The 55,643-nt window shown below is 41.7% G+C and overlaps 2 protein-coding genes across 5 annotated transcripts; one reads left to right on the top strand and one right to left on the bottom strand.

Moving 5' to 3' along the window:
* Positions 1-387: 387 nt before the first annotated feature.
* On the top strand, positions 388-14,197 carry LOC110534388 (T-cell ecto-ADP-ribosyltransferase 2). 3 transcript variants are annotated; one of them, XM_021619237.2, is made up of 5 exons: positions 388-567; positions 3,149-3,181; positions 3,629-3,716; positions 11,824-12,530; positions 12,667-14,197. In XM_021619237.2, the coding sequence occupies exons 3-5, from the start codon at positions 3,657-3,659 to the stop codon at positions 12,797-12,799; spliced, it is 900 nt and encodes a 299-aa protein (XP_021474912.2). In that variant the 5' UTR covers positions 388-567; positions 3,149-3,181; positions 3,629-3,656; the 3' UTR covers positions 12,800-14,197. The 3 variants fall into 3 exon arrangements, with proteins under 3 accessions (XP_021474912.2, XP_021474913.2, XP_021474914.2); XM_021619238.2 differs by having other exon boundaries at positions 407-507; XM_021619239.2 differs by having other exon boundaries at positions 454-472.
* Positions 14,198-25,621: 11,424 nt separating this feature from the next.
* LOC110534383 (neuromedin-K receptor-like) lies at positions 25,622-50,697 on the bottom strand. Of its 2 annotated transcripts, XM_021619228.2 has the most exons (5): positions 49,895-50,695; positions 34,234-34,422; positions 31,589-31,739; positions 27,345-27,541; positions 25,622-27,079 (listed from the first exon to the last, which is right to left on the bottom strand). In XM_021619228.2, exons 1-5 carry the CDS (start codon positions 50,260-50,262, stop codon positions 26,791-26,793), a joined length of 1,194 nt encoding a protein of 397 aa, XP_021474903.2. In that variant the 5' UTR covers positions 50,263-50,695; the 3' UTR covers positions 25,622-26,790. The 2 variants fall into 2 exon arrangements, with proteins under 2 accessions (XP_021474903.2, XP_021474904.1); XM_021619229.2 differs by lacking the exon at positions 25,622-27,079 and having other exon boundaries at positions 27,341-27,541; positions 49,895-50,697.
* Positions 50,698-55,643: the final 4,946 nt, after the last annotated feature.

Here is a 55,643-nt window from a genome sequence, read left to right as displayed (position 1 = left end):
TCAGGAATATTCACAGCCTTCTTGGTAAGCATCTCAAGTGGGGATTTGGCCTTGTGTTTTAGGTTATTGTCCTGCTGAAAGGTGAATTCATCTCCCAGTGTCTGGTGGAAAGCAGACTGAACCGTGTTTTCCTCTAGGATTTTGCCTTTGCTTAGCTCCATTCCGTTTCTTTTTTATCCTGAAAAACTCCCCAGTCCTTAATGATTACAATCATACCCATAACATTAAAATATGGAGAGTGGTACTTAGTAATGTGTTGTATTGGATGATCCCCAAACCCAAACATAACACTTTGTGTTCACTACTGTCAAAGGCTCAGCCAATCGTTACATAACAGCAGAATGCAGCGCAGCGCTGCTGAAGAAAGAGGAGACAACCAATTTACTAGTTACAGCATCAGCGCGCCTCTGGAAAGTCAGCTTGTCAGTTACAGCAGCGCGTCCCCTGAACGATAACGAAGAGGTGACTTTAGGTGAAAAGCCTGACCACGGAGACCGGGGTGAGAAGGTGATGAAGCGTACTTCATGAGCTGTAACCGAATAACTACTGTCTTTTGGAAAGTTTGAGGTGAGGGAGAAAGTGTGGTGAACAAGTATTAGCACTGTTAAGTATCTTGCTAGCTGGATCGAAATCTCCGTTACCTAGCCAGAGAAATGTTGTGCAACATTAGCCAACTTATCTGATAAATAATTGAGTTTATGGTGTGAAAATTAGCTTGCTAATAAAGTCAGACAGCTAACATCAGATGAGCTAACATTAGTAACCTAACCAATTCGCTATAGTATTAACTTGCATACGACTCCTTGCCGTTATGCCGAAAATTCTCCCCACCCTTCTAATTTCCTTAATTTTGTGGCTAGAGTCAAATACTTTCTGTGTCACATATCAGAGTCAAACACTTTCATTAGAACAAACTTCAAATCAGGATAGGCAACCGAAATGAATAATTAATGTATGTGTTATATTAAACATGGAGGTACGGGCGACATGGGCAGCCACCCAGGGCGACATCAAGGGGGCGCCCCCGATTCGGGCGCTGAAGGGGGGGTTCGCCCAGGGTGCCAAACAAGCCAGACATAAACACTTGAAACAAATTGTCAAACAGAAAACTGCCACTAAGATCAGTGAAATGTAGGCTAAATTGACAACGGAGTGAAGAGCAGAAATCTCAACCCGCAAGCAAGTTGCAGCAAGCATGTTGCAGCAATGAAAAATTCTTCCCCCTTCGCCTTCTTCATTGCAGCGATTTGCTTGCTGCGACTTGCTTGCTAGTTGAGCTTTCTGCTCTTCACTCGATTTACGACACAACACCGTTCCTCAAGTTATAACGCGTTAGTTGCTTACTGGACCCTGGCAATCTGTGTGAAATGTTAACTAGTTAACTAACAAACGAACTAACCACTATCTGTTAACTAATGTTTTCCCTCTACATTATGTGGTTAATTTTCAGAATGAGAGAATTAGATGAAAATGGGGGCGTTGCTTGTAAAACAAGTGGATTCAGGGATCAAGTGTAGCTGGAGATGGACCTGGCTTAAACTGGATGCCACTATAGATGTGGAAGGAACACCACACCCTTTCGCTCTTTCTCACTTTTGCGGGCACATTGTAGAACAGATGTCCACAGGCAGAAAGTGTACAATGTAATAGTGTGCATTGTAGCTCAAATATATTGTTTTTGTTGTGTTGAATTTGACAGTAACGTGTGAGTAAGGGGGGATTATACTTTGTTTTACTCAGTGAACTTTATTTTTGTAGCTTTGTAGCCTTTATTTTTGTAGCCTTATTTTTGTAGCCTACACATGTAGCCTTGTGCACTTGATCGATGTCCATAGTAGCCACTATAATATAGCAAAAAGAGAATGCTTGCTTGTTTCATTCTATTTCTACTTTAAGATGTATTTTCCCAAGTGGAATATATATGCGTGGTCACAAACATTCTATTATAATGGCTAACTGCAATATTAATGTGTTGTTTTTTTTTATCAAGACTTGAGTGTCATTTGCAGGAAAGTCTAGGCAACAAATTACATTGGATTGCGTTCTTTACATTTTGTAGCTGTGAGTTAGGTTCACATTAACCACTTTTTTTTTGCACACAGAGACTGATCATGTAGATTATATTCTTTGTTGTTTAATTAGTTAAAAACTACATTTCCCCCTAGCAGGGATTTTTTTGTTGCATGTTTCAATGCAACAAAAAAAAGGTGTCACTTTTTTGGGACCTCACCAGTTTGCATCCCTGCTTTGTGGTTGAATCTGTGTTTGAAATGTTCTGCTCGACTGAGGGATAATTGTATGTGTGGGATACAGAGATGAGGTACTCATTACAAAATCATGTTAAACACTATTATTGCACACAACGAAAGTCCATGCAACTTATTTTATAACTTGTTACGGACATTATTACCTCTGAACTTATTTAGGCATGCCATAACAAAAGGGTTGAATATTTATTTAGATTTTATATTAATTTATAATTCAAAAACACAAAAAACACACAATTCCACTTTGCCATTAATGGTTATTGTGTGTAGTCCCTGGACCAAGAAACCCAGGAGTATAAAAGGGCTACATACCGGGCCACGATCAGTATGCAAATCTGGAACGTTGCAGACAGAAATGCCATAGCATCACAGGAAGCTGCTGAGGGGAGGACAGCTCATAATAATGGCTGGAATGCAGTGAATGGAATGGTATCAAACGCATTAAAACCATGTATTTGATGTGTTCGATAGCATTCCATTAATTCCGTTCCAGCCATTACTATGAGCCTGTCCTCCCCAGTTAAGGTATTACTGGCCGACTGTGTCATAGATAGTCTGACTCTGTATGTTTGTTCATTTAATTTAGATTTTTTTTGTATCAGGCAAAACCCCAAATCACTACTGACAACCATTGCACGGCTTGGTAAAACTGCACTAGGCCCATTGCCAACCCAAACTATGGTATAAGGGGGTGGGGGGGGGAATTATACTTTTTTTTGTTTGTTATTTCCTCCTCCAGTCAGGAGGAAGGAAAAGGAGTTGCTCTGTAAAGATAAGGACCTCGGTTTCCTTCCATTTTTGGTCATCAGGGAGTGAGTGGAAAATATGTGCAAACGCCCCCGAAGAGAGGCACACTGATATTCTCTCATTCTGTTATTTAGTCTACCCAAGGAGAGCACCACACGACTCTGAAGGTATGTGTCCAAATCGTATCTTTCATGTATTATTTTGATTGTCCCATGTTATGCTTGTTAGGTTTTAGGGCCTTTTATAACAGTGAATTGTAGGCCTATAGTTTGAGTCATTAATAGTAGAACTTACTCAATTAAAACAGCTGTAGGCTACTTACACTTGAGTCTAGGAACAGACCACACTGAAAATATCTATGTAGTAGATGCGTCAACTTTCAGAATAATACCTGTGAGAAGGGGCAGTAGTTGTGTAGTTAAACATTGCCTGGACATTTTGTGATGAAAGACCCCTAAATGTTGTAAAACATACAGTAAAATTGTGTCTGTGTAAGTTTAAGATTCTTGTTTGCTATTTATAACCTCACAATGTAATTTACTCTCAATTGCATTTTTGTTTCTTATCTCTGATCTGTCCCATCTCCTCTCAATCCCTCATTCATTGGTCACCAGAACACACAAGGCAGCCATTGCTGGGAAAATGCAGGGCCAGAGAGAGAAGACATTCATATTGATCCTCGTTGCTGCGCTCTCTCACAGGGTAAGAGTTTTGACCAAACACATTTTTTGGGGGTCATAAGATTGAAATGATTGAACCCAGATGTGGAAAAAGTACCCAATTGTCAAACTTGAGTAAAAGTATAGATACCCTACCGTTCAAAAGTTTGGGGTCACTTAGAAATGTCCTTGTTTTCCATGAAAACATGCATGAAGTTAGTTGCAAAATGAATAGGAAATATAGTCAAGACGTTGACAAGGTTATAAATAATTATTTTTAATTGAAATAATAATTGTGTCCTTCAAACTTTGCTTTCGTCAAAGAATCCTCCATTTGCAGCAATTCTAGCCTTGCAGACCTTCAGCATTCTACTTGTCAATTTGTTGAGATCATCTGAAGAGATTTCACCTCATGCTTCCTGAAGCACCTCCCACAAGTTGGATTGGCTTGATGGGAACTTCTTACCATACGGTTAAGCTGCTCCCACAACAGCTCCATAGGGTTGAGATCCAGTGACTGTGCTGGCCACTTCATTATAGACAGAATACCAGCTGACTGCTTCTTCCCTAAATAGGTATTGCATAGTTTGGAGCTGTGCTTTGGGTCATTGTCCTGTTGTAGGAGGAAATTGGCTCCAATGAAGTGCCGTCCACAGGGTATGGCATGGTGTTGCAAAATGGAGTGGTAGCCTTCCTTCTTCAAAATCCCTTTTACCCTGTACAAATCTCCCACTTTACCACCACCAAAGAACCCCCAGACCATCACATTGCCTCCACCATGCTTGACAGATGGCGTCTTTTAATAATCTTTTCGCATCTTTTCATTTTTTTCTCCATCTCACGAATGTTCTTCTTTGTGATCCGAACACCTCAAACTTAGATTCTGTCCATAACACTTTTTTTCCAAATCTTCCTCTGTCCAGTGTCTGTGTTCTTTTGCCCATCTTTTCTTTTTATTGGCCAGTCTGAGATATGGCTTTTTCTTTGCAACTCTGCCTAGAAGGCCAGCATCCCAGTGTCGCCTGTCACGATCGTCGTAAGAGGCGGACCAAAGATGCATCATTTTAATAGATGATGAAAAACACGAAGTAAACTGTACAAAACATTAAACGAATAACGACCGTGAAGCTATAATAAGCACTGTGCTGACACAAGCAACTAACATAGACAATCACCCACAACCCACAATGACAAAACAGGCTACCTAAATATGGTTCCCAATCAGAGACAACGACTAACACCTGCCTCTGATTGAGAACCATATCAGGCCAAACACAGAAACACAGAACTAGACATCCAACATAGAATGCCCACTCAGATCACACCCTGACCAAACAAAACATAGAAACATACAGAGCAAACTATGGTCAGGGTGTGACATCGCCTCTTCACTGTTGACGTTGAGACTGGTGTTTTGCGGGTACTATTTAATGAAGCTGCCAGTTTAGGACTTGTGATGCGTCTGTTTTTCAAACTAGACACTAATGTACTTGTCCTCTTGCTCAGTTGTGCACCAGGGTCTCCCGCTCCTCTTTCTATTCTGGTTAGGGCCAGTTTGCACTGTTCTGTGAAGGGAGTAGTACACAGCGTTGTACGAGATCTTCAGTTTCTTGGCAATTTCTCACATGGAATAGCCTTCATTTCTCAGAACAAGAATAGACTGACGAGTTTCAGAAGAAAGTTATTTGTTTCTGGCCATTTTGAGCCTGTAATCAAACCACAAATGCTGATGCTCCAGATGCTCAACTAGTCTAAATAAGGCCAGTATTATTGCTTCTTTAATCAGCATACACCAGTTTCCAGCTGTGCTAACATAATTGCAAAATGGTTTTCTTAAGATCAATTAGCCTTTTAAAATGATAAACTTGGATTAGCTAACACAATACTTACTTTTTTTTGTACTTCCGGCGCCGACAGAGATGGCCACCTCGCTTCGCGTTCCTAGGAAACTATGCAGTTTTTTGTTTTTTTACGTGTTATTTCTTACATTAGTACCCCAGGTCATCTTAGGTTTCATTACATACAGTCGAGAAGAACTACTGAACATAAGAGCAGCGTCAACTCACCATCAGTACGACCAAGAATATGACTTTCGCGAAGCGGATCCTGTGTTCTGCCTTTCACCCAGGACAACGGAATGGATCCCAGCCGGCGACCCAAAAAAACTACTTCGTAAAAGGGGGAAACGGAGCAGTCTACTGGTCAGACTCCGGAGACGGGCACATCGTGCACCACTCCCTAGCATTCTTCTCGCCAATGTCCAGTCTCTTGACAACAAGGTTGATGAAATCTGAGCAAGTGTAGCATTCCAGAGGGACATCAGAGACTGTAACGTTCTTTGCTTCACGGAAACATGGCTCACTGGAGTGACGCTATCGGAGTCGGTGCAGCCAACTGGTTTCTCTACGCATCGCGCAGACAGAAACAAACATCTTTCTGGTAAGAAGAGGGGCGGGGGCGTATGCTTCATGGTTAACGTGACGTGGTGTGATCATAACAACATACAGGTACTCAAGTCCTTCTGTTCACCTGATTTAGAATTCCTCACAATCAAATGTCGACCGCATTATCTACCAAGGGAATTCTCTTCGATTATAATCACAGCCGTATATATTCCCCCCCAAGCAGACACATCGATGGCTCTGAACAAACTTTATTTAACTCTTTGCAAACTGGAATCCATTTATCCGGAGGCTGCATTCATTGTGGCTGGGGATTTTAACAAGGCTAATCTGAAAACAAGACTCCCTAAATTTTATCAGCATATCGATTGCGCAACCAGGGCTGGAAAAACCTTGGATCACTGCTATTCTAACTTCCGCGACGCATATAAGGCCCTGCCCCGCCCTCCTTTCGGGAAAGCTGACCACAACTCCATTTTGTTGATCCCTGCCTACAGACAGAAACTAAAACAAGAAGCTCCCGCGCTGAGGTCTGTTCAACGCTGGTCCGACCAATCTGATTCCACACCCCAAGACTGCTTCCATCACGTGGACTGGGATATGTTTCGTATTGTGTCAGACAACAACATTGACGAATACGCAGATTCGGTGAGCGAGTTCATTAGAACGTGCGTTGAAGATGTCGTTCCCATAGCAACGATTAAAACATTCCCAAACCAGAAACCGTGGATTGATGGCAGCATTCGCGTGAAACTGAAAGCCCGAACCACTGCTTTTAATCAGGGCAAGGTCACCGGAAACATGACCGAATACAAACAGTGTAACTATTCCCTCCGCAAGGCAATCAAACAAGCTAAGCGTCAATATATAGACAAAGTAGAATCTCAATTCAACGGCTCAGACACAAGAGGTATGTGGCAGGGTCCACAGTCAATCACGGATTACAAAATGAAAACCAGCCCAGTCACGGACCAGGATGTCTTGCTCCCAGGCAGACTAAATAACTTTTTTGCCCGCTTTGAGGACAATACAGTGCCACTGACACGGCCCGCAACTAAAACATGCGGACTCTCCTTCACTGCAGCCGACGTGAGGAAAACATTTAAACGTGTCAACCCTCGCAAGGCTGCAGGCCCAGACGGCATCCCCAGCCGCGCCCTCAGAGCATGCTCAGACCAGCTGGCTGGTGTGTTTACGGACATATTCAATCAATCCCTATCCCAGTCTGTTGTTCCCACATGCTTCAAGAGGGCCACCATTGTTCCTGTTCCCAAGAAAGCTAAGGTAACTGAGCGAAACGACTACCGCCCCGTAGCACTCACTTCCGTCATCATGAAGTGCTTTGAGAGACTAGTCAAGGACCATATCACCTCCACCCTACCTGACATCCTAGACCCACTCCAATTTGCTTACCGCCCAAATAGGTGCACAGACGATGCAATCTCAGCCACACTGCACACTGCCCTAACCCATCTGGACAAGAGGAATACCTATGTGAGAATGCTGTTCATCGACTACAGCTCGGCATTTAACACCATAGTACCCTCCAAGCTCGTCATCAAGCTCGAGACCCTGGGTCTCGACCCCGCCCTGTGCAACTGGGTACTGGACTTCCTGACGGGCCGCCTCCAGGTGGTGAGGGTAGGCAACAACATTTCCACCCCGCTGATCCTCAACACTGGGGCCCCACAAGGGTGCATTCTGAGCCCTCTCCTGTACTCCCTGTCCACCCATGACTGCGTGGCCATGCACGCCTCCAACTCAATCATCAAGTTTGCGGACGACACAACAGTGGTAGGCTTGATTACCAACAACGACGAGACGGCCTACAGGGAGGAGGTGAGGGCCCTCGGAGTGTGGTGTCAGGAAAATAACCTCACACTCAACGTCAACAAAACTAAGGAGATGATTGTGGACTTCAGGAAACAGCAGAGGGAACACCCCCCTATCCACATCGATGGAACAGTAGTGGAGAGGGTAGTAAGTTTTAAGTTCCTCGGCGTACACATCACAGACAAACTGAATTGGTCCACCCACACAGACAGCATCGTGAAGAAGGCGCAGCAGCGCCTCTTCAATCTCAGGAGGCTGAAGAAATTTGGCTTGTCACCAAAAGCACTCAAAAACTTCTACAGATGCACAATCGAGAGCATCCTGTCGGGCTGTATCACCGCCTGGTACGTCAACTGCTCCGCCCACAACCGTAAGGCTCTCCAGAGGGTAGTGAAGTCTGCACAACGCATCACCGGGGGCAAACTACCTGCCCTCCAGGACACCTACACCACCCGATGTCACAGGAAGGCCATAAAGATCATCAAGGACAACAACCACCCGAGGCACTGCCTGTTCACCCCGCTATCATCCAGAAGGCGAGGTCAGTACAGGTGCATCAAAGCTGGGACCGAGAGACTGAAAAACAGCTTCTATCTCAAGGCCATCAGACTGTTAAACAGCCACCACTAACATTGAGTGGCTGCTGCCAACACACTGACTCAACTCCAGCCACTTTAATAATGGGAATTGATGGGAAATGATGTAAAATATATCACTAGCCACTTTAAACAATGCTACCTAATATGTTTACATACCCTACATTATTCATCTCATTTGTATATGTATATACTGTACTCTATATCATCTACTGCATCTTTATGTAATACCTGTATCGCTAGCCACTTTAACTATGCCACTTTGTTTACATACTCATCTCATATGTATATACTGCACTCAATACCATCTACTGTATCTTGCCTATGCCGCTCTGTACCATCACTCACTCATATATCTTTATGTACATATTCTTTATCCCCTTACACTTGTAAGGTAGTAGTTTTGGAATTGTTAGCTAGATTACTTGTTAGGTATTACTGCATTGTCGGAACTAGAAGCACAAGCATTTCGCTGCACTCGCATTAACATCTGCTAACCATGTGTATGTGACAAATAACATTTGATTTGATTTGATTTGACAACATGCCATTGGAACACAAGAATGATGGTTGCTGATAACGGGCCTCTGTACCCTATGTAGATATTAGAGGTCGACCGATTATGATTTTTCAACGCCGATACCGATTATTGGAGGACCAAAAAGGCCAATACTGATTAATCGGCTGATTTTTAAAATGTATTTGTAATAATGACAATTACAACAATACTGAATGAACACTAATTTTAACTTAATATAATACATAAATAAAATCAATTTAGCCTCAAATAAATAATGAAACATGTTCAATTTGGTTTAAGTAATGCAAAAACAAAGTGTCGGAGAAGAAAGTAAAAGTGCAATATGTGCCATGTAAAAAAGCTAACGTTTAAGTTCCTTGCTCAGAACACGAGAACATATGAAAGTTGGTGCTTCCTTTTGACATGACACTTCAATATTCCAAGGTAAGAGGTTTTAGGTTGTAGTTAATATAGTATTTATAGGACTATTTCTCTCTATACCATTTGAATTTCATATACCTTTGACTATTGGATGTTCTTATAGGCACTATAGTATTGCCAGTGTAACAGTATAGCTTCCGTCCCTCTCCTCGCCTCTACCTGGGCTCGAACCAGGAACACATCGACAACAGCCACACTCGAAGCAGCGTTACCTATCTCTCCACAAAAGCCGCGGCCCTTGCAGAGCAAGGGGAATAACTACTCCAAATCTCAGAGCGAATGACGTTTGAAACGCTATTAGCGCACACCCAGCTAACTAGCTAGACATTTCACATCGGTTACACCGGCCATTAGGCTGATAGGCTTGAAGTCATAAACAGCGCTGTGCTTGCGAAGAGCTGCTGGCGAAAGTGCTGTTTGAATGAATGCTTACGAGCCTGCTTCTGTTTACCATCGCCCAGTCAGACTGCTCTATCAAATCAGACTTAATTATAACATAATAACACACAGGAATACGAGCCTTTGGTCATTAATATGGTCAAATCTGGAAACTACCATTTCGAAAACAAAACGTTTATTATTTCAGTGAAATACGGAACCGTTCGGTATTTTATCTAACGGGTGGCATCCCTAAATCTAAATATTATTTTTACATTGCACAACCTTCAATGTTATGTCATAATTATGTAAAATTCTGGCAAATTAGTTCTCAATGAGCCAGGCTGCCCAAACTGTTGCATATACCCTGACTCTGCGTGCAATGAACACAAGAGAAAGAGAAATTTCACCTGGTTAACATTGCCTGCTAACCTGGAATTCTTTTAGCTAAATATGCAGGTTTAAAAATATATACTTCTGTGTATTGATTTTAAGAAAGGCATTGGTGTTTATGGTTAGGTACAGTCGTCCAAAGATTGTGCTTTTTTCACAAATGCACTTTTGTTAAATCATCCCATGTGTAGTTATAACTAGTGATTATAATTGATTGATTGTTTTTTATGAGATACGTTTAATGGTAGCTAGCAACTTACCTTGGCTTCTACTGCATTCGCATAACAGGCAGGCTCCTCGTGGAGTGCAATGTAATCAGGTGGTTATGAGCGAGCGTTGGACTAGTTAACTGTACGGTTGCAAGATTGGATCCCCCGAGCTGACAAGGTGAAACTCTGTCATTCTGCCCCTGAACAAGGCAGTTAACCCACCGTTCCTAGGCCGTCATTGAAAATAAGAATGTGTTATTAACTGACTTGCCTAGTTAAATAAAGGTATTTTTTTTAAATAAAAAAATCGGCAAAAATCGGCGCCCAAAAATACCGATTTCCGATTGTTATGAAAACTTGAAAACGGCCCTAATTAATCAGCCATTCCGATTAATCGGTCGACCTCTAGTAGATATTCCATTTTTAAAAATCAGCTGTTTCCATCTACAATAGTCATTTACAACATTAACAATGTCTACACTGTATTTCTGATACATTTTATGTTATTTTAATGGACAAAAATGAAGCTTTTCTTTAAAAAACAAGGACATTTCTAAGTGACCCCAAACTTTTGAACGGTAGTGTAGCTTAATAGAAAGTTACTCAAGTAAAAGTGAAAGTCACCCAGTAAAATACTAGAGTAAAAGTCTGAAAGTATTTGGTTTTAAATATACTTAAGTATCTAAAGTAGAAGTAAAAGTATAAATAATTTTAAAAAAATCCTTATATTAAGCAAAATACAATTGTCTTGTTTTTAAAATGTATGTATAGCCAGGCGCACACTCCAACACTCGGACACTATTTGCAAAAGATGCATTTGTGTTTAGTGAGTCCGCCTGACCATAGGCAGTAGGGATGACCACGAGTTCTCTTGATAAGTGTGGGAATTTCACAATTTTCCTGTTCTGCTAAGCATTCAAAATGTACTTTTGGTTGTCAGGGAAAATGTATGGAGTTAAAAGTACAATATTTTCTATAGGAATGTAGTGAAGTAGAAGTAAAAGTTGTAAAACATTTAAATTGTAAAGTAAAGTACAGATACCCCAAAAAACGACTTAAATAAAAATACTTTAAAGTACTACTTAAGTACTTTACACCACTGATTGAACCAGCCATACTGTAAGGACAGACTTCTGGGCCTGTTTCCCACATCCAGAGTGAGCCTATTCCTGGACTCTCCATTGAGCATGATTTTTAGTCAAGAACTAGGCTCACTCTGGGTCTGGGAAACTGGCCTTGATGTACTTAATTTGGCAAATGCTTGAATTTGAACTTGGAAAATTAGAATTGTATTGTCATAAAATGTTGAGTGCTATACATTGTTACACTGTGTTACTACCTGTATTAAAAAAGGTAACAATTCTCTTTACTATTACAGGTGACTCAGGCAAAGGTAATGGACATGGTTCCTAATGCCGTGGATGACCAGTACACTCACTGTCGGGAGCAGATGTTGAAGAAGGTTGTGGAAGGGGGTCTGCTGGAAGAAGAACTGAAAAACAGTCAAAAGTATAGTGAAGCCTGGGGGAAAAAGCAGTGTACAAAGTTAATCCCGGGAGGCGTCAAGCAACACACGGATGCATTGGTGGCTTATGGACATGGGGGAAATGTGTTCAGAAATATGTTCAACCAAGCAGTGGAGACTCAGGGTGGGAATGTCACTGTCTATAACGGCAACTTCCAGTTCAAATCCCTCCACTTCCTTCTAATGGATGCCATGAGGCTTTTGAAGACTGAGAACTGCCAAACTGTGTTTCGTGGCTCAAGCAAAGATTATGAGGCACAAGTAGGGTCAGAAGTGCGATTTGGGAGGTTTACCTCAACCAAGGCCAAGCGTTCCGATGCGGAGGAATCTGCTTCAGACAATGGGATCCTTTTCAACATCACTTCCTGCACTGTAGTCAACGTGGATGATTACACTTGCTTCTCAGACAGCATTGATCAGCTAATATCCCCAGCAGAGGTGTTTAGGGTGGCTGAGGTAAAGAATGTAAGAAATGAAGATGACGAGTACAGAGAGATCGTTTTGACAAGTTCAAGGACTCACAGCATTGACAGCATCCGCGACTGTTACCTCTTCCCCAGGTGAGGCCAGGTTATGTAAGCGAAAAGACATGACAACATTGGACTACCAAACAGGTGTAGATGACACAAGAGTTGAGTGTTTTTAAAATGTCTACCTTATTCTTTGGAGAATGAAAGTCTGTCTTTGTCTCACCAGATCTCCTACAAGTACGAGTCCTCCATCAATCACCCCCAAAGGCTCCTCTACTCAATGGCTTGGCAGTAGCCTGTCTGTTCTTGTGGTTGTATCTCTCTCTATCTCCCTGATCACCAGGACTGATGATCTCTGATAAACTAAAGTGTTGAGTGCTAATAGATGCGGTAAAGAAGTCAATGGAGTGCAGACCGTGGGGGATAGAAGGACGCACATTCAACCAATCTGTTCTAACAAAATAGATATTTGTCAAATTGTAATTTTTGATGTATTGTAACATGCCCATAATGTGCTTATTAAAGTTTGATTTGGTGGATATATCTGTCTGTTTTCACGGCATAACATTTAGAAGTAGTCCCTTTTCATGTTTAGTAGAAGTGACTGCTAAAGGCTAACTCCCATTTGTATTGACTGGTAGCATAGTTAGCATTGACTGTAATGCAGTTTAACTGTAATGCAGTTTCCTGGTGATGATGACATCAACATGTATTCAGGTTGACATCAATACCAACATTATACTCTGATTTTTACCTCAAAATAGTGTGAAACACACATAAACAATAGCCTAAATGTAGGCTAATTTTGCTGGTGGCCATTGAGGAGATTCTGGATCTTTCCCCCACGACATCTTTCTCCCATGCGATGCGTTTCCATGGCATTTCCATTGTTTTGGTTGAGATCCAATGACCTCTTGACTGCATCTATTGAAAAGGACAAATAGACACACACAATTGCATGTATGTAATATCAGTTTACACAGACACATAGATAGTCATCAAATGTGACAAAGCGCCAACCTTTCAAACCCCTCTTAGCATAATGATATTCTCTTGAAAAATGTATTTCTTTGCATTTGATTGTTTTTGTGAGAAAAAAATATATCATGGTGAATAGACAATATTAGATAAGATGTTTTAAACAAATGTTATGCATTTAGCAAATATTTTGGTATCACAACAATTGACTGTGGGTGGTGTCCAGTTTTCATAGATGTAATTTAATTTTCCTCTTGTTTTGTTATCGAATAAAAAACAAGTTGAGCATTTTTGAGTGTTGGATAGGACACCTTTTGCATCTACGCATTGAGATGGGGTGGGAAGGAGTGATAGATTTAGTAAATGTATTAGATAATTAAAAGTAGTAAGCTTCTCCAGCTGGAAATGACTTTACATACATTGGGGTGATAAGCATGTACATTGAATTAATTGATGTAAGGCTCATAACCTGACAGTCCAGACAAACAGTATGTAAGACCTCGTAATATTTAGGTTGTGTAATATGTGTGAGGGGAAATGACTGTCATACCTATGAGGGATGTGGACAGAGAGCCCTTTCTCCAAGCTCAAGCCATGCTCAAAATCACAGTAGCACTAGCCTTTAGGTCTTAGTTACAAGGTGTTTGCACTGACTCAATCACAGCTGGAGCCACACATGTTTTGGCTAATATTTCATCCTTATCCTGGAACCTGCATGTTGCGCAGGCTTTTGTTCCAGCCCAGCACCAGCTCACTGGATACAACTAATCAACCGACCATAAAGCCCTTGATTAGTTGAATCAGATGTTTTAGTACTGGACTGGAACTAAAACCTGCACACACTGTGTGACCTGGACCAGAATTGAAGAACAATTCATTTGAGTGTTGCCTCATTGAAGCACATGGGGGTTTTTGCAAAGAAGAGTTGAGGTCAAGCCTGCCTTACAACTGTGGTGCAAATATCAATACACACAGGTCCTGGTATAACTGAGATAACTTACACTGTTCTAAGAAGTTTCTTTAGTTGTTACCTTATTTCTTATTCTTACTCGTATATATAAATATATATATATATATATATATATATATATATTTTTTAAATGCATTGTTGGTTAGGGGCTACAACCTGTTGTATTTGGCGTATGTGACTAATAAAATTAGATGTGATTTGAATTATGGTTTCAACTTTTCACCCCTTTTTTTCTAATTATAGCAGTCATCCTCATAAATCAAGTCGACAATCTATCGGCAAATCCTTTTTAAATCATTGTCATATGACGAGAAATAATGAAATGATAGACATAACATATCGGTGCTCATCGGCCATTGGACACAAACATTTCACAACAAGTTGGAAATCGCAAATTCAACACTGTGGTTTGGAAGGAATCAGTGGCTAACTGCAAGCATTGCAAAGAAATTGTTAGCCTCCTATTCAGTGTAGGTGCTGTGTTGTACCAAGTCTAAGATAAGGGTCTCTTTTCCAATATTAAAATTATAAACAGTCAATGAAGCATAATTTGTCCCGCTCTCAAAACAACTGTTAACTCGGAACTACAAAATCTGACTTTAGGTAATTCAAGACAACTGGGAACTCGGGAAAAACGAGCTACGACTGGGAAAATACGTTTTGAACTTTCAACCAATTTGGAATTGTAAATCTGGAACTTGGGCCTCTTTCTAGAGCTACAACCTGAAGATCACTGACGTCATCATGATTCAACCTTTTTTTTCTTCTAGTTCCCAGTTGTCTTGAAAGCACCTTAAATCCAGAGAATGCCAGACTTTGATGACAAAGTTTGATGACAAAATTTGCCCATTAAGGACCGCCGCGGCACCTTCCTGTTCAAGTGAGCACAGCACAACAAGGTGAGTCCAAAAATGTCTTGTATGCTGCTGCATAAATGATGCAATATGCCAGGGAGATATGTATACTGTAGCCAAGAAAGTAATATTAATTGTATGTTGTCTAGTAAGCTGTTAGTAGCTCATGTGCCTCACCCTAATAATTAGTTATATTTTCACCTCTTAATGTCGCCGACTGTTCTGACTTGGTGGTGCACATGTAGCCTATAACCTGTTTTTGAGAAATATAATAATTGGATATTGTAAGAACTTTGTCTGCTTATATGCCTCCTTATTTATCCTACGGTTCTGACTTGGTGCACAGGGAGAATACTGTAAGAACGGCCCATGTTCTGAATTCTGTTGCTGTACATTTCAAAAGTGCTGAACAAATAGTTATTTTGACTACGTCAATCCTAGCTCACTCATTAATGTCTTCATCGAAATCACGGATTGCCTCTTATCCGCTTATGCCATACTTTGTACATCTCAATTGTTCATAGAAACCACATTTGTTTAAGCAAGTCAGCCATATCAGCTATGTTTTTTTAAAGGGAGTAAATGAGGCTGAATGAACTGTTTCGCTGCCAGACAAGGCTCCGCTGATAGCCAGGTGTAGCAGTGGTAAGATGTGGGGACTCTGCTGTTGGGACAGCTTTATGTAGGCCCTAACAGTTTGTGGGCACCGTGTGTCACCGTTATAGTGCAATTCATGTATTGTTTAGTGTTGTGTAGTGGCTTCGCTGGCACGCATCCCACTTTTTGTTTTGTTTGCCCCACTTAAGATTTACATTCTAACATCGCCACTGCCCTACAATGGAAACAAGAAAATGTGAGTTCAGAAATTGATGGTGTTAACAGTGGTCCTCCTTGCTGCGGGGTAAGTTTTAGTTGTCACTTCATCACGAGTGGGACAAGCTATGTGCAGAGTTTGGATTGAATTGGGTAATTCTTATCGGTGATATGTACCACTGAAAGTCCCAAAATATTCTCTCAGTAAAATGTTGTATTCTGTATTGTGTCAGGTTGACTGTTGTGTCCTCACCTTTGTTCTGATCATTTCCTCATAATCTCTAAAGTGTTCCCTTTCAGTTTTTACCATGGTTACGCATAGGCGTCTCATATTTCTTCAGTGAGAAACATTTCAATTTGGCCCTCTCCATATAGGCCAATTCCCCTGATTGGAAAGTTATAATTATTAAGACAAAACAATTGATAGAAGGCTAAGAAGGGATATTTTCCCAAAATCAACCGGTCACGGAAAATATTGATATAAGGTCAGATGGCACAAAATTGCTAAATTAGATTGCTGTATTGAAAAGTTGGGTCCCACATGGGTAGTTTGCCAGTTTCTCTGGGTTGAAATAATGTTTAACTACTCTCCATTCTTTAAGTTACTACTGTGGTAAAGAAAATGGACATGGCTTTTAATGCAGTGGATGACCATTCAATGTCTAGAACAGATGCTAAAGAAGGGGGTCTATTGAAAGCAGAGCTAAATGTCAGTATGGCATATCATGCTACATGGGAGGCAAAGCAGTGTGCAAAGTTAATCCCAGGAAGTGTCAAGGAACACACGGCTGCATTTGTGGCTTATGGACATGGGGGAGAGGATTTCCGAAAGACTTTCAACGATTGAGTGGAAACTCAGGGTGGGAATGTCAATGTCTACAACGGTGACTTCCGGTTAAAATCCCTCCACTTCCTGATGATGGATGCCATGAGGCTTTTCAAAACTGAGAACTGACAAACTGTGTTTCGTGGCTCAAGCAAAGAGTATGAGGCACAAGTAGTTTCAGAAGTGCCATTTGGGAGATTTACCACAACCAAGGCCAAACGTTCCGATTTGGAGGAAGCTGCTACAAAAAAATGGGACCATTTTCAGCATCACTTCCGGCACTGTAGTCAATGTGGATGCCCACACTTGTAACTCAGAAAGCATTGAGCAGCTGTTTTCTCCAGCAGGGGTCTTTAGTATGCCTGAAGTAGTAAACAATTATGATGAGGAATACAGCGAGATCGTTTTGACAAATTCAAGGATTCACGGCAATCACGACTGTTACCTCCTTTCCAGGTTAGGCCCGGCCTAGATTCTAGTGTGTGAAATGTTCAGACTCAACTCTGTTCAGCATGTACAGCGATCTTGCTGATTGGAAATGAACCCCCCTTCCACAACCCCTGGCTCTCTCTCTCTCCCCCCCCTCTCGTTCTCTCTTTTTATCTCTTACTTTAACCTCTGAAGGCTCCTCTAGTAGGTTGCTGAGCAATGGCTGCATTTCTCGGTTTTCCTGACCATCGGGACTGACCTCCAACAAACTGAAGGTTTGCAAGACATGCATGCATGCACACACACACAAACAAACAAACAAACAATTCCTTGTATGTACAGTAGCTTAGGTACTAATTCACCTTTTTGCATTTGTATTTATTCCGGATCCTCATTAGCGGTTGCCAAGGCAGCAGCTTCTCTTCCTGGGGTCCAATCACAATTACATACAATAAAACGATTCATAACACAACACATTACTACACGAAACTACCCATAACATATCGACACTACAAAATCAATAAAAAAAACTTACAGCAAAATAACAATATTAAAATGTATGTGTGCACAGTGTTCAGTCATCAGCATACATAGACAGACAGGCTTTACTCAGTGCCAGTGGCTGATGTGTTAGCATGTGTTTGAGTATGCTGTGTGTGCCGTTGAGTGTCTTGTCATAGTCCGCACTGTTCCATGAGTTGTCGTTTTATCCGTTTTTTTAATCTGATTTTACTGCTTGACTGAGTTTCATGATGTAGTCATGGCTCTACTATGTAGTACTGTGCATTTCCCGTAGTCTGTTCTGGTGGCATGTCTTGGGCATGAAGGGTTGTCTGAGCCGTGCGTTAGTCGCTTAAACAAACGGCTCGGTGGTTTCAACATGTCTATCTATACCTCTCACAAAGACAAGCAGTGACGCAGTCAATCTTTCTTCCACCCTGAGCCAGGAGAGGTTGACATGCTACAAAAATCTCTGAAACTGGAAACACTTATCTCCCTCACTAGCTTTAAGCACCAACTGTCAGAGCAGCTCACAGATTACTGCACCTGTACATAGCCCACATATAATTTAGCCCTATCAACTACCTCTTTCCCAACTGTATTTAATTTATTTATTTATTTTGCTCCTTTGCACCCCATTATTTTTATTTCTACTTTGCACATTCTTCCATTGCAAAACTACCATTCCAGTGTTTTACTTGCTATATTGTATTTACCTTGCCACCAAGGCCTTTTTTTGCCTTTACCTCCCTTCTCACCTCATTTGCTCACATTGTATATAGACTTGTTTATACTTTATTATTGACTGTATGTTTGTTTTACTCCATGTGTAACTCTGTGTTGTTGTATCTGTCGAACTTCTTTGCTTTATCTTGGCCAGGTCGCAATTGTAAATGAGAACTTGTTCTCAACTTGCCTACCTGGTTAAATAAAGGTAAAATAAATAAATAAATAAATATTATCAATGTAGGCTCGCCATGTACTGCTCTCTTCTGGGCCAATTGTAATTTGCATATGTCCCTCTTTGTGGCACTTGACCATATGTTTTTTAAAAGGCAGTAAATGAGGCTGAATGAACTGTTTCGCTGCCAGACAAGGCTCCGCAGAGAGCCAGGTGTAGCGGTGGTAAGGATTCACTCCGTGGTGCTGAATGGAAAGCTCTGCTGTTGGGACAGCTTTTGTGTAGGCCCTAACAGTTTGTGGGCACCGTTTGTCACCGTTATAGTGCAACTAATGTGATATTTAGTGTTGTGTTGTGTAGTGGCTTTGCTGCCATGCATCCCACAATTTATTTGTATATGTTTGCCCCACCTAGCTTGTCATTCTAAAATCGCCACTGCATTAAAACATTTTTTTTTTTCTTCCCGGCAGCAGATTATGATTGATAATGTCAAAAGCTGCACTGAAGTCGAACAAAACAGCTGCCACAAAATCGTCATATTATCCATTTCTTTGTCTACGTGCCGTACGTGTTGAATTCCCTTTCCCTATAAGCCTGCTGAAAGTCTGTTATACTGAACAAAAATATAAACATGACATCCAAAGTGTTGGTCCTCTGTCCAGTGTCTGTGTCTTTTGCCCATTTTAATATTTTATATTTATTGGCCAGTCTGAGATATGGCTTTTTCTTTGCAACTCTGCCTAGAAGTCCAGCATCCCGGTGTCGCTTCTTCACTGTTGAAGTTGAGACTGGTGTTTTGTGGGTACTATTTAATGAAGCTGCCAGTTGAGGACTTGTGAAGCGTCTGTTTCTCAAACTAGACACTCTAATGTACTTGTCCTCTTGCTCAGTTGTGCACCGGGGCCTCCCACTCCTCTTTCTATTCTGGTTAGAGACGGTTTGCTCTGTTCTGTGAAGGGAGTAGTACACAGCGTCGTATGAGATCTTCAGTTTCTTGGCAATTTCTCGCATGGAATAGCCTTCATTTCTCAGAACAAGAATAGACTGACGAGTTTCAGAAGAAAGTTATTTGTTTCTGGCCATTTTGCACCTGTAATCGAACCCACAAATGTTGATGCTCCAGATACTCAACTAGTCTAAAGAAGGCCAGTTTTATTGCTTCTTTAATCAGAAAAACAGTTTTCAGCTGTGCTAACATAATTGCAAAAGGGTTTTCTAATGATCAATTAGCCTTTTAAAATGATAAACTTGGATTAGCTAACACAACGTGCCATTGGAACACAGGAGTGATGGTTGCTGATAATGGACCTCGGTACGTCCTATGTAGATATTCCATAAAAATCAGCCGTTTCCAGCTGCAATAGTCATTTACAAATTTAACAATGTCTACACTGTATTTCTGATCAATTTGATGTTATTTTAATGGACAAGAAACGTGCTTTTCTTTTAAAAACAAGGACATTTCTAAGTGACCCCAAACTTTTGAACGGTAGTGTATCTGTTAACACCATCCATATCTCCAGGGCACTATTTGTCCATGACAGTTTCTCTGGGGCACTATTTGTACGTGACACTGTTTTTTTTGGGGCACTATTTGTACGTGACACTGTTTTTTTGGGGCACTATATGTACGTGAAACTGTTTCTCCAGGGCACTATTTCTTCCAGAGGGGTAAAGAAAGTAAATGACATTGACACTTGGAAATGACTCTATAGGAGGTGTTTCAGAGCCAAATGAGACTCCTCTGTTTTCCCAGCTGTCTTTTCCTGTCTGAGGTATGCTCAGCCTGACAGGAGGTCAACGTGTGGTTGACGACTGCGCGGACGTCCAGATAGTACCGCCGGTTTACTGAATTATTGCAGGAACATTTGTACACATACGAGTTTGCAGACATGCGCACATACAGAGACAAACAGCATGCACATAAACAGGCACATGCACGCACACACACACACACACACACACACACACACACACACACACACACAGTACGTGAGTTTCTTATTTTCAGTCCATCCAACAGTTATTAGGGAGGGAAAGTTACTTTTTGAAAACCACTGAGACACATTCATCGCTCATCCGCACAGTCAGAAGAACGTAATGAGACCACTGAAGACACATTTCAGTTGAATGCGTTCCATTGTACAACTGACTAGGTATCCCTCCTTTCCCTTTCCCTTTCCCTTTCCTGTGCAGCAACGCCAATCTGTCTCCAGATGGAGAGATAGAAGCATACCCGACATCAGGCTGTAATCATGGATGACACACTGACACTCTCTAGGGGTGTATTAGTGTAGGGGAGAGCTTGTTGGGAGGGCCAACAGATCTCAAAAACTAGTGCTTCACAGTCCAAACGGACCTCTCAGATATGTCATTTGGGGCAGTTTAGAGAAACATCACCCACGTTGCTGTCATTTCTTGAACAGTGAATAGATCAAGTGAACGATGAACACCCTGCAAAATGGTGCAACTGTTTAAAGTAGGGATTGAAGATGGTGTTAAATCACAAGCATTGGTCAGCAAACACCTTTATTCAATCGATGCATACTCACACAGTAGCCAGAATAGGCAAATAGACTAGAGGCATTCTGTAATTGAAAAATTGCAAGTTTTAACAGTTATTTGCACAATTTATATGCTTTGGTACATTCATGAATATGCAAGCTAGCATGAGTTTTACGTCAAGTGTCTGTGTTTGAAAATAAATGGATGGGTACTAAATTACAATTATGAGAAAATACACATATTATCCAAAATGCTGGAGTTTGATTGTGGTGTAAGTGAGCCTCTTTAAATTAATCTAAACATTGCAATATGCACACTGCCTTAACAAGCCAGTAAACACTATTCCATGGGGATAAAACAGGTATTTTTTTGTACATGTGATTGAACTGTGCACCCATCAAAGCTGCACAACATAAACCTGAACATTTCTGACTATGCATTGCAGTAGCTGAACCTACAATATTCACTATAATTTAGGTAAACATTGTATGTATTTTTTTTTTAATAACCTTGAAAATAAACGTTTTACCGCTGTTACGTTTTGGCAAATATACGCACATTTTAATACTTAAAAAAAAAGCATTACTGTACATTCATATGGGCAGAGAGAGAGAGAGGAATGTGAGGAAGATGGAGAAAGAACCTTCATATCTATACTGCTCATTGAGTATCTCATTCCAAAATCATGGGCATTAATATGGAGTTGGTCCTCCCTTTGATGCTATACAGCTTCCACTCTTCTGGGAAGGTTTTCCACTAGATGTTGGAACATTGTTGCTGGGACTTGCTTCCATTCAGCTATAAGAGGGCGATTAGGCCTGGCTCGCAGTCTGCGTTTCAATTCATCCCAAAGGCCAGTCGAGTTCTTCCACACAGATCTTGACAAACCATTTCTGTATGGATCACAGTTTATGCATGGGTCATTGTCATACTGAAACAGGAAAGGGCCTTCTACAAACTTTTGCCACAAAGTTGGAAGCACAGAATCATCTAGAATGTCATTGTATCCTGTAGCGTTAAGATTTCCCTTTATAGGAACTAAGGGGCCTAGACCGAACCATGAAAAACAGCCCCAGACCATTATTCCTCCTTCACCAAACTTTACAGTTGAAACTATCATTGGGGCAGGCAGGGTTGTCCTGTTATCCGCCAAACCCAGATTCATCCGTTGGACTGCCAGATGGTGAAGCATGATTCGTAACTCCAGAGAACGTTGCCACTGTTCCAGAGTCGAGCTTTACACCACTCCAGCCGATGCTTGGCATTGTGCATGGTGATCTTAGGCTTGTGTGCGCCATGGAAACTCATATCATGAAGCTCTTGACGAACAGTTATTGCGCTGACGTTGCTTCCAGTGTCAGTTTGGAACTTGGTAGTGAGTGTTGCAACCGAGGACAGAGGTGTTTTACACACTACGCTTTTCAGCACTCGATAGTCCTGTTCTGTGAGCTTGTTTGGCCTACCACTTCGCAGCTGAGCCGTTGTTGCTCCTAGACATTTCCACATTACAATAACAGCACTTACAGTTGACCGGGGGAGCTCTAGCAGGGCAGAAATTTGATGAAGTGACTTGTTGGAAAGGTGGCATCCTGTGACGGTGCAATGTTGAAAGTCACTGAGCAGTAAGGCCATTCTACTGCAAATGTTTGTTAGCAACGGGTGTGGTTGAAATAGCCGAATTCACTAATTTTATGGGGTTTTGTGTATATAATGTACAAAAAAAGTAGGGGCGTGGATCAGAAAAACAGTCAGTATCTGATGTGTCCACCATTTGCCTCATGCAACGCAACATCTCATTCACATAGAGTTGATCAGGCTGTTGATTGTGGCCTGTGGAATGTTGTCCCACTCCTCTTCAATGGCTGTGCAAAGTTGCTAAATATTGGCGGGAACTGGAACACTCTGTCGTACACGTCGATCCAGAGCATCACAAACATGCTCAATGGATGACATAATGGATGACATATCTGGTGAGTATATGCAGGCCATGGAATAACTGAAACATTTTCAGCTTCCAGGAATTGTGTACAGATCGTTGCGACATGGGGCCATGCATTATCATGTTGAAACATGAGGTGATGATTGCAGATGTCAACAAACCGCTTGCCCACACAACGCCATACACCAGCCTCCGTGAGGGCCAAATTCCATAAAATGACCTTTAAGGTGGCTTTTGGTAGCGAAAGGAACATTGAATTCTCTAGCAACACCCCTAGTGGACATTCCTGCAGTCAGCATGCCAATTGCATGCTCCCTCAATACTTGAGACATCTGTGGCATTGTGTGATATGACAAAACTACACATTTTATTGTGGCCTTTTAAAGGGTTCAACTCAGTATTCGGTAGGTGTACCTAATATTTGGTGTAATCAATGTATCAGGGGAGGCTGCTGAGGGGAGGACGGCTCATACGAATAGCTGGAACGGAGCAAATGGAATGGCATCAAACACATGGAAACCACAGGTTTGGTGTATTTGATACCGTTTCACTGATTCCGCTGCCGCCGTTACCACGAGCCCGTCCTCCCCAATTAAGATGCCATCAAACTCCTGTGTGGTGTACAGTTGAAGTCGGAACTTTACTTACACTTAGGTTGGAGTCATTAAAACTCATTTTTCAACCACTCCACAAATTTCTTGTTAACACACTATAGTTTTGGCAATTCGGTTAGGACATTTACTTTGCGCATGCCACAAGTAATTTTTCCAACAATTGTTTAGAGACAGGTTATTTCACTTATAATTCACTATATCACAATTCCAGTGGGTCAGAAGTTTACATACACTAAGTTCACTGTGCCTTTTAACAGTTTGGAAAATTCCAGAAAATTATAATGGCTTTAGAAGCTTCTGATAGGCTAATTGACATCATTTGAGTCAATTGGAGGTGTACCTGTGGGTGTATTTCAAGGCCTACCTTCAAACTCAGTGCCTCTTTGCTTGACATCATGGGAAAATCAAAAGAAATCAGCCAAAAATTGTAGACTTCCACAAGTCTGGTTCTTTCTTGGGAGCAATTTCCAAACGCTTGAAGGTACCACGTTCATCTGTACAAACAATAGTACGCAAGTATAAACACCATGGGACCACGCAGCCGTCATACCGCTCAGGAAGGAGACAGGTTCTGTCTTCTAGAGATGAACGTACTTTGGTGCGAAAAGTGCAAATTAATCCCAGAACAACAGCAAAGTACCTTGTGAAGATGCTGGAGGAAACCGGTACAAATGTATCAATATCCACAGTAGAACGAGTCATTTTCAACATAACCTGAAAGACCGCTCAGCAAGGAAGAAGCCACTGTTCCATAACCGCCATAAAAAAGCCAGACTACGGTTTGCAACTGCACATGGGGACAAAGATCGTACTTTTTGAAGAAATGTCCTCTGGTCTGATGAAACAAAAATAGAACTGTTTGGCCATTATGACCATCGTTATGTTTGGAGGAAAAAGGGGGAGGCTTGCAAGCCGAAGAACACCATCCCAACCGTGAAGCACGGGGGTGGCAGCATCATGTTGTGGGGGTGCTCTGCTGCAGGAGGGACTGGTGCACTTCACAAAATAAATGGCATCATGAGGCAGGAAAATTATGTGGATATTTTGAAGCAACATCTCAAGACATCAGTCAGGAAGTTAAAGCTTGGTCGTCCAAATAGACAATGACCCCAAGCATACTTCCAAAGTTGTGACAAAATGGCTAAAGGACAACAAAGTCAAGATATTGGAGTGGCCATCACAAAGCCCTAACCTCAATCCCATAGAAAACGTGTGGGCAGAACTAAAAAATGGTGTGCGAGCAAGGAGGCCAACAAACCTGATTCAGTTACACCAGCTCTGTCAGGAAGAATGGGCCAAAACATTTGACCCAAGTTAAACAATTTCAAGGCAATGCTACCAAATACTAATTGAGTGTATGTAAACTTCTGACCCACTGGGAATGTGATGAAAGAAATAAAAGCTGAAATAAATAATTCTCTACTATTATTCTGACTTTTCACATTCTTAAAATAAAGTGGTGATCCTAACTGACCTAAGAGAGGGAACTTTTACTATGATTAAATGTCATGATTAACTTGCAGTATTTTGTAGTACAATACCAGAAGGACCTATATTGCCAATTCACATTACAGTGATAATCCCACTACACAATAAATAACTGCAGTATCCTTTCACTGGGATTAGTGTGTGTGTGTGTATGTGGGTGCGTGCACCCTCACGTGGGTGTGTGTGCGCTCGTCCGTGCAAGTGTGTGTGCATGCGACCGCACGTGTGTACATGCATACGTGTGTGTGCAAATGTGTGTGATAAGGTGACGAGACGCTTATCAGAGAGAGGGAGAGTGAGTACTGGCATGTTTATGTAAGAGCCATGAGCTCTGGATTAAAGGTCTTCATGGAATCAAAGAGATGGATGGGTGGGTTTTTATTAAAAAAAAAGCTCTCAGATTGTGTTTTAATACGGCACCATTTCCCATGATGATTAGTTTTAGTACACAGTGCACAGTACTTCACAGTACGTCTCCGTGAAATACTTTCATGTTGATGGCTGAATGTGTCTGTGCATGTCTGTGTGTGCGTGTGTTTGTCTGCGTTTATCCCTCAATGACTAAAGTGCTAAAAATGGCCTTAACCACAGTAAGTATACACCACGGTATATCACAAAAGCAAAGACCAATCCTCTGCTTACATAAGACATATATCTCATACATTTAAAAAATAAATGGCACTGTACAATTCCTATAACGACAAAAGCAGCTTATGAGAGAAATGTCAATAACAAAATGGAACATCCTATCATTCTCATTTATCCTCAGGAAATTGCAGGCTGAAAGAGAAACACTGAATAATCTCTTGCCCCAGGTGCCTCTCTCTCTCTCTCTCAAAAAAAAAAAAAAACATTTCAGGACATACAGTCCACAGCTATTTCAATCTGTGGGGTATCAGTCTGCATAACTGATGACAAGCTGATAAAGGGTGTATGATTATGGTACAGAAAGACACATTAATAAACCATCTGTGTGCAACAACCTTCCCTTTTCATTATTATGTGTTTTATATATATATATATATATGCCCAACCTCCAACCACTCCTAACATTCTTTCAAGGGGAGCCTGCCTGAGTAATAGATGCATGCCCACACTGGTAAACTACTGGTAAGCTCTGCCTTCATTGCTTAGTCCAGATGTCACAAATCTGCCCACAAATCTGCCCGTCGAGACAGCAGCCTACCAGATGTCCAGTCAGTGTCGTGAGGGGGGTTTGGAAATGAGAAAAGGCAGAAACAAATGCTTTTCGAAAGCTAAGCAAAATACAAATAAAATCAAAAGAATCTCACTGCATCAAGCCAGCATAAAATACTTTATACAGAACAACCGCGTTTGCAACAAACTCACATGAAATACTTATGCTTGGTAAAATAAAATTAAAATCTAAAGGCTTGCTTGGAATGTTTGAGGGAAGTTCGGAAGGCGAAATGTTGACAACGACTTTCCAAACCACTCGTGAACACTCTAGAATGTGGTCGTGGTCATCATAAACATCTCAGGAGAACTGATCGTCGGCCACATCATCGGGGTCACTGTAAAGGTTGGACTTGGCTACCGCCCGGTTGGTTGCCATGGTTACCATTGTTATCTCCGTTAACACCGGCATTGCCATGGCATCTGGAGACTGCCTTTTTGATGCTGTGTTGGCGATTGTTGGTACTGTTGGTCCCAGTGTTCACGCGGGAGAGGGTGCACATGCTGCCCAGGTGGCCGGATCGGTGGTGGGTGGTGTTGTTGTCGCGCAACTCCAGCTCGTCATAGCTGGATACCCGGACGAACGGGCACCAACAGAACGCCCGCTTGAAGCCCGCCCGGAACCTGTATCCAAACCACAACCCAAACCAGACAGATGAGTGCATTGTTAGATTTTTAACATTTGAGAGGTGGCTTATGAATTCTAAAGAAGGTACACTGGTATCTTTCTCATCTGGTCTTATCCATCTAGCCAGTGGTTACCTAGGAACAAAGTAGGAACAAAGAAAAAAACATTTTTAAACTGAAAATATAAATGAGTTATGGGTAAGGCTTATCTTCATTCTATGCTTTGGTGCCTTCTTAACAGTGCCCAGGTGCTGGATCCTACCTGCTGTTGAGGCAGCAGTAGATGATGGGATTGTACATGGTGGAGCTCATGGCCAGCCACAGCACTGACAGGTAGACCTGCTGGATGGACTTCCACCTCATCAGAGCCTTGTTGACGCCCGTCACGATGAAGTAGACGTGGTACGGCAGCCAGCAGAGGGCGAAGGTCACCACCACAATGATCATCATCTTCACCACCTGGGGGTTAGGAAGGGGATAGTGGGAGGATAGGAGGAATAGAGCGACAGGGATGGGGGAGACAGGGTGGAAGAGAGGGAGGGGGAGAAAGCAATGAGAGAAAGAGAGGAGAGAATAAGAAAATAGGAGTGAGAGAGAGAGAAAGAGAGGAAAAAGAAAGTACGTTGTCTTTATTCTGTGTAGCTCTGAGACAAGATGTCGATCAAAAAAATCAACATTTGGACGGCCACTTCATGTTTGGTTTCACAAAGTACCTGATTCTGAGATGGACAGACTGTGTGACGCTCAATAGATTCTCACAAGTGTGGGCACCATGATTGATTCGTCCTCAGGTTGGCATTTTCATTCCGTCCTGGAAGCCACAGCAATTTAGGATATACTTTTTTTCATCACGACAACACCTTTCAAAAGAGCCATTCACAACACCCTCAAAATAGAATTGCTTCATTTACACATAAATGGTCAGGACTACCATTGATGGTCCAACGGTGTGATACATTTGAGATTGTATTCCATATCCTGACGCTCTAGAGCCAACACGAAGGAAGCAACTCACTTCAAAGATCCTGTGAATTCCATGAACTGATTGTGTCACTTAAAATCCTCAAAAGAGCATTTCGAAAACTTGAAATCAGATCGGCATTCTCAAAAAGTTTGTACTTTGTTGCCTTGTATGGAGGAGTTGTGACAAATTTCATCTGATAGAATTTTGTCTCTTTCTAGACTACCCGAAAATCAAAGCTCAGACACGCCTGGACAATGCAAACTGCAATTTGTCCGTCTTGTCAGCGAGGAAGATCTTTGTCCATGTATCCTCGCTGTTGTGTTCACTATTGTGTTACTACTGTGTCATCACTATAGCAGGTACGGTAGATCATCTCATAATATAGGCTGCATTCTGAACACTTAAAAGACACACCCTATCCCCTCAGCCCTCAAATTAAGTGGACACTTCTGATAACATCTGACGACTATACACTTGCAGGGCAAGGGGCGAGGGAGGAAGGAATGATTTTGTAATGGACCGCCCTTGCCCGGAAATTCGTCACTCGTTCATCCCGCGACGATTATGTTTTCAGCCACCGGTAGGTAGCTTGTGGTTGCATTATATGCGCTACAGTCAATTGTGATTGCATGTCTACTTTTATTAACTATATAAATCATAATTAATATACGCCTACTGTATGATAGCTAGCCAATGAATTAGCTAACTAATGTTAGCCTGCCTAGCTGGAACATCTGAAGAAAGAAAATGTTTTATTTCTACAATTTCCATAAGCTAACCCGAAACAAAAACAATATTACTTTTACCAGACGTGTTAGTAGCACAATTTCTACCTTATTTACATTTGTTTTTACTTACACTTGTATGTTGACTCCATATTGACGTTGAGGTTTTAATTTCGGCTGACTTTTCTTCACGGATGTATAATCCTCGCGAATTGAATTATGGCCCGAAGTGAACATAATTGTACACTCGCAAACTCGATCAAAAACGAGGGCTGAGGGGCTTACGTTGCGAACTTCCCTTGTTTGGATAATCGTTTGGACCGATGTCAAAGATGGTGACGGGGATTCCCCCAAGGGCATAAGGTGAGGGTAGGTGGACGAGGGTGTGTATTTTATGAGTTTGAAACTCAGCCATAGTCTCATCAAGTGAACTATGCTCACAATGTCATGTGACAAGATGGCTGCCAGCCCATAGAGCATTAGTGATTGTGATCTCCAATGAATGGTCAGTCTGTCCGTCAAACAGTCTGAGCTCCAAGAAACTCCCCAAAGCCTTTCATATAGATTCCATTCTGTCACTTTACTCGTTAGATTTAACCTACATTCGCTAAACCTTTGAGATTCTCCATTGAGCATGCCTTTTAGTCTAGCACTAGGCTTAGGAAACTAATGTACAGTGGTGTTGCATGCAAAGCACTAAATGGTGGGAAAGTCTTTATATTCCGATTTAACATCCCACAGATGTAGACATCCTAAAGACTTAGATTTAACTACAGTATGTCTCTGGGCTTGGTCATGTTTATGCTAACATCAGGAATATTGACTTGCATTGGTTATGGGCCAAGAATGCAAAACAAGTTCGCATTTGGAGATAGTGGCCATGTAAACAAAAACAAAGCATGGATTGCTCTTTTACCTTGAGCATAGACTGCTTACAGGGTAAAGGAAACTAATATGTCATTTTGTCATTTGGCCGAACTATCCTTTTAACTACTACTAGCTGTATACTTCAGCCTCTTGATTAAGTGATCGATCAAGCTGTCCGTTACCTTGTTTATGAACAATAACAATTAGGATCTTATAAATCAAGGATCAACTAGCGCCACCTGCATCATCTTCTGGATGATTAACAATGTGGCAGAAAGCTTATGAAGACGTGTCATCTCTTTGGTATGTACAGTGTGTCTGGGACACTGAGTCTAATGACGAACAAACGGTGTCTGGTAGAATCCTTTCCGGAGCTACTTAAAGCAGGAGAAAGGGTGTCCATGACGCATGACATAGCAGGTCGCAGGTAGTTGACGCGAGAGCACTGGTGGTCTGCTGAAGAGGTCACAGCATGGGTCAATTGAGCTGGCTGGGAACAGATCGCTGACCTCATTAGCAATTACTTTTAAACTAACCACCGAATAGGACCTGACGGTATGACAATGGGTGACATTCAGCCTAATGAACCTCTCTCAGCCCTCGTCTAGCTTCGGTAAAAAGGGTTTGGCAGGGACTTTATTGGCTAATCCAATAAATCCAATCATTTAGCGGACGCTTTTATCCTAAATGACTTCTAGTCTGTATTTGTGGCCCAGTCAAACCCACTGGGGAATTGGAACTGTGTATAAGTGCAAGGTTAACTAACCCTCCATCACTGCATTGCTCAAATGAAATCAAGTTTATATGGAGGTGCATTTCACGACAAAAACTAAAAACAATCAAAAAGAGAACCAGTTCTGAAATAAGACAAGAGCAAGTAACAACACCAAACGTGTGCTGGCGCCGAGGTCAAATGTCAGGCAGGATCACAGGCTACATCACCGGATAAATCACTGTAAACGAATACGGTTTCATGGCCTCGGCTATCTGTCCAAAACAAAGAACCAGGTGTGCTGATCCCCCGTAATCTGAGTGTAATCCTCATGAATAAAACAATAACAACCCAGAAATACAGTCTGGGTTTACTCACAGGGTGTCCTGGAATAATCCCAATAATTCCCATATCTAGACCTGTCGGATTGGCCGTTGCCTATCTATAATCTGACCCACACCTGTTAAACCCACATCTGGCCTAATAGATGTTAGTCATACTGGTTCACATTACCTGAATCCTTATGGATAACTGTGGGGACCAGGGTCCATATATATGAAGCATCTCCGAATAAAAGTGCTGATTTATGACCAGTTTTGCTTTTTAGACCACAATGAATGAGATAACATGGACAGGGGGAACCTGATCCTAGATCAGCGCTCCTACCCGGTGACGCTTGATACATACGGAGCCTGGACTCTAATTCGAAGATCAATGATGAGATACACTGTGTCCAGTTAATTGAATGCATTGTCATCTCTAAAGAGGAGACCAATCTCTGTTGTTTGCCTGCATAACGCTGGATTACCTGATGGGTAGCCAAATCCAGTGGGGAATACAGAGAGATCATTGTGCCATGTACAGGGTCAGTTATTCATTTCAATGGTATAGCTACATCAATTATTGTAATGACAATGTATTGGGTCAAACACGGATAAACCCTCAAATCCACCAGAAGCGCATATTCAGTTTATTATTATTATTATTATTATTATTGTTTGCAGAAATTATTTTCCCATCCGCATTTTTAAAAGGCCTACAGTATTCTACTTCTCACACCAAATGAACGGGAGAAAATGAAACTGAGACAATTGGGACGTCTCGTGACCGTGCCAGTTAAAATGACTGGCTGAATCTACTGCATTCAATTAATGGTCGCCACATTGGTTTACAAATGGAATACACATGGCTTTACCAAAGGACGTTATGTGTATAATGGAGTTGTATTTTTGCGTTACCTTCCTCTTGGCTGCGAGCTGGCTGTGGTAGTTATCTGATGCTTCCCCCGGGATCTCTCCTCCCCACAGCGTCACACCCACAATGGTGTAGGTGATACCCATCACCACTAGGGGCAGCACATACACCAGCACCGTCACAATGATATGATACCTGTTTACCAGAGAAGAATAGATAGCTGTCGGGAAGGAAAAGCAGAGCATTCCTGTGAATGTAATGGAAAACATGGTAATTCTGCAAATTATATTTAATCTAATTCACATTTATATGCATTAGTCTAGGTTGCTCTCTTCGTTAACTAGTCTGCATTGGTTGTCTGTCTATCTATCTATCTATCTCTCTAGGCTAGCTGTCCTGTGTGTATGAAATTCCTCTACTCATACGGACTGACATTCCAATTACCCAATCACCACCCAGTTCTCCAGAAGCGGGACACTCACCACCTTATATTAATTAACCTGTATGCAATCAATGTGGCAACCTGACAAACTTTCAGTTAATTCCAGTTGATACAAACAATTATTCAAGGATGCGTTCATTCAAAGTACACTGAACAAAAATATAAAACGCAACATGCAACAATTTATACGATTTTATTGAGATCATATAAGGAAATCATTCAATTGAAATAAATTCATTAGGCCCTCATCTATAGATTTCACATGACTGGAAATACAGATATGCATCTGTGGTCACAGATATCTTGAAAAAAAAACGGTATGGCCGTGGATCAGAAAACCAATCACTATCTGGTGTGACCACCATTTGCCTCATGCAGTGCGACATCTCCTTTGCATAGAGTTGACCAGGCTGTTGATTGTGGCCTATGGAATGTTGTCCCACTCCTCTTCAATGGCTGTGAGAAGTTGCTGGATATTGGTGGGAACTAGAACACGCTCTTACACGTCAATCCTGAGCATCCCAAACATGCTCAATGGGTGGCATGTCTGGTGAGTATTCAGACCATGGAAGAACTGGGACATTTTCAGCTTCAAAGAATTGTGCACACATCATTGGGACATGGGGCCATGCATTATCCTGCTGAAACATGAGGTGATGGCAGAGGAGGAATGGCACGACAATGGGCTTCAGGATCTATGTGCATTCAAATTGCCATCGACAAAATGCAATTTTGTTTTGTCCGTAGTTTATGCCTGCCCATACCATAACCCCACTGTCACCATGGGGCACTCTTTTCACATCATTGACATCAGCAAACTGCTCTCCCACATGATGCCATACACACGGTCTTCCATCTGCAGTTGAAAACGGATTAATGCGTGAAGAGCACACTTCTCCAGTGTGCCAGTGGCCATCGAAGGTGAGCATTTGCCCACTGAAGTTGGTTAGGACGCCGCAGTCAAGTCAAGACCCCGATGAGGACAACGATCACGCAGATTAGTTTCCCTGAGATGGTTTTTCACAGTTTATGCAGAAATTCTTCAGTTGTGTAAACTCACAGTTTCATCAGCTGTCCAGGTGGCTGGTCTCAGACAATCCCGTAGGTGAAGAAGCAGGATGTGGAGGTCCTGGATTGGTATGGTTGCAAATGGTCTGCGGTTGTGAGACCGGTGGGACGTACTGCCAAATTCTCTTAAACGACATTGGGCACACGAACTGCCAAATTCTCTAACATGATGTTGGATGTGGCTTATGAGAAATTAACATTTAATTATCCGGCAACAGCTCTGGTGCACATTCCTGCAGTCAGCATGCCAATTGCACGCTCCCTCAAAACTTGAGACATCTGTGGCATTGTGTTGTGTGACAAAACTACACATTTTAGAGTAACCTTTTATTGCCCCCAGCACAAGGTGCACCTGTGTAATGATCATGCTGTTTAATCAGCTTCTTGATATGCCACACCTGTCAGGTGGATGGATTATCTTGGCAAAGGAGAAATGCTCACTAACAGGGATGTACATTTGTTTTGAGAATAAACTTTTTGTGCAAATGGAACATTTCTGTTAACTTTTATTTCAGCTCATGAAACATTGGACCAAGACTTTACATGTTGCATTTGCATTTTTGTTCAGTATATGTTTGTGCTCCTTTATCGTGTACATTTGATTTGAGCACGTTTTCTATGATTGTCTATGCGCCATTATTGATCGTATTATTTGTTGGTATGTAAGTAACTCCAATGCCTAAGTAGGTTTGTTTGTGTAGATATTACTTAGATCCTTTTTCATATTGTAGATACTATTGAGTTTTGAGTATTTTTGGATGTATGTGCTTTTGACTAGTGCCTGTATAATTGGCCAAGTTATTTGCCTTACATCAGGGCTCTCCAAACCTGTTCCTGGAGAGCTACCCTCCTGTAGGTTTTCAATCAACCCCAGTTGTAACTAACCTGATTCAGTTTTTCAACCAGCTAATTATTAGAATCAGGTTCGCTAGATTAGGGTTGGTATGAATACACTGGGAATTAGCCCATTTGAAGTGTACCTCCAACTCCCAGTGTTCTTATCAATACACAACCACGGTAGCCCACACCCAAACCAACCAGCAGCATGTTCACTTCAATATACAGTTTCATTACCAATCAACCCAAAGCTGTTTTCAGATCAGCGAAGATGAACAAGAGGAGGTGAGTTAAAGGAACCCACTTCCGACTATTGAGATGCACCCAGAGTGTCTCACTCACATGAAGGAGTCATCTGATGACCGGGGCCAAGCCACGTAGCAGATTGTCCGGCGGGGCAGGATGCGGATCGTGGAGTAGAAGCAGAGAGGGAAGGCCAGCACCACGGCCAGCGCCCAGATACACAAGATCACCACCTTGGTGGCTGTGGCCGACAGCCTGGGTTTCAGCGGGTGGATGATGGCCATGTACCTGCAAGGGTGTCAAATCAAATCAAGCGTTATTTATACAACACATTTCAGACATGAATATGACGCAATGCGCTTCACAGGAAAACATTAATAAAACAACAAATCAAAATATATTTTCTATTTGAGATTCTTCAAAATAGCCACCCTTTGCCTTGATGACAGCTTTGCACACTCGTAGCATTCTCTCAACCAGCTTCATGAGGTAGTCACCTGGAATGCATTTCAATTGACAGATGTGCCTTGTTAAAAGTTCATTGTGGAATTTCTTTCCTTCTTAATGCGTTTGAGCCAATCAGTTGTGTTGTGACAAGGTAGGGTTGGCATACAGAAGATAGCCCTATTTGATAAAAGACCAAGTCCATATTATGGCAAGAACAGTTCAAATAAGCAAAGAGAAATTACATTCATTCATTACTTTATTTTTTGACATGAAGGTCAGTCAATATGGAACATTTCAAGAACTTTTAAAGTTTCTTCAAGTGCAGTCGCAAAACAATCAAGCTCTTTGTTGAAACTGTCTCTCATGAGGTCAGCCACAGGAAAGGAAGACCCAGAGTTACCTCTGCTGCAAAGGACAAGTTCATTAGTTACCAGCCTCAAACATCAACTGTTCAGAGGAGACTGCGGTGAATCAGGCCTTCATAGTCGAATTGCTGCAAGTAAACCACTACTAAAGGACATCAATAAGAAAGAGAGACTTGTTTGGGCCAAGAAACACGAGCAATGGACATTAGACCGGTGGAAATCTGTCCTATTGTCTGATGAGTCCAAATTTGTTTTTCAACAGGACAATGACCCAACACACTTCCAGGCTGTGTAAGGGCTATTTGACCACGAAGGAAAGTGATGGCGTACTGCTTCAGATGACCTGGCCTCCACAATCACCCGACCTCAACCCAATTGAGATGGTTGGGATGAGTTGGACCGCAGAGTGAAGGAAAAGCAGCCAACTGGCGCAGTGGTTAAGGGCGCTGTACTGCAGCGCCAGCTGTGCTATCAGAGTCCCTGGGTTCGCGCCCAGGCTCTGTCGTAAACCGGAACGCGACCGGGAGGTCCGTGGGGCGACGCACAATTGGCCTAGTGTCGTCCGGGTTAGGGAGGGCTTGGTCGGTAGGGATGTCCTTGTCTCATCGCGCACCAGCGACTCCTGTGGCGGGCCGGGCACAGTGCGCGCTAACCAAGGTTTGCCAGGTGCACGGTGTAGCCTCCGACACATTGGTGCGGCTGGCTTCCGGGTTGGATGCGCGCTGTGTTAAGAAGCAGTACGGCTGGCTGGGTTGTGTATCGGAGGACGCATGACTTTCAACCTTCGTCTCTCCCGAGCCCGTACGGGAGTTGTAGCGATGAGACAAGATAGTAGCTACTACAACAATTGGATACCACGAAATTGGGGAGAAAAAGGGGTAAAAAAGAAAAAAGGAAAAAAAAAGAAAAATCAGCCAACAAGTGCTCAGCATATGTGAGAACTCCTTCAAGGACTGTTGGAAAAGCACTCTAGGTGAAGCTGGAGAGAAGGCCAAGAGTGTGCAAAAGCTGTCATCAAGGAAAACGGTGGCTACTTTGACGAATCTCAAATATAAAATATATTTTGATTTGTTAACACTTTTGGTTAGTATATGATTCATGTGTTATTTCATAGTTTTGATGTTTCACTGTTATTATACAATGCAGAAAATAGTAAAAATAAAGAAAAAACCCCTGAATGAGTAGGTGTGTCCAAACTTTGATACTGTATGTTCCCAGTTTCAGCCCCCCCCAGGTTCTTTGGAAGGCTATTCCAGAGGCTGGGGGCATAGTAACTATAGGCTGCCTCTCCATGCCTCTTGGTCCTGGGCTTTGGGATAGTTTAAAGGTCAGTGCCAAAGGACATGAGAGACCTACTGGGTACATAACTCAAAAGCATGTCTGATATGTATTGGGGTGCACAGTTGTGGATTGATTTAAAACCAATAGAATAATCTTAAAATGAATTGTTAAACTCACAGGCAGCCAGTGCAGAGACTTTAAAACTGGTGTAATGTGTGCTCTCTGTCTGGCCATGCTGCAGCGTTCTGTATGTTTTGACGTTGGCCAATGGCTTTCTTTGGTAGACCAGACAGGAGAGCATTACAGTCTCGCTGTATCAGCCTGAGAGAGAAACGGCCGTACCATGGCAATGTTCCTCAGGTGGTAAAATGCTATTTGGTCACATTCCTAATGTGTGATTCTAAGTTTAGTTCAGAATCTAAAGTGACACCTACGTTTTTACCTGGTGTTTTATCTTATTTGACCGTGAATTAAAATACGCGGCCAGATTCTGTGTGCTTTGGCTCCAATAATAAGTACCTCGTTCTTATCTTGATTTAGCTGGAGGAAGCTGTGAACCATACAAGTATTTAAATCACTAATACAGTCATAATAATTTATCTGTGAGAGCTAAAATGCTCTGGTTGACACAGAAGTGTAAAGCTGTGTATCGTCTGCACAGCAGTGAAAAATCAATGTTGTGCTTTCTGATGACGGTGGCCAAGGGGCAACATATAAACTGAACCGAAAATCGATCCTTGTGGAACACCACATGGGATATGTATTTTCTCTGAGTTATGTTCACTAAGGGTGATAAAAAGGCTCTTGACCGGTTTAAGAGGTCCTAAACCAATTTTAGAACTGGACCGGAGAGACCAACCCACACCCAAGGACAGAGAGCTGTTCAGCGTCTGGCTCTCAGATCATTTGCCACTTTATCTTAGGCTGTCTGTGCTGTGGTGGGCAAGAAAACCAGGTTAGATTTTTTTTAGTTGTTTAAAAAAAACAATTTCTCCAGAATTTTGCTTAAGAATGGAAGGTTGGAGATTGGCTGATTGATTGGATTTTGATTTGGATCTCTTTTAGTCCCCATTTGGACTAATCTTCCAAGAGTCCTTAAACATTAAACTTCAATTTATAATACGAACACATTTCCTCATATAACACACTATTACAAACATACATAATATACTAACATAATGACCCAATAAATACTCAATGTAAAAAATATTGATTATTCATCTACTATAGTCCCACAACATTTCTACATATTATATTATGTTTAAACTTATATATTGAAAGGTTTCTGGTTTGCTCAGTTAATTTATTCAATTTTTTTATTGCTCTAAATGTTTTTTTTTGCCTATTTCTCTTTTCTGTCAGGATAACGCATAGATGGTGGACAATCTATTCCTAGTATTTACGGAATGTCTGTCTCTTACCAACTGAATAACATTGTGAATAGAACTTGGCCGTTTTAAATGATGTATATTATGAAATAAAATAAGCAGAATAACCATATCTCCACCTTAAACAATCCTTGCTGCTTTTTTCTGTGCATTCTGCAGCCTCCTAACTTCACTTGATGATGCATTTCCCCAGACCAGAGAACAGTAGTGCACCTGACTCTCAATTAATGCTTGTGTTTTTTGCTGAATAATTTTTCCTGGTAAATATTTAGCTACCCTTCTGATTATGCATGCTGTTTAAATATTTTTTTCACATAGATTAGTTATTTGAGACGACCATGATAAGCAGTTGTCTAGCTGTACTCCCAATAGTTTGGTTTCTGCCACTTCTTCAATTTGTACTCCTCCCATACTTAATTGTATCCCATGCTGTTTTGGCCTTCCTAGTGGAACAGACCGACATAACTTTGGTTTTCTTGGTGTTTAAAACAAGTTTGTTTTGGCAAACCCACTCCCTAATATTCTCCAAATCTCCTTGTAGCTTGCTGTACCTGTTGAACCGATTGTCTTGTTGCATAAATTGTAGTATCATCTGCAAATATAGTAGCTTGACTTTCAGCTAAGGCATAGGGAAGGTCGTTGGTATATATTAAATAAAGAAGTGGCCCAAGGCAGCTGCCCTGCGGTATTCCACAGTTTAACACATGAGGGGAAGAAAATGAACCATTGATATAGGTGGACTGTTTCCTGTCAGTTAGATATGACTGTACCCATTTCAATGCTAGCTCCTTAAAACCATAATGCATTAATTTTGTCAAAATTATTTCACGATCCACTAAATCAAATGCTGCACTGAAATCTAAAAATAGTACACCCACAAACTTGCCATTATCCATAGCATTGAGCCACTGGTCAGTCATGTCAACCAATGCAGTGGTAGTGGAATGGTTTTTGCGATAAGCATGCTGATTGGCTGTAATCAGATCATTATTTTCCATGTACTCCCATATTTGTCTCCTCACAATACCCTCCAATATCTTACTGAGTGTAGGGAGTAGACTAATTGGTCGACTATTGGCAGGAGTAATGGGTTCTTTGCAGTCTGTTGGAATAGGACACTGTTTCACATGCTTCCATACATTTGCAAACATCCCCTTTTCCAGTGATCAATGTATCCCAGTGGAACTGCAATCTGGGGAGCAGCACAGCGAAGCAAAAAATTGCCCATGAGACCATAACCTGTAGATTTACCATCAGGTAATGACTTCAATAGGTTTAACACCTCCTCCACTGACACCGTTTGCAGACTAAAAGAGCAGATCTTGTTGCTCATAATATGTTCATCAATCCATTGGACAATAGCTTGTTTGGAAAAATGTATGTTTACATTGTTGCTCAGTAAATTAATTTTCTTTGTAAAAAATGTTTCAAAATGATGGCAATATCAACTGGTTTGTTATTATTCTCCTGTCAACCTCCACACTAGATGGGCATGATGAGATAGATGTACCAGGTAAGCCCTTAACTGTGTTCCATACCTTTTTACAATCATTTTTACAATCAGTAAAAGCATTGTTGTAAAATAACTTTTTCTTTCGATTAAATTTAACTGCATAATTACTTAATGTTCTATAATTCTGTTCATCAATTTCTAATTTTGACTTGGCTGCCATATTTCTTTGAGAAAAAGCCTCACCCAGTTCATCATCAATCCATGGAGATGGACGAGCACCAACTGTACTCTTTCTTATAGGGCCATGATGGTCCATTACCTCAGTGAGCAAATCAATAACACATTCTGTAGTGTGATTTAAATAATCCTCTAGATAAATCAGCTCCCAGGGTACAGCAGCCAAATCATTTAGAAATAGCTCATGATTAAATGTTTTAACATTTCTCTTGACCACAATCCTAGGGATTGCTAAGAGCTGAAAATTGCTTAGAGCTGAAGAATCTAGATTACTTTTCTTCAGAACGGTTTCACCATAGCAGTTTTTAGTGCAGTGGGGAAAGTGGAGTGAGTGATCAACAATAGCTTGTACTTCTTCAGATATGTAATTAAAAACTGTTTTGAAGAATGTGGTGGGTATAGGATCGATAAGGCAGGTTGTGTTGTGATATCACTTTCCTGAGCATGTCCGTGTCAACCAGGGAAAATAACTCCATAGTGCCTTTGCGTGGTAGGCTAGGGCACATATCATCACACTTCTCATCAGTCTTGCTTGACTGATACCCAGCCCAATGTTTTCTTATCTTATCTCTGAAATATGCCACAAACTCATCACATTTAGATGTGGAGGAAAGTTCATATAGTTTTGCGGGGGTAGGATTTATCAGCCCATCAATTGTCAAGAATAGCACTCTCAAATTATTCTGATAATTAGTGATCAGGTTAGAGAAATGAGCTTGTCTGGCATTTCAAATTGCCTTGATATATGCCAAGTTGCTCTCTCAGAATAATGGACCTGCAACTTTGACTGTCTCGACTTCCGCTCTGCCTTTCTACAATTATCTTACATTTGAATGTTTCCTCACTCCGTTTGGATGTGGCCTTTTTCAGACTTGCTGGAGCTATGGCATCAATGACTGCCCTTAATTTGCAATTCAAGTGATCAACTACAGTTGAAGTTGGAAGTTTACATACACTTAGGTTGGAGTCATTAAAACTCGTTTTTCAACCACTCCACAAATTTCTTGTTAACAAACTATAGTTTTGGCAAGTCGGGTTAGGACATCTACTTTGTGGATGACACAAGTAATTTTTCCAACAATTGTTTACAGACAGATTATTTCACTTATAAATCACTGTTTCACAATTCCAGTGGGTCAGAAGATTACATGCACTAAGTTCACTGTGCCTTTAAACAGCTTGGACAATTCCAGAAAATTATGTCATGGCTTTAGAAGCTTCTGCTAAGCAAATTGACATCATTTGATTCAATTGGAGGTGTGCCTGTGGATGCATTTCAAGGCCTACCTTCAAACTCAGTGTCTCTTTGCTTTACAGCATGGGAAAATCAAAAGAAATCAGCCAAGACCTCAGAAAAAGTCTGGTTCATCCTTGGGAGAAATGTCTAAATGCCTGAAGGTACCACGTTCATCGGTACAAACAATAGTGCGCATGTATAAACACCATGGGACCACACAGCTGTCATACAGCTCAGGAAGGAGACGCTTTCTGTCTCCTAGAGATGAACGTACTTTGGTGCGAAAAGTGCAAATCAATCCCAGATCAACAGCAAAGGACCTTGTGAAGATGCTGGAGGAAGCAGGTACAAAAGTATCTATATCCACAGTAAAACAAGTCCTATATCGACATAACACAATGGGCGCCTGCTCCAAAACCACCATAAAAATACCAGACTACGGTTTGCACCTGCACAATGGGACAAAGATTGTACTTTTTGGTTAAATGTCCTCTTGTCTGGTGAAACAAAAATAGAACTGTTTGGCCATAATGACTTTTCGTTATATTTGGAGGAAAAAGGCGAGGCTTGCAAGCTGAAGAACACCCTCCCAATCGTGAAGCACAGGGGTGGCAGCATCGTGTTGTGTGGGTTGCTTTGCTGCAGGAGGGTCTGGTGCACTTCACAAAACAGATGGCATCATGAGGGAGGAAATTATGTGGATATATTGAAGCACCTCAAGACATCAGTCAGGAAGCTTGTTCACAATGGTTCTTCCAAATGGACAATGACCCCAAGCATACTTCCAAAGTTGTGGGAAAATGGCTTAAGGACAACAAAGTCAAGGTATTGGAGTGGCCATCACAAAACTCTGAACTCAATCCTATAGAACATTTGTGGGCAGAAACTGAAAAAGTGTGTGCTTGCAAGTAGGCCTACAAACTGACTCAGTTACACCAGCTCTGTCAGGAGGAATGGGCCACAATTCACCCCACTTATTGTGGGAAGCTTGTGGAAGGCTACCCGAAACGTTTGCAAGTCAAACAATTTCGAGGCAATGCTACCAAATACTAATTGAGGTTGTAGTCTTCTGACCCACTGGGAATGTGATGAAATAAATAAAAGCTGAAATAAATAATTCTCTCTACTATTATTCTGACATTTCACATTCTTAAAATACAGTGGTGATCCTAACTGACCTAAGACAGGGAATTTTTACTAGGATTAAATGTCAGGAATTTTGAAAAACTGATTTTAAATGTCTTTGGCTGAGGTGTATGTAAACTTCCGACTTCAACTGTAAATCATCACAAGAGGAAGGCAGAATAGGGGATGGTGTATTGTTCATACACTCAATAAACTTCGGAGGTAAGATAGCATTTTTTTATAATGTGTTCAGTATTACCCTGCGCCATCGGCAACAAGAACATTAAAAAAAATACACTGTGGTGATCAGATAAAGCAACATAAACAATAGAGGATTTATCAATAGTTAGCCACTCGGTAATAATCAGGTCCAGAGTAAGGCCACAGTTATGGATGAGCCCAGTAACATGTTGGATAAAGTACGTAGAGCTCAAAAGACAAATCAATTCAATGGCCTTGGAGTCACTCTCTTTGTCAACATGAATATGAAAATCGCCCAACACAATAATTCTATCATAGTTCTCAAGGACAACAGACAATTCTTCAGAGAAATCAGTAAAAATAATGCGCGGCAGTGCTTTGGTGGCCTAGACAGGGTTATAGCCAGCGCTGGTGGCTGACTTTTAAACAGTATAGCAGGATGGTCAAAAGACCCAAAGTCGTCAAATGAAAAGTCCTTACAGCTGAGAGCATTAGTAAAAAATGGAGGCTGTACCCCCCATTTACGTCAATTTACCTATTATTCATTAGGGTTTTGATCCTCTCGAACGTGGCCATTTACTTTTTCCCTTTTCCCCTTTTCTGATAGAGTACGGAAAGCTGTAGAGGGAGGCTTCAATAAGAGCGGCACTACAGTCTGAAGACATGTTTCAGTGTAAAAAATGCAATCAACTTTGCGCTCAGTAATGAGGTAATTCACGAGAAAGGTTTTACTAGTGATTGCTCTCAGATTTAAACGTGCCATATTCAATGAGTATGGACCACTCTGCCCCTGGGGCATTTGCCGTGAGGTAACCAATGAAATGCCAACCACTTTTTCCCTCCAATCTATCAGAATGGTAAGATATGACACGCAGTGTTAGAGGAACATGAAGTAGGTTACACACAATAACCATAGAGCCATTTCTACAGGATTTGATATACTTTCCAAATCCTATGTTGCTTATTCTGACAGGGAGGACTGGAGCACTACCAGACCCTGTTCATCAGTCTCTAAAACAGCCTCTATAACCATTCAAGAGGTCAGTCAGGGGGTGAAAGCAAAGACGGTGGATAAATTAAGATGTCTTACTCAGGCCGTTTACCAATGAAAAACAGTGTCACTGTTTACTAAACTGTGTGTGTCTCCCATAGACACCAATACGATTGAAGTTGGGTCTGGTCTACTTAGTTCAGAGACTGTGTATAAGGACCCAGTGATATGTCTCGCTTCCGTCTCCGGTGAAAGGATATTACGTCAAAGTTCAAAGGTTGATTTGGTATTTTATTCCTCCATACACTTCTTGCTTTACAGGTTATACTTTTTATTTATTTTGAATAGAGTGTACACCATAACTACAGTTAATGAATACCATTTAGTATGCAGGACCCACTGGGCACACACTGGTTGAATCAATGTAATTTCCACATCATTTCATTGAAATTAAGATGAACCAACGTGGAATAGATGTTGAATTGACATCTGTGCCCATTGGGAAATGTCTTATTGTAACTGCATTCTTTATAAGCTCTCATTTAGAAAAATATTTGGCGGTGGCTGTGTTGGATCAAATATAAAAGCGACAAAAAAAAGAGGATGAGATGCGAGTATTGTTTCTGTCTCACTGGAGAGTGTTGTGGAAAGTGTTGTCAAACATTGAGGCCTCCATTTTCCAGAATGTGAGTTAAACAAGCTCTTCTTGACAAAAGCCAGAGACCAGGTTGAAATACTACGATGCCAAATCAAACAGTAAATAAGATACCAATCTTCTCTGGAGCGGCCACCATTAGGATAGTAATGTGTGTGTGTGTGTCTGTGCCCAATTTCAGATTGCTTTAATATGCTGTATCTCAGGTACTCAAAACAAAGGATGCCCTATGTGGAGCTAGTTATGTTTGATTGACTCTTTGACTCTTCCCAGTCTATCTCTAATTGGATCCAACACTGCTGTTTGTTTGGTTTCCAGCATACAAAGATTCCATTTCCCCAGAATTTACTGCTAGACTGTCAGGTTTCATCCTCAGACCTTACCTTACCTTTCCTTACCTCTGTCTGTCTGCTTGTCTCTATGTGTGTGTGTATATATATATATATATATATATGTGTGTGTGTGTGTATGTGCGTGCATGAGTTTACCTGTGCTGTGCGTGTGTGTGTGTGTGTGTGTGTGTGTGTGTGTGTGTGTGTGTGTGTGTGTATGAGAGTATACCTGTGCTGTGTGTGTGTGTGTGCTCTGTCTTTGATTCTGTGTATCAAAGGCCCACAGTAGGCCTATAAGTGGTCAGGTCGTGGTCATGCCCATGCAGGTGCGGATTATCTCCTTTGACTAACTTCAAAGTCAGATGAAAAGAGATGTTGGACTGTAGTCCTACTGTGCAACACAACTTGTAAAGGTATAGAGTTGACCTCCCGACACCTGGGGCCTCATTTATTTCTGTTTTGATGTTAAGGTTATAAAACTGTCATAAATAATGCACTGCGCCAAATTATTAGCAGGCTACCGTTATTTGATTGAATTCTGAAAAAGTGGGACACTTTGCATTTCCGTCTCCTGGAACCTCTTCAGACATCTATCCAACACACGACACATTTTCTGAAATCCTCAGATGTTTCTGTTGAGTTGTGGGCAGAACGTGACTTTATATATAGCAGTTGCCAAACACTGGCTGCACATTCTGCAAGATTGCCTATTAAACTATTTAGAAGTACACGCTTCCATGCAAAAGACAAATTGTTTTTCAATATTTTGTTTGTCAATACATGGTTGTGTTTCTATCTCCTACCTTGGTATAGGCTCTGAGATTAAATAGTATATGCCGAGCTCCTATCGCACAGCAACATTGCAGCCTAACGTTACTGTCATAGGCTACCGGCCTATTTACTTTTGAGCATGGTCGGGTATTAAATGAGCGATGGATAAATGGTAGCCTTGTATTTGTTGTATAGAGGGAAGAAACTAGTTATGTCAGAAAAGTAGAGACATGCCCTTGCTTTATGATTATGATTTAGGCCTATATAATTATATGTAAATATAGGCTATTAGGCGAGATGCTGCTATGTAATCTTTTTCCAAAAGGCAAATGCATCTGTTTTGTATAGGCATACGGTCACGCCCTGACCTTAGTTCTCTTTGTTTTCTTTATTATTTTGGTTAGGTCAGGGTGTGACATGGGTGGTTGGTATAGTTTTTGTATTGTCTAGGTGTTTTAGTATGTCTAGGTATATGTAGGTCTATGGTGGCCTGAATTGGTTCCCAATCAGAGACAGCTGTTTATCGTTGTCTCTGATTGGGGATCCTATTTATAGCTTGCGATTTTCCATTTTGGTTTTGTGGGTTATTGTCTATGTGTAGTTGCATGTCAGCACCTGTGTTATAGCTCCATGTTCGTTTTGTTTAGTGTTCTTCGTTTTAAATCAAGAAGAACGTATTCACACCACGCTGCGCCTTGGTCTCCTCGTTATGACGAACGTGACAGAATAACCCACCAAACAAGAACCAAGCAGTGTGAAAAGGAGGAACAGCGCTTAATGGGGAGATGGACCTGGGAGGAGATATTAGATGGAGCAGGACCCTGGACACAGCCGGGGGAGTATCGCCGTCCTAAGGAGGAGTTAGAGGCAGCGGAAGCGGAACGGCGATACTACGAGGAGAAATACAGGAGAATAGCGGAACAGCGAAGATATGAAGGTACAAGATATGAAGGTGCCGCTAGCACGGCAGCCTGAGAGGCAGCCCAAAGATTATTTTTTTGGGGGGGGAACACGAGGAGATTGGCTGAGTCAGGTAGGAGACCTGAGCCAACTCCTCGTGCTTACCGTGGGGAGCGTGTAACTGGTCAGGCACCGTGTTATGCAGAGATGCGCATGGTGGTCTCCAGTGCGCTATTCTAGCCCGATGCGCTCTATTCCAGCTCCTCACATTTGCCGGGCTAGAGCTTTGAGAGACTAGTCAAGGACCATATCACCTCCACCCTACCTGACACCCTAGACCCACTCCAATTTGCTTACCGCCCAAATAGGTCCACAGACGATGCAATCTCAACCACACTGCACACTGCCCTAACCCATCTGGACAAGAGGAATACCTATGTGAGAATGCTGTTCATCGACTACAGCTCGGCATTCAACACCATAGTACCCTCCAAGCTCGTCATCAAGCTCGAGACCCTGGGTCTCGACCCCGCCCTGTGCAACTGGGTACTGGACTTCCTGACGGGCCGCCCCCAGGTGGTGAGGGTAGGCAACAACATCTCCTCCCCGCTGATCCTCAACACTGGGGCCCCACAAGGGTGCGTTCTGAGCCCTCTCCTGTACTCCCTGTTCACCCACGACTGCGTGGCCACGCACGCCTCCAACTCAATCATCAAGTTTGCGGACGACACAACAGTGGTAGGCTTGATTACCAACAACGATGAGACGGCCTACAGGGAGGAGGTGAGGGCCCTCGGAGTGTGGTGTCAGGAAAATAACCTCACACTCAACGTCAACAAAACTAAGGAGATGATTGTGGACTTCAGGAAACAGCAGAGGGAACACCCCCCTATCCACATCGATGGAACAGTAGTGGAGAGGGTAGCAAGTTTTAAGTTCCTCGGCATACACATCACAGACAAACTGAATTGGTCCACTCACACAGACAGCATCGTGAAGAAGGCGCAGCAGCGCCTCTTCAACCTCAGGAGGCTGAAGAAATTCGGCTTGTCACCAAAAGCACTCACAAACTTCTACAGATGCACAATCGAGAGCATCCTGGCGGGCTGTATCACCGCCTGGTATGGCAACTGCACCGCCCTCAACCGTAAGGCTCTCCAGAGGGTAGTGAGGTCTGCACAACGCATCACCGGGGGCAAACTACCTGCCCTCCAGGACACCTACACCACCCGATGTCACAGGAAGGCCATAAAGATCATCAAGGACATCAACCACCCGAGCCACTGCCTGTTCACCCCGCTATCATCCAGAAGGCGAGGTCAGTACAGGTGCATCAAAGCTGGGACCGAGAGACTGAAAAACAGCTTCTATCTCAAGGCCATCAGACTGTTAAACAGCCACCACTAACACTGACTGACTCAACTCCAGCCACTTTAATAATGGGAATTGATGGGAAATGACGTAAATATATCACTAGCCACTTTAAACAATGCTACCTTATATGAATGTTACTTACCCTACATTATTCATCTCATATGCATACGTATATACTGTACTCTATATCAACGACGGTATCCTTATGTAATACATGTATCACTAGCCACTTTATACTATACTATGCCACTTTGTTTACATACTCATCTCATTTGTACATACTGTACTCGATACCATCTACTGTATCTTGCCTATGCTGCTCTGTACCATCACTCATTCATATATCCTTATGTACATATTCTTTATCCCCTTACACTGTGTACAAGACAGTAGTTTTGGAATTGTTAGTTAGATTACTTGTTATTACTGCATTGTCGGAACTAGAAGCACAAGCATTTCGCTACACTCGCACTAACATCTGCTAACCATGTGTATGTGACAAATAAAATTTGATTTGATTTGATTTGGCATCCAGCCAGGACGTATTGAGCCAGCTCTATGTTCTGGATCTCCACTGTCATGCCCTGACCTTAGTCATCTTTGTTTTCTTTATTATTTTGGTTAGGTCAGGATGTGACACGGGTGGTTGGTTTAGTTTTTGTATTGTCTAGGTGTTTAAGTATGTCTAGGTATATGTAGGTCAATGGTGGCCTGAATTGGTTCCCAATCAGAGACAGCTGTTTATCGTTGTCTCTGATTGGGGATCCTATTTAGGTTGTCATTTTCCATTTTGGTTTTGTGGGCTATTGTCTGTGTAGTTGCATGTCAGCACTCGTGTCATAGCTTCACGTTCATTTTTTTAAATTTTGTTTGTTTTAGGGTTCTTCGTTTAAATAAAGAATGTATTCATGTCCCGCTGTGCCTTGGTCTCCTCATGATGACGAACGTGACTCAAACGTTTTAGTGTTTTTATTAGCCTACCATTATTATAATTCCTGTGCATCAAACACCTCAACTTTCCTCAAAATAACAATATTTGCTTGCAATAGTTGATCAACCACTAGAAGTTCTGAGTATGCATGGTCTTAGATATGCATGGAGATACAGTTGAAGTCGGAAGTTTACATACACCTTAGCCGAATTCATTTAAACTCAGTTTTTCACAATTCCTGACATTTCATCCAAGTAAAATTCCCTGTTTTAGGTCAGTTAGGATCACCACTTTATTTTAAGAATGTGAAATGTCAAAATAGTAGTAGTGATTTATTTCAGCTTTTATGACTTTCATCACATTCCCAGTGGGTCAGAAGTTTACATACACTCAATTAATATTTGGTAGCATTGCCTTGAAATTGTTTAACTTGGGTCAAACGTTTCGGGTACATTCCACAAGCGTCCCAAAATAAATTGGGTGAATTTTGGTCCATTCCTCCTGACAGAGCTGGTGTAACTGAGTCAGGTTTTAGGCCTCCTTGCTTGCACACGGTTTTTCAGTACTGCCCATACATTTTCTATGGGATTGAGGTCAGGGATTTGTGATAGCCACTCCAATATCTTGACTTTGTTGTCCTTAAGCCATTTTGCCACAACTTTGGAAGTATGCTTGGGGTCATTGTCCATTTGGTAGACCCATTTGCGACCAAGCTTTAACTTCATGACGGATGTCTTGAGATGTTGCTTCAATATATCCACATCATTTTCCTGCCTCATGATGCGATCTCTTTTGTGAAGTGCACCAGTCCCTCCTACAGCAAATCACCCCCACAACATGATGCTGCCACAACCGTGCTTCTTGGTTGGGATGGTGTTCTTCAGGTTGCAAGCGTCCCAATTTTTCCTGAAAAAATAACGATGGTCATTATGGCCAAACAGTTCTGTTTTTGTTTCATCAGACCAGAGGACATTTCGCCAAAAAGTACGATCTTTGTCTCCATGTGCAGTTGCAAACTGTATTCTGGCTTGTTTCTGGCGGTTTTGGAACAGTGGTTTCTTCCTTGCTGAGCGGCCTTTCAGGTTATGTTGATATAGGACTCGTTTTACTGTGGATATAGATACTTTTGTACCTTTTTTCCTCCAGCATCTTCACAAGGTCCTTTGCTGTTGTTCAGGGACAGATTTGCACTTTTCGCACAAAAGTACGTTCAAGAAATGTAAAATGTAAAATTCTGACTTCAACTGTACACACTTTCCCCATCAAGTTCAAAATGGCTAAATACCAACTTTTAAAGGAACTGGCATACGTGAGATTTAATATTTTTCATCCAAATGCACCTTTGATAAATAAGGCCCTGCGATGTTTGGCCCCGAGAAGAAGCACAGCATGGTAAACCCAGTGTGTGCGAGTGTGTGTGTACACGCTTCGCGTTTGCATGTGTGTCTGTGTGTTGTGAGTATAGCTTTCATATAAGCACTCTTGGCACTTAAAGCCATTATTTCACTGCAGGTACTCCAATTTAAATGATTTAATCAGCACGTACCTCCACAATGATAGGTTGGCTGCACAGTGAAGCTCATTAGAAGAACTCTGGCTCTTTTATACACAAACTGAGTAATGAAATGCTTGATCAAATCCTCAAGAACCTCAAGTGTTTTCTAATGTTGAATGCATCCCAAATGGAACCCTATTCCCTTTATAGTGCAGTACCTTTGCCCAGCACCCATAGGGCTCAAAGGTAATGCAATGTATAGGGAAAGGGGTGCCATTTGGGATGCAATTTGTGTCGCAGGATCTTTATTGGTTAGATTAGTGGATTTAAAGCTACATTCAGTTCATTCTCGTTTTGACAGAATGTAAGGAGAGGGTTGGTTTCCCGTGTGTGTGCATTAGGCCTACCTTTTTCTAATTTGATTTAAGGGGGTTGGTTATAGAATCAGTACATTACATTAAACCGGAGTAGCATTAAACAAATAATAACAAATTGTCACATTTCCTATAAAAATATAAATAAATTCACCAAATGTAATAGAATGTGTGAAAATTAAGTTGATGTCTCCAGAGCTCACCTGTCGACCGCTATTGCGCTCATTGAATAGATGCTTGAAAACACTGCCGTGACTGGGAAAAAGTTGTGGAACTTGCAGTATGATTCTCCAAAGTACCAATTGCCGTGAGCAGCATATATGAAATTAATCAACGTGTTGAACGCGGCCATTGAGGCGTCAGAGAAAGCCAAGTTGAGTAAAAAGTAGTTTGTCACGGTCCGCATCCTCTTGTGCGCCAATACGATCCAAATCACTATCAGGTTCCCAAAAACTGCCACGGCGAGCACAAGGCTGTACGCGACCGACCATAGCACGATGCGCCAAGGCGGTTGTACAAACTGATTTGTAAAGGTCCTAGTTGTGTTTGATCCGTTGTTTGCCGCAGCCATTCCTCTAGTCACCCTGCCGATATTTACTTGGATTCAATGCCTGGAGGTGGCAGCCGTTGAATTGGCATACACCTTCGCAGCGCACCAAAACCCGCAAGTGCTCTGCTCAATACGGTCACGTTAAGTCCCTCTTCATTTATATTGCTGTTCCGGTCACTACAGGGCAAACGCGTTTGGGAGACAGTCGTAACAAAATGTCTAGTGACAACTCCAATAAATAATTGACACTTGAAGAGCACGGCACTTCTGATCCATATGATAGAGTACTTCTCAAATAGGCTACCGATAATATTCGAACAGTTCTTTGGAAACAGAAATTATCCTTTGTTTTGCTACACATAAGTGAACGTATCCTAGAGCTCTGAGCAGCAGAAGGATCCAAAGGGATGGACTGCGCTGAGTCGTGCGCTGCGCGTAGGGAATCAATCATGTGGTGTTCCATTAAATTCTTTACGTCACACTCCCCTTCCCTTTCTAATAACAACCTGTCATTCACTTGAACTGTAGATCAATCAGCTACGCTTTAATACAAATGAGACATAAACATACGGCAAGCATGGAATTTGATGGCGAGTCACTTATAAATGCCTTACATAATCACGATGAACGACATGCACGTGTCAGGCACTGATTCAAGGCCTGCAGCATCTGTTGCCTCCATTGACTGAGTCGCTAATTTCACTCATGGTACATCTCCGTGATCAAAGGGCCTTTGTCATTGTCACTGCAAGTATTGAAAATATACCTTTATTGACTACGTTTATTAAACAGTCATATTTGATAAATGTGTCTAGTATCTCCAAAAATGTGTTGTTTTTACCCTAAATAACTCTCTTCATTTCCAAGATCGATTTTCAATAGATGGATCTGCCAAGGCCTTATCACCAAAATGAATGCAGTTCCCAATAGGAATATGTCAACCTTTTCGGGATGGACTGACTCTATGATCCTAATGCACTCATTCAAAACAATCAATTGAACTTTCAGGGTACCAAACCAATATGTATTTTTGAAGCTTCAGCTTTGGAGTTCTTGCTCCATTGTGACTTATTACCTTGTATCTCATAATAAAAGTTACATTATCTGAAAAATACACAGCCCCCCTCGGTATTCAACAGCATCCAAACCACCAAGCATCCCTCATTTGTGTCACCTAAGCAGCGTGGAAAGGACAGAGAGGCTTCATCCCAAACGGCACCCCATTCCCATTATAGTGTATAACTTTAGGGGCTTTGGTCAATAGTTGTGCACTATGGAATAGGGTGCAATTTGGGACATGCACAGGGGCACGTGGGAAAGTGCCTTTTATCCACTGATCCACATGCTCAGTATAAAAAGTAGAGACGGTGACGCCACACCGACGTTAAGACATTAATGTTCCCGACCACAGGTGTTCACTGCAGAGGGAGTCATGCCAATTAGGCTTCTCTCTCCCCTTCTCCTGGTGGGTTCCCCTAGCAATTATGCAGGATTACACCTGATGGGTTCCCCTGGCAATTAGGCAGGATTACACCTGATGTGCCCCTTTGAATGAGTTATATAACTGTCTGCGCTCCTTCCTAGCTGGATTACTTATGGGGAGCTGAAATGGCCATTTTCTGGTGGTGTGGGAATAGAGTGGGGTGACACACACACACCGGCCCAACAGAAAAATGTAATCTATTCTATTGCATAGTATTCTATTACATTCCATTCTCTGAAAGGGAAAGATGGAACATTTCAAATCTCTCACACATTCCTGTCGTGTCTTTGGCTATGCCGGATTAAGTGATATGACATGCTATTCTATAAAATAATTTCTCCGTAATTAATATTACCTGATTGAGCTAATCATGTAAATGTAATTAACTCGAGAGTCGGGGGCACCACAAAATAATATTTATAGAGCTGTTATCTTCCGAGTAAACTCTTAAAGACCTAGTAATATTTTACATCAATAGCAGTCAATATTAATCGTCACCTTAATTCAGTCTCATCTGAAAGTTGTAAATTCTTGGTTATCTGCACCAACCCTGACTAACAAGTTGAATCAGCAATACAAAATTGGGTTGAATTATTTATTTACTAAATACCTAACTAATCACACAGAATTACACATACACATAATTAATCAAAACTTGATTAGAAATTACGTCATAAAGGAAAACGTCCCTAGCGGGCGGAACAGATATGACAGCTGGTTACACAAAAGAAAAGGGTCTGGGTTTGAGTGAAAGAGCGGGAAGACTGAGGGACGCAGGGAGAAGCTGTGCTATCGTAAATACAGTATCTTATGCATTCTAAATTACCGCCCATTTGGAAAAGGAAAATGCAATAAATATTTACTCTGAGCTGCGATTCGGTAGGTTGGTGGTAGATGGAAGGCCGTGTTGCCCAACCGAGTCCTTTGTCCTTTGAAGAATGTCTCTGCTGGTAAATTGGATACGTTGTAGTAACGTCGTTGTGTGGTAGACGGAATACTCTGTCTGTTCCTTCCTAACCTGCGTTTGCAGCTGCTGTTGCTAACTCCACGGCTAGGAGGTATCACTTCTGTAGTGAATAAGAGATCAAAGTTCATACCATTCGCAACCAAAGCTCACGCTGATGTTGGCTTCGTTCTGTAGTTATTATCTGAACCATCGTACCGTCGTCCTCACATCCTCGGAACAGGAGGTTATATTGTCGTCAAGGCTTTATATAGGAAGGGAGAGGAGGACGTCTTTGAAAAGTTTTATAGCCCATGTCCATTCACAGGGGCGGGCCACTGATTGAGCAGGGCCCTAACCTTATGAAAACCCAAATCTCACATTTTAGAAGCTAAAATCACATTTCATCCCATCACAAATAATTTCATATTCAAACATTTAAATTGAACAACAATTCCATGTGAATCCGATAACTCTGATGTGTAGACTTTCAACTGTAGAGTTTGTCATCTTATCATTGATGAGAATGTCTCAGATGACAACAGAACTGACATCATATTCGTTAAGTACCACCGCATATGTTCAATTGGTCGGATTACCAGAATATAGTTCATTTCCCCCCACCTTCTGATGTTCCCAGAATCTATATGTTAGCCAAAGGGGTTTGCAAATGTAACCTCAGTAGGGTAGAGAGAGGAAAAAGGGGAGAAGAGGTATTTATGACTGTCATAAACCTACCCCCAGGCCAACGTCATGGCATTCCTATACTTTACACAAAAGCCCTAAAAAGGCAATTCATATAAAACTATTAGGATGCTCAATGCCTATCTATCCTCTCTTGCCCTCTTTTTCCAACGCATAATACAATACATGAGGTGACATGGTAGCCTAGTGGTTAGTGTTGGACTAGTAACTGAAAGGTTGAAAGTTCAAATCCCCGAGCTGACAAGGTACAAATCTGTTGTTCTACCCCTGAACAAGCAGTTAACCCACTGTTCCGTCATTGAAAATAAGAATTTGTTCTTAACTGACTTGCCTAGTTAAATAAAGGTTAAAAAAATGCAAACTTAATCTTAAGGCTCTGTTTATAATAGCTTCATCTATTCCTCAACTATACTTAATGTCTGTAGTTCTATAGATTGTGGCAGCAGGGGAGATGGGTCTGGTTCTGAATTCTGTTTGACAGAGTGGTTTCACACAATGAATCGGTTCTTTCAGTCCACCTGGTATAAGTGGCATGGTCTATCATGGGAGAACGATAGCTCGCCTTGGGAGAAAATGGAGTTGGAATTGAATGGCTGGTAAGAGGTTGGTAACATAGCCTTTGACCTGCCTCATGTGTAGGAGAGGTGTAGAGATTAGTCTCTCACCAATGGCTTTATATAGGAAGGGAATAAATGTATGTCGATTTGGATGTTTGCTAAATGGCATACAGTGAGTGTACAAAACATTACATTACAAAACACCTGCTATTTCCATGACAGACTGTCCATGTGAATCCTATGATCCCTTATTGATGCCACCTGTTAAACTCACTTCAATCAGTGCAGATGAAGGGGAGGAAATGGATTAAATAAGGATTTTGAAGCTTTGAGACAATTGAGACATGGATTGTGTATGTGTGCTATTCATAGGGTGAATGGGCAAGACAACAGATTTAAGTGCCTTTGAACGGGGTATGGTAGTAGGTGCCATGCACACCGGTATGTGTTGGGAACTGCAACGCTGCTGAGTTTTTCACACTCAACAGTTTCCCTTGTGTATGTAATGGTCCATCACCCGAAGGACATCCGGCCAACTTGACACAACTGTGGGAAGCATCAACATGAGCCAGCATCCCTGTGGAATGCTTTCGATACCATGTAGAGTCCATGCCCCGACGAATTGAGTCTGTTCTGAGAGCAAAAGGGGGTGCAATTGAGATGGTTTGGGATGAGTTGGACCGCAGAGTAAAGGAAAAGCAGCCAACAAAGTGCTCAGCATACGTGGGATCTCCTTCAAGACGGTTGGAAAAGCATTCCTCAAGAAGCTGGTTGAGAGAATGCCAAGAGTGTGCAAAGCTGTCATCAAAGGCAAAGGGGGGCTACTTTGAAGAATCTGAAATATTTAAATATATTTTGACATTTTGATTTAAATATATTTTGATTTTGATCCCACGTATGCTAAGCACTTGATTAACACTTTTTTGGTTACTACATGACTCCATATGTGTTACAATGTAGAAACTAGTAAAAATAAAGAAAATCGCTTGAATGAGTAGGTATGTCCAAACTTTTGACTAGTACTGTATATATGCACTGAGTGTATAAATTATTAGCAACACCTTCCTAATATTGAGTTGCACCCCCTTTTGTTCTCAGAAGAGACAGAATTTGTTGGGGCATGGACTTCACAAGTTGTCGAAAACGTTCCACAGGGATGTTGTCCCATGCTTATTTATTTTTTATTCCAGACTCTGAAATCGCTGCTTCTGATATTTCTTCATTTCTTTGTTTGTACTCTTGTGTGTATTGTTTTGTATTGCTAGGTGTTATTACTGCATGTTGGAACTAGAAGCAGAAGAATTTCTCTGCACATGTTGCAACATCTGCAAATCTGTGTACACGACCAATAAACTCTGATTCGATTTGTGTGTGTGTGTGTGTGTGTGTGTGTCCAGACCAATTAGATTAATGGAAATCCCAGGTTACGCGGGCCGGCATGACGCACGTCTACAAAGAAAGCAGAGTGCTTTCCATGGGTCAACCACAGTTTCCGTGGGTCAACCACAATTCTTCCCTTTCCATGGGGCAACCACCGAGCAGGCTCAGCTTGCCCGGCTGCCATAAATTGTCCACTTTCACGTACACAATGGGGATGAACCAGAAAGATCAGTTTTAGGCTAGACCTACTGGAATTCTTTACAGTTTTGTTGTTTTACTAAATGCTCAGTTCACTTGCCCCAGGCAATAGGGCAACCCATAAGGTTCCTGCTAC

This window comes from Oncorhynchus mykiss, chromosome 10 (assembly GCF_013265735.2).
Source record: "Oncorhynchus mykiss isolate Arlee chromosome 10, USDA_OmykA_1.1, whole genome shotgun sequence".
Taxonomy (NCBI): domain Eukaryota; kingdom Metazoa; phylum Chordata; class Actinopteri; order Salmoniformes; family Salmonidae; genus Oncorhynchus; species Oncorhynchus mykiss.
Note: the sequence above shows the minus strand (reverse complement) of the source record. Positions and strands in the feature narration are given on the sequence as shown.

Coding starts and splice junctions, on each gene's coding strand:
- LOC110534388 (XM_021619237.2), top strand. CDS start 3,657: ATGCAGGGCCAGAGAGAGAAGACATTCATATTGATCCTCGTTGCTGCG. Junction 3,717..11,823: donor TTGCTGCGCTCTCTCACAGG/GTAAGAGTTTTG, acceptor TTACTATTACAG/GTGACTCAGGCAAAGGTAAT. Junction 12,531..12,666: donor GACTGTTACCTCTTCCCCAG/GTGAGGCCAGGT, acceptor TTGTCTCACCAG/ATCTCCTACAAGTACGAGTC.
- LOC110534383 (XM_021619228.2), bottom strand. CDS start 50,262: ATGGCTGCGGCAAACAACGGATCAAACACAACTAGGACCTTTACAAAT. Junction 34,423..49,894: donor AGCGCAATAGCGGTCGACAG/GTGAGCTCTGGA, acceptor ACACCCTTGCAG/GTACATGGCCATCATCCACC. Junction 27,542..31,588: donor AGCTCGCAGCCAAGAGGAAG/GTAACGCAAAAA, acceptor CCTAACCCCCAG/GTGGTGAAGATGATGATCAT.